This window comes from Hippopotamus amphibius, chromosome 3 (assembly GCF_030028045.1).
Source record: "Hippopotamus amphibius kiboko isolate mHipAmp2 chromosome 3, mHipAmp2.hap2, whole genome shotgun sequence".
Lineage (NCBI taxonomy): Eukaryota > Metazoa > Chordata > Mammalia > Artiodactyla > Hippopotamidae > Hippopotamus > Hippopotamus amphibius.
Genome location: NC_080188.1, coordinates 118653835 through 118725923, shown reverse-complemented (window position 1 = coordinate 118725923; position 72089 = coordinate 118653835). Strand labels below are relative to the sequence as shown.

At 43.2% G+C, this 72089-nt stretch overlaps 1 protein-coding gene across 1 annotated transcript; it reads right to left on the bottom strand.

Moving 5' to 3' along the window:
* Positions 1-39417: 39417 nt before the first annotated feature.
* Positions 39418-66186, bottom strand: LOC130849148 (pregnancy-associated glycoprotein 2-like). Its single transcript, XM_057727803.1, has 10 exons — positions 66128-66186; positions 64896-65046; positions 63692-63809; positions 63475-63593; positions 62085-62278; positions 61046-61162; positions 59309-59450; positions 59124-59222; positions 42538-42618; positions 39418-41248 (listed from the first exon to the last, which is right to left on the bottom strand). Exons 1-10 carry the CDS (start codon positions 66178-66180, stop codon positions 41102-41104), a joined length of 1221 nt encoding a protein of 406 aa, XP_057583786.1. The 5' UTR covers positions 66181-66186; the 3' UTR covers positions 39418-41101.
* Positions 66187-72089: the final 5903 nt, after the last annotated feature.

Here is a 72089-nt window from a genome sequence, read left to right as displayed (position 1 = left end):
GGGTGAAGGAGGATGAAGCAAAATTCCTAAGCCTCATATTTCCACCCCTCCCCAACCTGTCTCATGTGTGTGCCTGTCATCTGTTAGAATGGGAGGAAATGGGTGGTAAACAGAGTAAGCCTACCCCTTTTGAGTGTATGGTAAAGAATTTCAAGAAGGGATATTCTGATGATTATGGTGTTAAGTTGACCCCTGAAAGGTTCTGTACATTTTCTGAGGTGGATTGGCCTTCGTTTGGGGTGGGATGGCCCCCTGAGGTGTCACTAGACAAAGAGTTAGTCAGTAAGGTGTTCAGGATTGTCACATGGGACCCAGGCCACCCTGACCATTTCCCCTGCATTGACTCATGGCAAGACACAGTCCTTTCTTGGCTACCCTGGCTGAAAGTCTGTCTGGAAGAAAGCCGTAAAATCATGATGGCTCATATCATGGCTTCTTCAAAATGCCGACCAGAACAGAAAAGCCTGTTTTGTCTGGGGAATCAGAAGAGATTCCGCTGCCTCAGGTCCCACTGTATCCCTCATGCCACTGAGGCATTTCACACCTGCAGTAGCCAAAACCCTGCTGGCAGCTCTTTGCACTCCAGAGGTCTCCCCTCCCCACAAGCAACCCTTGACACCTCTGTCTGTGGCTACTCCAGAGCCACCTATCTTAACCCCTTAAAACCCAACCAAAACACTTCAGGGAAATCCTGTTCACAGCCCTTCTCTTTGTAGAAGCTAAGGTGCCTTACAGATGCCACTGTTGGAGACCCGGGGACCCCTCTATTATGATAAAGATGGACAAATACAACGGGGGCAACATACTTTCATAGATCAGCCTTTCACCACTATTGATCTGCTAAACTGGAAAAATCATACCCGCTTATTCACAAAGAAGCCTCAGGCTATGATTGATTTGATGCAGTCCATCATCCAGACCCATAAGCCCACTTGGGTGAATGGCCACCAGCTTCTCCTGACACTGTTTAATATGGAAGATCACTGTCGAGTTATTCAGGCCACTTTAAAATGTTTGAAAGAGCATGACCCAGAAGGGACACTGAATACACAGGCCCATGCCTAACATCAGTTCCCTGAGGAAGACCCCCAATGGGACCCTAATGAGGCCTGGGAACATCAAATGCTTGAATGCTATCAAGAGGCTCTTTTACATGGCATGAAAGAGGGAGGGAATGCTATGAACATGAGAAAAACCACAGAGGTACTCCAAGAACCTGGAGAGAGCCCAAGCCAATTCTATGAGAGATTATGTGAAGCATTCCGCCTCTACACCCCCTTTGACCCAAAAGCAGCTGAGAATCAGCAGATGATCAACGCAGCCTTTGTCAGCCAGGCTCAGGGAGGCATTCAGTGCAAATGACAAAAGCTAGAGGGCTTTGTTGGAATGAATACTAGCCAGTTTCTGGAGGTCCCCACCAAGGTATTCATCGACCAGGACCAGGAAGCTAAATGAGAGGCAGATCAAAAATTGAAGAAAAAAGTGGATCTGCTCTCAGCTGTCCTGACAGAGCAGTCAGGACTCTCCCAGGAAGGTGGCACATCATCAGGTGGGGGACAAAGCTGAGGTCAGGGAAATTGGCAGGGAGGATGGCCTTGTCCAGAGGGATGATTAGGATGCAACCAGTGTGCCCATTGCCTCCAAGAAGGTCACCGAAACAATTTGTGTCCCTACCGATTGGAGAACACTTTTTCCAGCCCTGAAATGAGACAAAAAGGCCGAGTGGTTCAAGGAAGGTACCAACCCATGTGGCAGATGAATGAGACCCTTACAAATGATTTTGTGTGTCTAGCTGCCATGGAAAGCTATGAAGAAGATTAGGACATACTGGGCTCCATTCTGCTAGGCCCTTTAGGAGCCCATGGTCCGGATGACTGTAGAGGAAAACCCACTGACTTCATAGTAGATACCAGGGGAGAACATTCTGTAGTGACTCAACCCATGGGCCCCCTCTCACTGAGACAGGCCACCATTCTGGGAACCACAGGTAGCCAAGCACGTCATCCCATTTTGCTGCCTCCATGATGTAACCTAGGCGGCCATGAGGTCGTTCATGAATTCCTCTACATTCCTGACTGTCCTGTAGCTTTGATGGGACAAGACTTATTGGGAAAGCTACAAACCCAGAAAACTTTCAACTCCCCTGACCAAGCAACTCTGACCCTGGGGAAAATAGAATCAAAAGTAATGGCCCTTACGGTTCCCCAAGAAGAAGAGCGGCACAACTACAGTTTCCTAGAAAAGCCACAACAAGGTCCTGAGCCCCCTTTTAAGGTGCCTGGAATATGGGCTGAGGACAACCCCCCAGGCTGGCCAGGAATGCACCCCCAATAATAGTGGAACTGAAACCTGGGGCAGAGCCTTCTTGGCAGAAGCAGTATTTCATCCCTTGCAAGGCACTGATTGGAATCCAGAAGCATCTAGAGAGACTTCTAAAGTACAGGATCCTCCAATCCTGCCAGTTGGCTTGGAACACACCTCTCCTGCCAGTCGAGAAACCAGGAACAGACAATTACTGGCCAGTTCAGGACCTGTGAACAGTAACCAAGCCACTGTCACCCTTCACCCAGTTGTCCCCAATTGCTGTACACTCTTGGGCCTTATCCCCACTGAAGCTGCCTTCTTCACATGTCTGGACCTCAAAGATGCCTTCTTCTTTAATTGTCTGGCCCCTATGAGTCAACCAATCTTCGCCTTCCAGTGGGAAAATTTTGAAAATGGTAACAAAGTCCAGCTGACTGGACTAGACTGCCTCAAGGTTTCAAAAATTATCCAACCATTTTTGGCATGACATTAGCCTCTGATTTAAAAAGTCTTTCCAGCCATCCAGCTGGGCTGCATGCTACTCCTGTATATAGATGCCTTATTGCTAGCCAGACAAACTCGGGAGGACAGAACAGAAGGGAAGAGACAGCTCCTCACCCACTTATGTGAGGCTGGCTACAAAGTTTCAAGGAAAAAGGCCCAGATCTGTGAGAAAAAGTCAAATACCTTGGCTTTGACCTCTCCCAAGGGCAACGGCAACTTGGCCCAGAAAGGAAGCCGACTGTCTTCTCAATCCAGGTCCCATCGACTTGGCGCCAAGTTCCTGAGTTCCTTGGAGCCACCAGCCTCTGTAGAATCTGGGTATCCAACTTCTCTTTTCTAGCAAAACAACTATATAAAGCTCCAATTGGGCAGAACAGGAACCACTGCTGTGGGGATGAGCACAACGAAAGGCATTTGATGAGATCAAGAGGGCCCTCAGCATTGTGCCTGGCTTAGGACTCCCGCACACTTCTAAACCCTTCTTGTACATGCATGAGTGTACTGGCATTGAGGTAGGGGTCCTGACACAAATGTTGGGGTCATGGCACTGCCCAGTGGCATACCTCTCCAAACAGCTGTATTCTGTTGTCCAAGGGTGGCCACCTTGTCTGCAGGCACTCATGGCCACAGCTCTCCCAGTGTCTGAGGCTGACAAACTTACAATGGGACAAAACCTAACTGTCTGAGTGCCCCACTCAGTGTTAACCTTGATAGAGTATAAGGAACAATATTGGCTGACTAATGCCTGAATGGTTATATACCAAGGAATGCTATGTGAAAACCCACACATTCACCTGGAAGTAGTAAGGACTCTAAACCCGGCAACCTTAATACAGGTCGGGCCAGGTCAGCTGGACCATGACTGCATCAAGGTCATGGAGGAGGTGTTCTCCAACTGACCAGACTTCACAGAACAGCCTCTCAAGGACCCTGATGTTGAATATGTCACTGATGACAGTCGTTTCGTGAGAGAGGGAGAACACCTTGCTGGATACTCAGTAGTGACACTAAATTCCACCATTGAGGCAACACCTCTGCCAAAAGGAACTTCTGCACAAAAGGCAGAGCTCATTGTGTTAATTCAGGCCCTCCAGTTGGCAGCGGGAGTACAGGTCATATTATACACAGATTCTAAACATGACTTCACCACGCTCCATGTGTACAGGGCTCTATATAAAGAAAAGGGGCTAATTACCTCAGGGGGAAAGGACGTAAAGTATGGCAAAGAAATCCTTGAGCTCTTAAATGCTGTATGGGCCCCTAAAAGGGTGGCAGTTACACATTGTCAGGGACATCAAAAGGGCGATCCTATGGTCTCCCAGGGAAACTGTAAAGCAGATGGAGGGGCAAAGCTTGTGCCTTCCAAGGGAACATTGGAAACAGCAGCTCTGACTTCTGCACTGTTTCCTGATCTCCTGGAAGAATAGGACCCCAATAACTCACAGCATGAAAATACTTGGTTTAAGACTGAAAAGGGGAGCTATCTCCCAGGCGGACGGTGGAAATTTGAAGACAACCGAATTGTAATTCCTGAGGCCCTAGCCCCAACTTTTGTTAAACAGCTCCACCAGGGAACCCACAGTGGCTGAACAGCCTTGGAAGCCACCTTGAGCCAGCACTTCTATGTTCCCCGATTTTCTAGCATAGCCAGAGTGGTATGCAGTGTGAGACATGTGCTTGAAATAATCCACACCACGGGCCCAAGACTAGCCCTGGGGTACAGAGCATTGAGGGTGCCCCTTTTGAAAATATTGTGGTGGATTTCACTGAATTTCCCTGACTCCAGGGCTATAAGTATCTATTAGTTTCTTTGTGCATATTCTCAGGTTGGGTAGAAGCTTTCCCCACACACTCAGAGAAGGCACATGGAGTGGACCAATTTCTTTTGAAAGAAATTACTCTCCAATTTGGAATTCCAATAATCATAGGATCAGATAATGGGCCAGCATTTACAGCTAATGTGGTGCAATTGGTGGCAAACGGGTTATGGGTTTCCTGGAAGTTACACAGAGCATATCGTCCCTAGAGCTCTGGGAAGGTCAAGTGAATGAATCAAACTCTAAGGTTAAAACTGAGTAAACTGTGCCATTCACCTACAGTGGGACCAGCTGCTGCCAATTGCTTTGTTGAGGATTAGATCTAACCCCACTAGACAGACGGGAGATTCCCCTTATGAAATTCTTTATGGGTGTCCACCTTCCAATATTAAGGGTATATGGGGAGACTTAAAATAATTGGGCAGTATAACCCTAAGGCAGCAAATGCAGGCTCTTGGCTCGACCCTAGATATATACGTCATTGGGTTAGGGAACGACTACCCGTAAGCCTAACCACTGACATCCATTCCTTTAAACCTGGTGGTGCTGTGTGGGTAAAGGAATGGAATGTCCAGCCCCTAAAGCCCCTCTGGAGGGGACCATTCACTGTCATTTTGTCTACTCTCATTGCGGTAAAAGTGGCTGATCTGAAACCTTGGATTCACCACAGCAGAGTGAAGCAGGCCTCTCAAGACTGGGAGTGTAACCTTGATCCATCAACAGAGTGTAAACTGATCATCCAGAAGATGCAAGTCATGGCACCTGGGGGTCCGGAGGACAACAGCCCTGCTTCAGTCACTCTGGAAGCTGACTGATCTATGCAAGGCAGAAGCTTGAGGAATCAACTCTCAGACAAAACAAACAAACTGTTCTTGTTTCCTATGAAATAGTCACTCTTTATCCCTAGCTCTTGCTATAATTCTTACCATGGTTTTTGCTTTAGGCCTGACAGTGACAACTCCAGCCAACTAGAAATGGAGCCAAAAGATTTTACTAGCACTTCTCTTTTCCTATGGGCAGTGTGCTTTATTACTGTTAGATGTTTCTAATCTAGACCCCTCTAGTAGATTTAGACTGCTTATCTTATGACCCACGCATCCGCATAGTCCAGTTGAGTCAGGAAGTTACTTGCACATTGCTTTACTGCACCCACTTCTCATGCCAGGGATGAATACATGGGACTTGCCCCCACAACATGACCACTTACTCCATCTTCCAGATGGAGACCAATATACATGTTTCAACCCACAGTCTTTCCCTTTATGAGAAATGGCCTGAAGTTTGGCACTGTCAGGAAAGGGGGTGTTTAGTTAATTGGACCAGATTACTAATCCCCACCTGCCAGTGTCGGTAATTTTGATGTATGTGAGGCCATCGGTGGTACCTGGTTGACCTGTAGTGAACCAAGTGCAGATTTTACATTGGGAAACAAAGCATGGACCTGCTGATAAATATATGTGTAAAGGGTCCACAGGCTTTTTGTCATGTGCTGCCAAGGACTATTACTTGTGTCCTTATTAGAGCTGTGTTTTATGGGCCACTTGGAAAGGAAAGGGTGGGGCCCAGGATATTTATTTGGAGGATGGTTTTCAACCCTCAGGGGCTTCAAGACCCTCATAATTAGTGTGCTTTTAATACTGGGAACTTGCCTAATCTTTCCCTGCCTGGCTCCCCTGGATATAAGACTTGTCTCAACTTTCATCAAGGCCATGGTTGAAAGAAAAACAACCACACATGCAATGATGTTTTAGCAATATAAACACCTGAGCCAAAATGATGCTCTTGGACCCTAGAAAAGAGGGTGTGAGCATCAAAGGGGGGAATATGGGGGGAGCTCCCCCAGAACAAAGTAACACTAGGGCCCAGAGGCCATAACTCAATTAGAAAGGAAGGCAGTTAGATCCTGACATTTTCTTTATGTGCCCATTAACTCTGAAGCCCCTCTAGCATGGTTCCTAGATAAATCTGTTGCTATGTAACTCCTGCTTAACTCTGCAACTTAGCAAAAGCCCAGAGGCCATAGAAGGGGAAGTACCCAATCAGGTTATACACTCCTTTGCTTGTCACCTTTCTAGGGAGACCAAAATCTCAAACGTATAGGAGTTTAACAAAAGTATATAGGGCAGTGCACTGCTGTGTTTGGGGCTCAGCCTTCGGATATGAATCTACTGAGCCTGTGCCGGTACAGTAAATATTGCTTCCTGCTTATAGCCTCAGTGTCCTTTCTGCTGTGACCAATTCCTGCTACAGTATTCCTTGCATCAACACCTCGTCTCCAGTTGATTGGCCTGTTGTGTGGTTAGCAGAAAAAAGCTGGGACACAATAAGATGATGGGTGGAAGAATAAGCACGTGTGCACACACACACACACACGACCTAGATAGGGAGATGATGCCCCTTACAATCCCTTTACTTATAAGTATAAGATGTATAAGCACTCTGAGAGGGCCACGAGCCTAAGGATCCCAAGCCATTTAATCTTTCCTGAGTCGAAGTACTCAGGAACATGGGAGTTCTGAGCATGCCATGGTGGACAAGACCTCCTAGTTACATATACTTTGACTTGCAGTAATTGTCCCCTTTAGGCCACTAGTGAATCCTATAAGATATACAAGCCTTTTGATGAAATCTTTACCTCCATCCATGTCAGTGCGTGTGGACTTAGAAATTTCTCAGAATACAGAGATTTCTAGTGTAATCACTTCCTTTGTGCTCTGTTGCAAAACCAAATTGAGGTGCATGGACTAAGAGTGGGGAAACCCTTGCCAACTTGGAGATAAAACACTGCTACTGATGTAATAAAAGTAAATGCAAGGGGCCATGCTTGAAATTCATGATCTCATCTGGTGTTCTTAGCAACTTCATGAGGTGTGCATTGCTGTCCTCAGTTGGACAGCAGAATGCTAGGAGGAATAGAGTTCAAATGGCAAAGTGAAGACTTGAGGGCCAGTCCAGTGTCTTACCAGTGACTGACTTCAAGTAGTGGGACAGATGGCACAGAGCAAGGGAACTTATTATGATGCCAATCTGCATTAAAAATCTAGGCTAGAGTAGTATTACAATTGCAAAGTTCTACTCTTGTAAGAAATGCGATGCATGCATCCACAAAATACCACAAGATACTTTGTACCATCCAACAAATGTATATGGTGCACTCTGTGTGCTGGAGTCTGGATTAGATGCTGGAAAGTCAAAGTCCAGTAAAAGACAGGTGGTCCTTGTCTTCAGGGAGCTAGCAGTCTAGGGCAGTTCTCACAAACCCATGGCCTGGGCAGCAAGATAAATAAATGGATGGGATGGGCAGGCATCATGGACATGAGCAGGCTACAATTAGGGACAGCCTCTCCTTAGCTCTAACCAGCAGCTGCCATGCTGGAAAGCAGCCTGGGCACCTGGTTTTCAAGAGAAGTCAGAAGTCTAGATATCTGTGTGAAATCCCCTGATTTTAAATGTTAGCAAATATTTTTCTTTTCTTCTTCACAAAACATTGTGTGAATCAAACCTGAAACAACTGTGTGTTAGATTCAGCTTGCAGGCTGTGCAGGCTTTTATTTCTTGCCTAGAGATGGCAGTAGAGTGGGGACAGCAAGGGCATTCCATTCATGTTGCTTGAATGAAGAGAGATTGAATGCATTTTAATCATGATAATTTCCCTTCCATTTGTAATGAAAGAGCACCAGGGTCCTATCAAGCAATGAATTGAATAATGTCAAATTGCTAAGCATGTAATGTAATTCCCCAATAGGATCCATGTCTTGAAATATTTTGTTTACCAAACCAAATGTAGAAAGGAACTATTTTTAAGTTTATCAAAGATGACAGAAAAGACCACTCAGAGCTCCTGCTCAGACTGAGGTGAAAAGGCTACCTGTTAAACTGTTATTCCAGCCAAAGAAAATGGAGTTTTATGCATCCTCACAGGATTCCCTGGGCCTGGGTTTCCTGTGTGAGATCTATCTAGGCTTGTCCCTTGGGTTGAACAATGGGAGGCTGGCCTGCTCATCAGGTGGGTGATAAATGGGGTGATGAATTTTCCTACTCATATAGGATATTGTTAAGATTTGGTTTTGGTGATTTGATCCCTCCAGAGGGGATTTGACAACACCTAGCAAATGACACACACAAATACCCTTTAGCTCAGCAATTCTACTTCTAGGGTTTTATCCAAAAGATGCACTGGCAGAAATACCAAAAAAGAAAAAAGAGAGAAAGAAAACAAATAAATGCACAAGCTATTCACTGCAAGAGTGTTTGTAAAAGAAAAGATTAGAAACATACATGAAGTGACCATCCACGTGGGAGTGTTGAATAAGGCATAGGACATCTGAACAATTGCGATTAATGGGGATGGAGGGAGGTGTGCAATGGGTGAGATCTTCTGGGTATAGTGTTTAATTTTTTAAAGAGAGGGACCTGAAAATTGCTTATAGTTTGCTGCTTTTCTATACACATATATATCTATTATCATTAAGAAAGACTGGAAGAATTAACCAAAAACTAATAACAATTAAAATTTATGGGGGAGGGGCAGGAACAGAAGTGAGATTTTTCTTGCTTTATACTTTGACTTTACAACCATGTAAATGTGCTATGGAAGCAAAATATAGGCAAATAAACACATCAGTCAAAATTGACTACTAAGACAAATGAGCCCAATTCTATCAAATTGGTGACTTTCCCACACAGAAAAACACATTACTTAAATGCAGAATTTTGGCTCTACGTTCACAGTGGTTTATCCTATAAGGACAAACAAAGAAAAAGCCCCTCCCTCCAAAACAAAACCAAAAACAAAAAACCAAAGAAATGTGAAACTTTATGCAACACCTTATTCTTGGTGTAATTGCTGCTGTTATTTTGAAAGTATTGTAATTATGTTACAACTTAAATCAAGTAAGTAATCAATGCTAATGTTGTTATGAAGCAAGACTTTCCCTGGAAGGTAGAAAGGAGGTTTCAATGCACAACCAAAAAGCTTAAATAAAATCACGTGGTCTTAAAATTTGAATTGGAAGTGAAAGTGAGTAGCAATTAAGTATCTTTATTTTTTAAAATAATATCTGTACTTCCTGGTTCTGACCACTGAAAAGCCTAGAAGCAATGGCTTCTTGATAACAGTGACTATCCTGAGGACTAGCTTGTGGCCTCTAAATACCATTTCCCACCAGAGGATCCAGAGATTCTTGAAGAGATGACTGATTTTTAGGGGTGGGCCAAGAAATTCACAAGATAAGCCTGGGAATCTTGCAGGACCAGAAATTTGAGAGTTTTCAAAGACCACTGCAAACCTGACAAAAGTTTAGGAATCCTTTGTAGAGGCCAAAAGTGGGACAATTTTAGAGTCACATCAAATTGATTAAAACAAACTATGTATATAAAAAGCCATGCCTGAGAATTCCCTGGTGGCTCAGAGGACAAGACTCCAGGCTCCCAGTGCAGGGTCTTGGGTCTGATCCTTGGTCAGGGAGCTAGATCCCACATGCCATAACTAACAGTTCACATGCTGTAACCAAAATTCTGGAATGCCACCACAGAAAATCCCCCATACCACAAATAAGTTTGTCCCCCGAGGAGTCTTCCTATGCAAGGACAAGCAGGGAATTTTCCTTGACCTCAGGAGTGAGCACCTTATCTCTTTACTTCAGCAGAGCTGAGCCTCTGCCACTAGCATTGTCCTTGGAGTGTCTGGGTGAGAACAAAGCCTCAATTTGACTCCACAAACACCAGCTGTCCAGCCCAGAGGCCCATCTATTTCCTCCCTCAGCAGGGCAAATATCCCTTTGAGATCATGATTTTAATTTTCTGGGATAAATACCCAGAAGTGGGATTGCTGGATCCCTTTTTGATTTTTTTGAGTAATCTCCAATATATTCTCCAACAGCTACAACATTTTACATCCCCACCAACAGTGTACAGGATTCCACATCCTTGTCAATATGTGTTACCCTTTGATTTTTGTATGTTTTTTCTTATGTGCTTTACTGGAGTATAATTGCTTTCCACTGTTGTGCCTGTTTCTACTGTAAAACAGAGTGAATCAGCTCTATTTATACATATATCCCCATATGCCCTCTCTCCCACAACTCCTTCCTACCTTCCCTATCTCACCCCTCTAAGTCAGCACCATTCATCCAGTTGATCTTCCTGTGTTATGCAGCAGCTTCCCACTAGCTATTTTACATTTGGTGGTGTATATACATCAATGGTACTCTCTCACTTTGGCCCAGCTTCCCCTTACCCCAACCCTCCACTGTGTCCTCAAGTCCATTCTCTGTATCTGCATCTTGATTCTTGCCCTGTCACTGGGTTCATCAGAAACTTTTTTTGTTTTGATTCCACATATATATGTTAGCATACGGTGTTTGTTTTTCTCTTTCTGGCTTACTTCACTCTGTATGACAGATGCTGGGTCCATCCACCTCACTACAAATAACTCAGTTCCATTCCTTCTTATAGCTGAGTAATATTCCATTTATGCATGAGCCACATCTCCTTTATCCATTCATCTATTGATGGGCATTTAGGTTGCTTCCTTGTCTTGGCTATTGTAAATAGTGCTACAATGTACATTGTGGTACATGTATCTTTTTGGATTATGGTTTTCACAGGGTATATGCCCAGTAGTGGGATTGCTGGGGCCTATGGTAGTTCTATTTTTAGCTTTTTAAAGAACCTCCATACTGTTTTCTACAGTGGTTGTACCAGTTTTCATTCTCACAAACAGTGCTGGAGGGTTCCCTTTTCTCCACACCCTCTCCAGCATTTATCATTTCTAGATTTTTTGGTGATGGCTATTCTGACCAGTGTGAGACAATACTTAATTGTGGCTTTGGCTTTCATTTTTCTAATGATTAGTGATGTTGAGCATTTTTTCGTGTGTTTTTTAGCCATCTGTGTGTCTTCTTTGGAGTAATGTTTATTTATGTCTTCCACCCATTTTTGGATTGGGTTGTTTGCTTTTTTCATATTGAGCTGAGTGAGCTGCTTGTATATTTTGTGGAGATTAATCCTTTATCATTTGCTTCATTGGCAAATTTTTATTTTTTCCATTCTGAGGGTTGTCTGCTTATCTTGTTCATGGTTTCTTTTGCTGTGCAAAAGGTTAATTTTCACTAGATCCCTTTTGTTTCTTTCAGTTTTTATTTCTAGTATTCTAGGAGGTGGGTCAAAAAGGATCTTAATTTGACTTATGTTTTAGAGTTTTCTGCATATGTGTTCCTCTAAGACCTTTTGTTTTTTGATAATGACCATCCTACCAGATGTGAGATGGTGTCTTACTGTCATTTGATTTGTGTTTTCCTGTTGATTAGTGAGGGAGGAACTGTCCTTATCCCAACTTTACAGAAAAGGAAACCAATGTCCACAAGTGAGCTTATCAAGGTCACATGATTGGTAGGGGTCAGAGGTGGGATTTGAATCCAGGCAGAAAATCTCCAGGATGTACATGCCTGATGAGTTCACTGCACTGTCTGCCATGTGCGTCACAAATGTGGGATCATGTTGTTTTGTATTCTGTTCTTTTCTCTCAATGTCATATTGGAACGATTTCTCATAATGCTACATATTCTCCTAAAACACAATTTTAAAGCAGTTTATTGCATGATGGCCTATCTATCCTGTGGACACTTTATGTTTAATGGCCCTTGGGATGTCCCAGATTTTCCCTTTTTTTAAGAGACTCTGAAGACTACATCCTTGCTTATGAAAGTTGGAAGGTGCTTCTGATCATCACTTCAACATAAATCTTAGAAGCAAAATTGCTGAGGCAAAGACCATGCATATTTTAAGAACAAGTCATCTCCAAATAGATTGTACCAATTTACACACTTTCAAAAAAGGTTCAATATCTATCTTTTTTCTGATTTATTTTTCTCATTATTTCTTTTTCTCTCACTGTTGGCTATAAATCTCTCTCATCTGCCACGCCTGAGGATAAAAGTAGGGGGGGAAGCAAACTGTTATTTTGAAGATCAGACTTTTGGCCTTTACTGGAAGTCTGGTGGTTAAGACTCTGTGCTTCCAGTCCAGGAGATGGAATGTAATCCCTGGTCAGGTAATTAAGATCCCAATTGCCTTGTGGTGGGGCAAAAAACAAATTAAAAAGTTGATGAAAATCAGATTTATCATCATGTTGGTAGCACAGGCCACAAATATAGAGTCTCAGGGACAGTGGGCTCATTAACAGACACAACCCCAGCCTCAAACTTAGGCTCAGCCAGGGAAGCAATGCCTGACATTTTCTGGTTGATATTATGTCAGTAACAATTGTGACAACATAAGTCTCTGGACATCAATACAGCAGTGTGTTCTAGTGGAAGCATCTATGATTGAATAACCCATTGATTATTCAACATATGTTTATTGAGGCCTACAATGTGGCTGCTACTAGTACTGGGGCCAGAGGATTGGACGCTTTCTTTGTCTGTACAATGGGGGTCATTGAGAGACAGATGACTGTCAAGGGCTCACGGGGAGACAGAGAAATGGCATATGTAATTAACCAGAGCTATTATTCTTACTCTTATTGGTGGTTTCTCACCAACAGAGAGACATTGCTTATGGTTCCATGAAGAGCACCTGACAATGAGTTTGACACACTGTTCACGTGAGTCTCCATTAAGCCCAAAACATGATATTTACTGTTAAAAAAATACAAGTCCTGCTGTCACCTTTCCCCCCATATCAGCTCTGCAATTGGTCCTCTTTCACTCACATTGAGCTGATCATAGTCCAGTGCCATCCCAAACGGACCAGGCACATGTAACCATGGACTTATGGCAGATCTGCACACACATGGTAATTGCAAGGCGTTAGGAGTGTGTTTCAGGGTGAGGCCGAAGGCTGAAGGAAATGTCCTCCCTCACACTACCACAGCCTTCTCTGGGTCCCTAAAGAGGAATCCCCTCACTCTTCTGGCCACTTACCCACACTTCTGTATTTTCTCCATCTGACCCTCCACATTGGGGGTTGTCTCTTTATCTCTATCCATGAACCAGTGGTGGGTGCGGAACTCAACCTTCTATCCCTGGGGACCACCACAGCACATGGCACACAGTAGGTCCTCAGTTTATATGTACTGGATGAAAAGATGAGGAAGGAAGTTAGAATGTCCCTTTTGCTGATGCTTGTCTTGCCTGAGTAAAAGTCCATACTATGCACTGCATTGGGATGTGTTTTCCACCTTATTTATTCTTTCCTGCTCCTTCTCTCATCTGGGTCTCCCTCTATCTCTGACCCTTGCTCTCCCCAGCCTGGGCCTCTAGCTAGGGTCTCCAGGTGGGAGGAAGTGATGCTTCCACTCCAAATGTTCCAAGCCATGGCAGCTCTAACCAAATGGTTTATAGCTCTGCCCCTCTAGGAAGCTCAGAAAGGCTGAAAGCTTTGTGCACCCTGGGTCCCACTTTACAGGACTGACAACTTCCCCACAGCTTTGGAGGCAAAAAGAGGGGCATGATTAGCCCTTGAAGGTTGGGGCTGGCTCAGGGATTCACACAGCCTGTCACTTAGGAGGTGGGACTGGAAAGGACTCCGCAGCTGTGGGTTCCTGAGAGCTGGTGACTGGGGTGGCAGGACAAAGGGGAACCATCTCAGCTTGAAGGGCCTCATCTAGAAACACCCTGGAGCAGAAGGCCACTGTGCAAGTTCCTCTGAGATGGGAATTATAGAATATATTTTTTTTAACCCTTGCCATCACTCTGAATGAGGAGGTGTTGGCATTGATGGTGCCATCACCAACTCTTCCATGGTCAAGAACACCCCCTCTGCCACTTCCTTTGGGGCTGTCTCTCCCAAGCTCCAGTCCCATGGTGCTGGAGGAAACTTTGAATAATGTTGGGCAAGGCCTCATGACCAAATAAAGCAAATCATTGTACCCCAAACCCTGGCAGGATGGTTGGTCCAGATCTGGACACATGATCTGAGATGGACAATCAGAGTCCTCTCTGGTAACCGGATGTTTCCTGACCTTGTATTCTTGGGAGTGAGATGCCTTGGGGATATACATGTAGAAGCCTGAGGGAAGAATGCTGTCAGGCTAAGAGAATCAAAGATGAGAGAAAGGAAACAGCAAGGGAGAGAAAGAGTGAGCTGATGGCTTCTGATTTCTTGGGTCTAGTCACTGAGATGTTAGGATCTTCTCTGGTTCCTGTGTCCTGGATCCACAATATTCTTCCAGTAATTCTTCCATTTCCTTGATGTCAGTTGGAGTTGGGATTATCTCACATGTGGTTCAGATGAGGGTCTGTAACCTGCTCCATTTTGATGCACCTCCCAACACAAACAGAGTCACGGGTTTTTTAGCACCATTGGGAATGGAATCATTTATTTTACTGAGAACCAAAATCCACCACTGTCTCTAGTCAGGAGTGATCAACATGTGCACAAATGTGCGTTTGGACATGGGCCTGATTGATTCCTGAAGCAGCCCCAGCATGTACACTGCGGGAGCCAGGCCAATCTTCATGTGTCCCTAGTTGTAAACTGAAAATACAGCCTCAGGAAGACATCACCAAAGATCCATGTTTCCGACTCCTTCAAGTTCTCTGTGCCCCCTCAAAACATGCAGAAACAGGTGCCATCAGGACCCTGGGCAAGATGGAAATACACCTCAGTCAGCCTGAGCTCTTACCTGCCAGCCCCCTCTGTATGCAGAGATGGCGGCTTCTTGGTTGTATTTTGCTCCTTTAGTAAGAAACAAGTGGCTCTCTCAGCAGCTCTGGACGTGGGGTGACCTTTCAAGAACAAGAACGGCCAAGACATATGGTTGTCCTGAGTGAGGGGAGTAGGGAAGGGAAGGACTGGAATTTGGGATTAGCAGAAACAATCTATTATAAATAGTATGGATAAACAACAAGGTCCTCCTGTATAGCACAGAGAAATATTTTCAATATCCCCTGACAAAACATAATGGAAAAGATTAGAAAAAAGTATATATATAAGTGTATATATATATATATATATATATTTAACTGGGTCAATTTGCAGTACAGCAGAAATTAACACATATTGCAAATCAGGTATGCTTCAATACAAATAAAAGAAAAAGAAAAAGAGGACAAGAATGGCCCATAGATCCCCTGTTCTTTTTTTCTGACTCACGCTCCCTGTTTTCTCTGCTAGAGAATGCCTTTTCTTCTCCCTTTTCCCCACAACCTGTTCTTTAAGACTGTGCTCAGCCCCTCTAGGAAGACTTCCTGAACCCAAACTCACACTCCCTGGCCACTCCAGGCTTTGTTGGGAGACTTACCCTGGTGATCCCCTTGTCTGTAAACCTAATCACCCCTAAACTGGCCCCAGCACTCCTTGGCAAAGACTGAGGGTGTTCCCTTTGCTTGGAGTCCAGTGTAGATTTTCTTAAACCCAAACAGGTCTCCTCATGCCTACATGAGGTGGGGGTTTCATATTACTGAAATTCCCTGGCTTCCTCAAAGCCTTCTTTGAGTCCATCAGCCACAACTGAACTCCCATAGGGAGCTGACACTAAGCCTAAACCCTGTGCAGGGGCTGTGCAGTCACTGTGCACCGTTTCCTCATGTGAGCATCCAACCTCCCCACAGAGGAGTCTGGTAGCCCAACTCACAGAGGGGAGCTGGAGACTAGCAAGGGGAAGTTGCAGCTGAACACTAGGGGAACCATGCAATGGTTCCTGGTCTACCAACCAGGACACTATTGAGATGTGAAGGGAGACCATTCATAATTATGGTAGGAAAACACACTAAGACTGTCCCCAGCTAACCCCACTTTTCACTGGGCCTACTTCAGGGTTTGTTGAGCTGACTTTCTCTGTTCATCCATCTGAGGGCTCTGGAGGAACTGAAGCTCTTGGAGGGCAGTGCCCCTTAGTGTTCCCCTCCCCTTGTGCCTCACATTATGCCAGCATGAGGTTGTGTCTCCATCTATTCCAGGATGATGGATGTGAAGACTGCCCTTACTCTCATGTGCTTGGTTTTGTGGGAGGCACTGGCCCAGGCTTCTTGGCTTAGCAGCATCTGCGGTGGTGTGGCTTGGCCTGCAGAGGGCCCCCTTCCCCCAGCAGCAGCCCAAGAGTTCCTGAAAGGGCCAGATTTGAGGACAAGACACCAGGTTTGGCCCCTCACCTTCCAGATGTAGGCTCCAGTGGGCATTGGGTTTTCATTGCCATTCATGGTGAAGATGATACTTGGCAGGTTATTGATGTTGCTACATGAAACCAAGCAGAGAAAGAGAAAGAGGTGGGAGTTTCACCCAGCAGATCCCTGATGTAAGGAGAGCTCCAGAATGACCCTGTGGTATGACCCTTCACCTGTTGACCAAATGGCCTGGTGGCAATGAGCTTCTGAATGGTGGTGAGCAGTCTAGTTGGGCCAAGCAGCAACATGGTCCGAATACCCATAATGGCCTAGCAGTCACAGTAACAACCAAGAAGTACCCCCAGTGTGGTGACGCTGAGAGACAGTGGGATGAAGTGGGCACCAGGATTACTCCAAAGTCTCTCCCTATGATGGCATCCCTCCCCGACTATCTCCACAACAGCCCTTTGCTAATGCTCTGACTCTGCTTTCCTTTGATCTGGTCATGTAACTTTCTTTGACTTCCTTTGAGTTCTTGAATGCACTAGGCTCTTTTGTGCCTCTGGATTTTGGTATGTGCTGGTCGCCCTTCCTAGAAGACCCTCACCCACTTTGTCTAGCGAATTTCTCTTCATCTTCCAGGTTCCTGCTTGTATGTCTCTTATTGAAGGAAGTCCTCCCTGCAGACTAGAATAGGCTCCTATCTTGGTCACGCTCTGTAGACTTCCTCATTTGTAGCAAGTACTGAAGTGGTAATTCATTATGTGTGTGACTCATTTCATGTACATCTGCCTTAGTAACTGTAAAGGTAAATTGTATCCTCAGTGCCTCCATCAAGTGCCCAGCACACATTGAATGCACAATGTATTTTTGTTGAGTGAATGAATGAGTGAGTGAGTGAGTGAAAAAATGCATCAGGAATACCTAGAGACCTGTGTCTGCTGTCAAGACACACAATGAAGATGCACGTTCTCTGGGGAAGCAGGTGCTCAGAGTGTTGAAGGGGGAAAACAGGCTGCCCTGGTACAGACTGTTTCCCAGCACTGACCCCTCACCCAGCTCACACACTGAGATCAAGGCCACAAGATGCCCGAGCTAGCTCAGGGGGCCTGCAAAGGACAAGTAAGCTTCTGTCTGTGGGTATCACACAGAACCCTATCCAGCTATTGCCCCTTGTTCTCAGCCCGATCTTGAATCCCAGCTTCCTGATTGGCTCTGTCACAGCCCCTGCACCACTGTGTGCCCGCGATGGGGGGTTGCTTAGAAATGGGTAGGGTGAGTGTCTCTTTGTATGCCTTGCTTTCAGGTCTCAAGAATGTAGCCCACCCCCTCCTCTGCTTTAAAGCTTCTCTCTGAGGAGATCAGCTTTCCCAGTTTGACTAGGACATTCCCTGTTGTTAAACTAGCAGTTTTGTGAACTAAGAATTCCCTCAATCCCAGGTAGCCCTTGGGCATTTGTTGATCTTATCACAACCCTGTTCAGGCTGGTGAAATTCTCCCTGATCCTCTTTTCACCACACTTTAGGGTCCACAAACCATGCCACCTGCCTCACAGCTCAGAGGGTGCAGCCCTCTCCATGCTGCACACACATCTCAGGACCCTGGTCAGGACCCTGGTCAGGAGGACTGGGGTGAATATTAGCCCATGGGTAGTGTGTGAATCTATGTGTTTGTGTGTCTTTGTGTGTGAGTGTATCTGTGTATGTGTCTGTATGTGTGTTTGAGTGTGTATCTATGTTCTTGTGCATGTTTACATATGTTCCAATGTGTGTTTATATGTCTCTGTATGTGTTTATGTGTGTCTTTGTGGGTGGAGCGTATGTGTCTGCGTATGACTGTGTGTGTCTGTGTGTGTTCATGTGAACCACTGGGAGTGTCACTTGGGGAGGCCCTCAGAGGGAGAGGCTTACCAGCTCATGTTCACCTGCCAGTACTTGTTTTGCACACTCGTATCCAATTGAGCTGTCCCTTGTGGTAGCTGTGGTCCACCCCACCAAACATCATCACGTGGCCATTCTCCTTCTGGCTGAGGAGAGAAGGAAGAGGGAGGGCTGCTTATGGGAGGATAACACCACTCACTGTCTGAGAGCTGTGCTTATCCACCCATCAGAGGTACTAGTATGATATACATTTTACAGATGTGGAAATTGAGGCATGGAGGGATTGATTACCTGACCAAGGTCAGTCACCAACTAATGAGTGGCAAAGATGAAGTTCAAAGCTGGGCAGCCTGGCCGGGCTCCAACCTCCCACCCTGATGAAGAGGACTTGGTCCCCTCCAGGAACCAGAGTGCTTAGAGATACCCTCAGAAGACATTGTGCTGGAGGGGTCTAGCTTTTCCCTTGTGTAGCCTGTCATTTCTCAGAAAAGCTGAGATCCGAGGCCACTAAGGGTGTGGGTTCAGGCTCACCCAGGGTTGCCTTCAGCAGCCTGTGAGCTGTGTCATGAACGGGGAGCCATGATCAGTAGGGCCCTGCACTTCTGCTCTCCCTGTCTTGAAATTCCTCATACTTTTTGAACAGGAGGTCCCAAAATTTCAGGTTGCATTGGGTCCTCCCAATTGTGTAGCTGGTCCTGGGCTCCCAGTAAAATGTTAGTGAGGAGGTAAACATTCCTGCTGTCCCTCTCCTTCCTTTCATATCAAATCCATTGGCAAATACTGTTGCTTTCTCCTCCAACCTGTATCCTGACACCTTCCAAGCTTTCCCTCTTCCCTCCACCTCCCTGGACAAGGTCGCTGCCCTTGAGCCCATGAACATGGTTGTGTTCCAATAAAACTTTATTTAGAGTAACCAGTGGGGGGCCAGTTGTAGCCCTGGGGCCATAGTTATTCTGGGCTAGACTGTGTTTCAGGAAACTTATGGATCAGGTGCTGTATAATTTTTTTATGCAACTGAAAGTAACTTACAGCTGATTTAGAGAGAGGGCCCGTCCACCTCAGACTTATGTGCTCAAATAGAAGGCAAAGACAGGCGGAGGAATGATGCCTCATGTCTTCAGGTTGTCAAAGACAGGGTGGTCCCTTCGCGGTCAAGGCTGGGATAGCCTAGGCCCAGGACAACAACAAGGTTTGTTTGATCCAACTCAATCTGATTCTCACTCAGGACAAATGCCTGGTCCAGGTTGACAAGGTTCCCAATCTGTGGGAGAGAAGAGTGTTCTCCCTTAAAAGTTTGGGAGGTTGGGCTGAGACTAGGCTGGGATTGAGATGCCATTAACACCTCAGATAAGACATGAGGCCTGGCTATGCCCTGGGTGGACCTCAGATGATTCTACCAAGCTAGGACAGGAATTCTGCTTCTGTTTGTGCAGAGCTGTGTATTTTAGCCAACACCTGCTCCTCTTGCAAACACTGTCTGAAGGGAGTCAAATTGGCCTCATGCCTTCTGCACAGATGGGAAAATTGAGACTCAGGACAGGACCAAATGGTTCCCACTTGAGGACAAAATGAGTAGATAGCAGGGTAGTCTTGTCTTTGGCATCAGTATGACCATTTGCCAGAAATAAACTGAATTCAGTACAATGCATTGTGGATTCTGCATCTGCCCAGGAAGCCAGAAGCTCATTATACAATGTTGCTTCCAGAGTTCTAATGAAAATTATGGCTGGGAAACATGCTTTTGGGGATGTACTTGTGTCAGGGAAAGAGAGAGAGAGTACTCAGGCCCTTTGTGGAGGCAGGCCATAGATTTTATTGGACTTTCCAAGGCCCCCTAGAGTGGGAACACATTTATCATTGCCTCCCCACATCTGCGGGCCCCTGATTGCCAAGCCCACATGCCTGAGGCTCATGACTTCCACCAGAGGCCCGACATGCATTTTACCCTCTCCCCAAATACTCTGCAGCTGCCTGAATTCTGACTGGCCAGCCGAACTCAACTGCTTACCAGATGCCTCGCCTTGGCAAAGACCCTGGCTCTCTGCATCTCAGTTCCTTCCTCTGCATAATGGAGCTAATCACAGTGCTTGCTGTGTGGGGTTGTTGCAGGATTAAACAAGTCAGTACCATGAAAAATCCCCAGCACAGTCTGAGAATAGCAAAGTGGGTGCTTTATCCCCCTCTCTCCCTGCTCCCAGCAAAATGAACCTTCGAGCTGCTCTCAAAGGAGCTGAAAATATACACCCCAAGCCAATCTCTGGGTTAGAAATGCTGGGAATTTGTGTCAGCAGGGGCTCTGCCACCCAAAGTATGTGCATTGAGGGGCAGGGACCAACCACTAGGGGAGGTTTGGAAACCAGGGCCCTCCCAGTTTCTCCTGCATCTGTTTTATAAGAAGTGGTCACTGCCAGGGCTGTTGCTGACTCAGCTTCTGGTTTCCACTAACCCAAACAATGTCATAGCCAAGAAATCCAATCATCCTCCCTGAGCCGTATTTGATGTCCACGGGCCGGCCTTAGAGCTGGAAGTTGGTGAATGAGTGAGGCTCGAAGATCTTGCATGTACTTGCAGACACATGTGTTGTGTGTGCCTCAGGTGCCACGGATAGAGAAGTGGGTGGGAGGGGAAGTATGATTGGCGAGGGGTGTGTGGGTACTCCTGGCAGGAGGGAGTAGAGAAGGGCACCCACAAGTCAGATGAGGTGGTGTCAAAGACAAACCTGAACTCCTGAGCAGCATTCCAGTTGTGATGTTGCCAACATAGTACAGCTGTCGTGGCGGGGGGGGGGGGGGGGGGAGGGGTTGCGGGCAGTGGGGAAGGCAGTTAGGGCAGGCCTGTTTGCTCTGACCACCCTTGATTCCTGGAGTGCTGCACCCCTCCAGGTGTCTCATGTCGCTATTGTGTGTGTGCGTGTGTGTGTGTTTCTCTCTCTTTTTATAGAGCTCTTATAGAGATACAAGTCACAAATAATGCACTATATTTAAAGTGTACAATTTGATATTTTTTTCTTATTAGTAATGTATATATGGGAATCCCAATCTCCCAAATCCTTCCCCCTTAACCCACCCCCTGCTTTCGCCACTTGGTGTCCATATGTTTATTCGCTACATTTGTGTCTCTATTTCCGCCTTGCAAACAGGTTGATTTGTACCATTTTTCTATATTCCACATAGGTGTGTTAATATGTTATATTTGTTTTGCTCTTTATGACTCACTTAACTCTGTATGACAATCTCTAAGTCCATCCATGTCTCTGTAAATGTCCCAATTTCATTCCTTTTTACAGCTGAGTAATATTCCATTGTATATATGCACCACATACTTTTTATCCATACATCTGTTGATGGACCTTTAGCCTGCTTCCATATCATGGCTATTGTAAATAGTGCTGCAATGAACATTGCAGTGCATGTGTCTTTTTGAATTATGGTGTTCTCTGGGAAAATGCCCAGTAGTGGTATTGCTGGGTCATATGGTAACTCTATTTTTAGTTTTGCAAGGAACCTGCATGCTGCTCTCCATAGTGGCTGTATCAATTTACATTCCCATCAACAATGCAAGAGACTGCCCTTTTCTCCACATCCTCCTCAGCATTTATTGTTTGCAGATTTTCTCATAATGCCCTTTCTAACCAGTGTGAGGTGATTCCTCAGTGTAGTTTTCATTTGCATTTCTCTAATAATTAGTGATGCTGAGCAGATTTTCACGTGCCTCTTGGCCATCCATATGTCTTCTTTGGAGAAATTTATGTCTTCTGCCCATTTTTTGATTGGGTTGTTTGGTTTTTTTGATATTGCTCTGGATGAACAGTTTACATATTTTGGAGATTAATCCTTTGTCTGTTGATTCATTTGCAAATAGTTTCTCTCATTCTGAGGGTTGTCTTTTCGTCTTTCTTATAGTTTCCTTTGCTGTGCAAAAGATTTTAAGTTTCATTAGCTCCCACTTATTTATTTTTGTTTTTATTTCCATTACTGTAGGAGGTGGGTCAAAAAATATCTTGCTGTGATTTATGTCAAAGAGTGTTCTTCCTATGTTTTCCTCTAGGAGTTTTATAGTGTCTGGCCTTACATTTAGGTCTTTAATCCATTTTGAGTTTATTTTTGTGTATGGTGTTAGGAAATGTTCTAATTTCATTCTTTTACATGTAGCTGTCCAGTTTTCCTGACACTACTTATTGAAGATGCTGTCTTTTCTCCATTGTATATCCTTACCTCCTTTGTCATAGATTAGTTGACCATAGTTCATCTCTGGGCTTTCTATCCTGTTCCATTGATCTATGTTTCTCTTTTTGTGCCAGTACCATATTGTCTTGATTACAGTGGCTTTGTAGTATGGTCTGATGTCAGGGAGTCTGATTCCTCCAGCTCCATTTGTTTTTCCTTCAAGATCGCTTAGGGTATTCGGGGTCCTTTGTGTCTCCATACAAATTTCAGGATTTTTTATTCTAGTTCTGTAAAATTACGACTGGTAATTTCATCTGGATTGCATTAATTATATAGATTGCTTTGAGTAGTACAGTCATTTTCACAACGTGGATTCTTCCAATCCAAGAACATGACATATCTCTCCATCTGTTTGTGTTATCTTTGATTTCTTTCAATAGTGTCTTATAGTTTTCTGAGTACAGATCTTTTACCTCCTTGGTTAGGTTTATCCTTAGGTATTTTATTCTTTTTGTTGCAATGGTGAATGGGATTGTTTCCTTAATTTCTCTTTCTGATCTTTCATTGTTAGTGTATAGAAATGCAAGAGATTTCTGTGTGTTAATTTTGTATCTTCAAATTTACCAAATTCATTAATTAGATCAAGTATTTTTTCTGGTGGCATCTTTTGGATTTTCTGTGTATAGTGTCATTTCATCTGTGAACAATGACAGTCTTACTTCTTCTTTTTGAATTTGGATTCCTTTTATTTCTTTTTCTTCTCCCATTGCTGTGGTAAGGACTTCCAAAACTATGTTGAATCGTAGTGATGAGTGTGAACATCCTTGCCTTGTTCCTGATCTTAGAGGCAATGCTTTCAATTTTTCACCATTGTGAATGATGTTTTCTGTGGGTTTGTCATATATGTCCTTTATTATATTGAGGTTGGTTCCCTGTATGCCCACCTTCTGGAGAGTTTTTTATGATAAATGGGTGTTGAATTTTCTCAAAAGCTTTTTCTGCATCTATTGAGATGATCCTGTGGTTTCTATCCTTCAATTTGTTAATATGCTGTATCACATTGATTCCTTTGTGTATATTGAAGAACCCTTGCATTCCAGGGATAAACCCCACTTGATCATGGTGGATGATCCTTTTAATGTGTTGTTGGATTCTGTTTGCTAGTATTTTGTTGAGGATTTTTGTATCTAAATTCATCACTGATATTGGTGTGCAAATTTAATTGTATATAGTATATTTGTCTGATTTTGGTATCAGGGTGATGATGGCATCATAGAATGGGTTTGGGAGTGTTCCTTCCTCTGAAAAATTTTGGAAGAGATTGAGAAGGATGGGTGTTAGCTCTTCTCTAAACATATGATAAATATTCACCTGTGAAGCCATCTGGTCCTGGACTTTTGTTTGTTGGAAGATGTTTAATCACAGTTTCAATTTCATTACTTGTGATTGGTCTGTTTGTATTTTCTATTTCTTCCTGATACAGTCTTGGAAGGTTATACCTTTCTAAGAATCAGTCCTTTTCATCCAGGTTGTCCATTTTATTGGCTTTTAGTTGCTTGTATTTGTCTCTTATGGTGTTTTTTATTTCTGTGGTGTCCGTTGTAACTTCTCCTGTTTCATTTCTAATTTTAATGAGTCTTCTCCCTCTTTTTCTTGATGTGTCTTACTAGAGGTTTATCATTTTATTTATCTCCTCAAAGAACCAGATTTTACTATTATTGATTTTTGCTATTGTTTTCTTTGTTTCTATTTCATCTTCCTCTGCTCTGATCTTTATGGTTTCTTTCCTTACACTAACTGTGTTTTGTTTGCTCTTCTTTCTGTACTTTTTTGTTTTGTTTTGTTTTTTTAGGTGTAAGGTTAGATTGTTTATTTGGGATTTTTCTTGTTTCTTGAGGTAGGATTATATTGCTATAAACTTCCCTCTAGGAACTGCCTTTGCTGCATCCCATAGGTTTTGGAACATTGTGTTTTCTTTGTCATTTGTCTTTAAGTATACATATATCTATATAGATAGATGATAGATAGATAGGTAGATAGATAGATAGATAGATAGATAGATAGATAGATAGATAGATTTCTTCTTTGATTTCTTCAGTGATCTCTTGGTTATTTAGTACTCCATTGTTTAGCCTTCTTGTGTTTGTGATTTTTACAGTTCTTTTTCCCTGCATTGATTTCTAATCTCATAGTGTTGTGGTCAGAAAAGATGCTTGATATGATTTCAATTTTTTTAAACTTACCAAGGTTTGATTTTTGACCCAAAATGTGAACTATGCTGGAGAATGTTTCATGTGCACTTGAGAAGAACATGTGATCTGCTGTTTTTGGATGTAATTTCCTGCAGATATCTACTAAATTTAGCTGGTTTATTGGGTCATTTAAAGCTTGTGTTTCCTTATTAATTTTCTGTCTGGGTGACCTGTCCATTGGTGGAAGTGGGGTGTTAGAGTCCCCCAGTATGATTGTGTTATTGTCAATTTCCTCTTTTATACTAGTTAGCATTTGCCTTATGTATTAAGGTGCTTCTATATTGGGTGCATATATATTTATAGTTGTTATCTCTTTTTCTTGGATTGATCCTTTGATCATTATCTAGTGTCCTTTTTTTGTCTCATGTAACTTTTTTATTTTAAAGTCTATATTATTTGATATGGGTATCACTATTGCAGCTTTCTCTTGATTTCCGTTTGCATGGAAATGGACTATCTTTTCCCATCCCCTCACTTTCATTCTGTTTGTGTCCCTAGGTCTGAAGTGGGTCTCTTGTAGACAGCACATACATGGGTCTTGTTTTTGTATCCATTCAGCCAGTCTGTTTCTTTTGGTTGGAACATGTAGTCCATTTACATTCAAGGTAATGATCCATATGTATGTTCCTACTCCCACTTTCTTAATTGTTTTCTTTTTGTTTTTGTAGGTCCTTTTCTTCTCTTATGTTTCTTGCTTAGAGAAGTTCCTTTAGCCTTTGTTGTAGGGCTAGTTTGGTGGTGTTGAATTCCCTTAGCTGTTACTTGCCTGTAGAGCTTTTGATTTCTGCATTGAATCTGAATGAGATCCTTGCTGTGTAGAGTATTCTTGGTTGTAGGTTCTTCCCTTTCATCACTTGAACTATATCATGCTACTCCCTTCTGGCTTGCAGAGTTTCTGCCGTGAAATCAGCTGTTAACCTTCTGGGAGTTCTCTTGTGTGTTATTTGTCATTTTTCCCTTGTTGCATTAATAACTTTTCTCTGTCTTTAATTTTTGCCAGTTTGATTACTATGTGTCTTGGCATGTTTTTCCTTGGGTTTATCCTGCCTGGGACTCTCTGTGCTTCCTGGACTTGAGTGGCTATTTCCTTTCCTATGTTAGGGAAGTTTTCAACTCTAATCTATTCCAATATTTTCTCGAGTCCTTTCTCTCTCTCTTCACCTTCTGGGACTCCTATAATGAGAATGTTGGTGTGTTTAATATTGTCTCAGAGGTCTCTTAGTCTGTCTTCATTTCTTTTCATTCTTTTTTCTTTCTTCTTTTCTGCATCAGTGATTTTCACCATTCTGTCTTCCAGATCACTTATTCACCCTTCTGCCTCTGTTAATCTGCTATTGGCTCCTTCCAGTGTATTTTTCATTTCAGATATTGTGTTGCTTATCTCTGTTTTTTTGTTCTTTAATTCTTCTAAGTCTTTGTTAAACTTTTTGACCTTTGAATCCAGTGTTTTTTTTCCAACTGCTGGATCATCTTCATGATCATAATTCTGAATTCTTTTTCTGTAAGGATGCCCATTCCCACTCCATTTCATTGTTTCTGTGGGGTTTTATCTTATCCATTCATCTGGTACAAAATTCTCTGCTTTTTCATTTTCTCTCTCTTTTTGTGACTCTGGTTTTCAGTTCCAAAGAATAAAATACTGCAGATACTGGTTGATACTACAGTCTTCCCTCTTGTGGAGGAAGCTCTCTAAGAGGCTTGTGCCTGCTTCCTGATGGGAAGGACAGATGGTAGGTTAGAGTGGGTGGGTGGAACTCAGTATAACTTTAATCTGCTTTGGTGCATGGTGTTCAGTAAGGCTTTAATCCACTTGTCTGCCTGTGGTGGGGTTGTATTCCAACTCTGTCATTTGTTTGGCCTGAGGTTACACAGCATTGGAGCTTATAGGGTCTTTGGTAGAGTTAATGGCAGACTCCTGACTCCAGGAGGGCTCATGCCAATGAGCACTTACCAGAACCCCTGCCACCAGTGTCCCTGTCCCTGTGGTGAGCCACAGTTGCCCCTCAACTCTGCAGGCAACCCACCAATACCAGCAGGTTGGCCTGGTTCTGTCTCCTATGGGGTCACTGCTCCTTTCCCCTGGGTCCTGGTGCACACAGTATTCTAGTGTGCCCACCAACAGTGGAATCTCTGTTTTCCACAGACCTGTGCAAGCCCTGTAATCAAATCCCATTGGCTTTCAAAGTCTGATACTCTGGGGATTTCTCCTCCCATTGCCAGACCCCCAGGGTGGGAAGGCTGATGTGGGGCTCAGAACCCTCTCTTTAGTGGGTGCACATCTGTTGTATAACTGTTCTGCAGTTTGTGAGTCTCCAACCCACTGGTTATGGGATTTGATTTTATCATCATTGCTGCCCTCCTACCACCTCACTGTAGCTTATCCTTTGTCTCTGGAGGTGGGGAATCTTTTCTTTGGTGAGATCCAGTGTCTTTCTGTCAGTGATTGTTCAGCACTTAGATGTAATTCTGGTTCTGTTGCAAGAGGGAGTAAGTGCACCTTCTTCTACTCCACCATCTTGAAATTTATCTCCCTCATGTCTCTTGAAATCACTTTCCAGCCACTTACCAATCACAGCCCATGCTCAGAACTATGCCTTCGTTTAATATTCTATGTTTTTTTGTCCATGTGCAGTCTAAGGTCCCTGACCAGGGATCATACCCAAGACAGTGCAGTATTAGTGCAGATTCTTAACCACTGGACATCCATGGAAGTCCTTGTACCTTCATTTGAGAAGCTTTCCAGTCTGCCTTTCAAGCATCAGCCTGAATGTTTCTTTCTGTAGGCAGCTCTCCTCAGTCACCCCAGGCCACTTCCTCTTAACTCGGATCATTTCCTAACAACACCACACATTTGGTCCTTTTTTTGGACACATATTTACTGTTTGCGTATAACTCAGGCTGGCCTGTGCATTCTTGAAGGACACACAAGCCCGTCTTTAAAATCAGTAACATAATTTTAGGGATAGATTTCTTGGTGTCATAGGCCATAGGTCTCAGTAGTTTCTACTGGTTTCCTTCTTGGATCTGTGGAGGTTGAACTTCCTCTGCCTGGGATTTCAAACTTGATGTGCAGTTGGCTTTACCTTTTGATCAGACATGGCTCACCTTTCACCTGTAACTCCGTGGCTCACTTAGTTCAGAAAGATCAATCTCCCTCAAGCTAATGGCATCTCATTGGCAAAGAAATGGAGGTTTATGTGCAACCTGGTCATTGCTGGGCCAAGCCACCATAGACCAAGACCTGCGGATGAGAGTGTCTTCTCCTCTGGGAATGGGATCTTTGTTCCCCAAAGTTTCTGCTTCCTGCAGGATCCCCAGCCTCAACATCAATGCTGGCACCTCCAGATGAACCCCAGTGTTAGGCCAGAGCACCAGGGGGTGCTGGGGAGTGCTTTCCTCCCAACATATGCCCATTCAGGTGGGTCCTCAGGGGTTGAAGAGAACATTTTGGGTCATGAGCTTTATTTTGGGATGTGTCATCAGTGTTCTCCCCCAGGAAATTTGTCAGCAGATTTTTCTCCCTGAGGGTTCCTCGCATGCTCTTGATCTTTGTTAGAGGGATTCTTTCCAAGAATATTGGGAAAAGGAAACAAAGAAGGGGCAGAAATCAGCTGGTGTTTTTATTGTACGACTGCTATAGCTTGCATTGTAATGGTGTTGTGTATATTCTCAGCATTTTTTTAATTGTCAATTATTATCAGAACACCATGCAAAGATCAGGACAGAGACCTTGGTTTAAATACAGGTTTTATTGTGTAGTCTTGGGTAAGTCGTATGACCATTTGGAGTCTCAGTTTCCCCATTTGTAAAAAGGTGGAATATAGTAACTCCCATCCCCCATATAGCTTGTTGTGGTATTAGGTGAGATGACGGAGATAATGTACCTGATATGTACCAAGTCTCAACAATGACAGCCATTACCATTGCTATGACTATCCCACTGTATTTTAGTCAAAGATGCTCTGGGAAGCAGGTAGAAGGGGGGTCATTATCTTCTTTTTACAGGGGAGAGTAGAAATGCAGGGAGTTTGTGACTTTCTCTGGTCACACTGCTTGTTAGAGGTAAAACAGCCTAGAAGTAGGCTTTCTAATCTGCATGCATGGAGACATCCAAAGTGATCCAGAGGTAAAAGAGAGAGATACAGAGATGGAAACACAGACATATTCATACTGAAAAGGAAAGACAGCAGAGAGAAGACCTGGAAGCTAATACAGGAGAAATGCTCTCCCAGAGAACCACATGCAAAGTTGCAGAGGTTGTGCCCTGAACAATTCCAAAAAGCGCCATTTTCACATAAGTCATAATGTGACTGGCACCCCAAGTTGTGCAACTTTGCAAGCTCACCCCAAGACTCTTTGTTTCCATGGCAAGGAACTCATCAATAAGTGGGAGATGAAGCTTAAGACTGTAACAGAATGATTACATTTCCTTCTAACCCTAATGGGTGGAAGAATAAGAGGACAAGAAAAAACCCAGAAATGGAGATGCCACTTACAGCCCCCATTCTTACATGACTAGGCACTCGGGGAGGGCCAACAACTCGAGGATTACAAGACACTTCATTCTTCTTTGCTGGGTCTAAGTACTAAGGAAAGACCAGTTCCTAAGCATGTAGTGATGGCTAAGAGCTCCTACTTATATATTCTGTGGCCTGCCCTAATTGTCCCCTTCAAGGCATTAACGGATCTGATATGAAATTTGAACCTCTCCATAAAATATTGACTTCCATTTGTGTCCCTGGGTGGTGGTCTTAGAAAATTCTCAGAATACAGAAATTTCTACTATAATCCAAGGCATGCCTGCAAAACCAAACTGAACTGCATGGACTAATTAGGAACAGGGAGACTCTTGCCATTTTGGATATAAAGTACTGCTACTAATATAATAAAAGTAAATGCTAGGGGCCAAGTTTGACATTCGTGATCTCATGTGGCCTTCCTAGCCACCTCATGAGATGTGCATTTTTCTCTTCAATTGGACAGGAGATTGCTAGGATGAAAAAGGTCAAATAGCAAAGTGAAGACTTGAGGGGAAGCCAAGTGACATACATGTGACTGGCTTTAGGTGGTGAGACAGATGGCACAGATCCACAGCACTTATGATGCCAATCTGCATCAAAAATCTAGGCTAAAGTGACAATACAATTGAAGAGTTTCACTCTTGGAAGAAATGTGATGCATGCATCTGCAAGATACTTTATATTATCCAACAAACACATATGGAGGACCCTGTGTACTGGAGTCTGGGTTACAGGCTGGAAAGTCAAGGTTGAGTCAAAGACAGGTGGTCCTTATCTTCAGGGAGCTAGCAGTCTAGGGCAATTCTCACAAACTCATGGCCCAGGAGGCAAGATAAATGAAAGGAAGGGCTAGGTGGCATCATGGAAAAGAGCAGGCAGCACATGCCCTACCACTGTGGGCAGCCTCTCCTCACCTCCAACCATCATCTGCAATGATGGAAAAATCCTGGTTGGCCAAGTTATCAAGAGAAGTCAGAAGTCTGTATATAAAACCAGGTAATATGCAGAAAAAGCTTTTGACAAAATTCAACACCCATTTATCATAAAAAACTCTCCAGAAGGTGGGCATAGAGGGAACCAACCTCAACATAATAAAGGACATATATGACAATCCCACAGCAAACATCATTCTGAATGGCCAAAAGCTGAAAGCATTCCCTCTAAGATTAGGAACAAGGCAAGGATGTCCACTCTCACCACTACTATTCAACATAGTTTTGGAAGTCCTTGACACAGCAATCAGAGAAGAAAAGGAATAAAAGGAATCCAAATTGGAAAAGTTGAAGTTAAAATGTCAGTGTTCACACATGACATGATACTATACACAGAAAATCCTAAAGATGTCACCAGAAAACTCCTTGAGCTAATCAGTGAATTTGGTAAAGTTGCAGGATACAAAATTAACACACAGAAATCTCTTGTATTTCTATACACTAACAATGAAAGATCAGAAAGAGAAATAAAGGAATCAATCCCATTGACCATTGCAACAAAAAGAATAAAATACCTAGGAATAAACCTACCTAAAGAGGTAAAAGCCCTGTACTCAGAAAACTATAAGACACTAATGAAAGAAATCAAAGACAATAGCAACAGATGGAGAAATAAACCATGTTCTTGGAATGGAAGAATTCACATTGTGAAAATGACTATATTACCCAAAGCAAATTACAGATTCAATGCAATCCCTATCAAATTACCAGTGGCATTTTTCACAGAACAAAGGCAAGAAATTTTATGATTTGTATGGAAACAAAAACCACTCTGAATAGCCAAAGCAATCCTGAGAAGGAAAGATGGAATCGGTGCAATCAGGCTTCCTTACTTCAAACTATACTGCAAGGCTACAGTGATCATGACAGTATGATGCTGGCACAAAATTAGAAATATAGATCAATGGAACAGGATAGAAAGTCCAGAGATAAATGATGGTCAACTAATATATGAGAAAGGAGGCAAGGATATACAATGGAGAAAAGGCAGCCTCTTCAATAAGTGGTGCTGGGAAAACTGGACAGCAACATATAAAAGAATGAAGTTAGAACACTCCTTAACACCATACACAAAATAAATTCAAAATGGATTAAGACCTAAATGTAAGGCCAGACACCATAAAATTCCTAGAGGAAAACTTAGGAAGAACACTCTTCGACATAAACGACAGCAAGATCTTTTTTGACCCACCGCTTAGAGTGATGGAAATAAAAACAAAAATAAATATGTTGAGACCTGATGAAGCTTAAAAGCTTCTGCACAACAAAGGAAACTATAAGCAAGATGAACAGGCAACCCTGAGATTGGCAGAGAATATTTGCAAGTAATCAACCAACAAAGGATTGATCTCCAAAATATATAAACAGTTCATCCAGCTCAATATCAAAAAAAAAAAAACAAACAAACAACCCAAACAATAAATGGGCAGAAGACCTAACTAGGTATTTCTCCAAAGAAGACATACGAATGGCCAAGAGGCACATGAAAAGCTGCTCAGCATCACTAATTATTAGAGAAATGCAAATCAAAATTACAGTGACGTATTACCTCCTTTCAGTTAGAATGGACATCATCAAAAAATCTACAACAGTAAATGCTGGAGAGGGTGTCGAGAAAAGGGGATGCTCTGGCAGTGTTGGTGGGAATGTAAATTGATACAGCCACTTTGGAGAACAGTATGGAGGTTCCTTGCAAAACTGAAAATAGAGTTACCATATGACCCAGCAATCCCACTGCTGGACATATACCCAGAGAATACCATAATTCAAAAAGACACATGCACCCCAATGTTCATTGCAGCACTATTTACAATAGCCAGGACATGGAAGCAACCTAAAGGTCCATGAAAAGATGCATGGATAAAAAGAATGTGGTACATATATATAATGGAATATTACTCAGCTCTAAAAAACAAAGAAACTGGGACATTTGTAGAGACATGGATGGGCATAGAGACTGTCATACAGAATGAAGAGTCAGAAAGAGAAAAACAAATACCTTATATTAACACATATATGCAGAATATAGAAAAATGGTACAAATCAACTGGTTTTCAAGGCAGGAATAGAGACTCAGATGTAGAGAACAAGCATACGGACACATAGTGGGGAAAGCACAGAGGGTTGGGGGCAATGAATTTGGAGATTTGGATAACAAATTGTACACTCTAAGTATATGCAGTTTATTGTATGTTAACTGTATCTCAAAAAAAGTTCTTAAAAAAGAACAAGTAAAATTACCTGATTTTAAATGTTGGAACTAATTTTCTTTTTCTTCTACAAAAAACATCATGTGTGCCAATCCTCAAACAACGATGTGGTGGATTCCGCCGGCAGGCTCTGCACTTTTCTATTTTTGGCTTATAGTTGGGAGTAGAGAGGAAGAAGAGAGGATGTTCAATTCATGTTGGTCGAATGAATAAGAGACTGAATGCATCTTAACCATGTTAAGTTTCCTTCCATTTCTGAAGAAAGATCACCAGGGTCATGTAAACCAATGAATTTAATTATGTCCATTTGCTGAGCATCTGATATAATCCCTAATGGGATTCATGCCTTGAAATATTTTATCTACCAAACTGAACAGAAAAAGAATTATTTTAAGGTCTTATCTCTTGAAGAAGATATAAAAGACCACACAGAGCTCCTGCTTAGCCTGAGATGAACAGGCTACCTGTTAAACAATTATTCCAGCCAAAGCAAAGACAATGGAGTTTTATGGCTCCTTCCAGGTTTCCCAGGGCCTGGATGTTCCTGCATGAGAGCTATCCAAGTCTGTCTCTTGGGTAGAACAATGGGAGACTTGCCTGGTCACCAGGTGGGTGATAGATGGGATGCTGAGCCTTCCTACTCATTTTTGCACATTGTTGAATTTCAGTTTTGGTGGGTCAATCCCTACAGAGGGGATTTGAGAGCATCCAGCAAATGACAAATAGAAATACCATTTGGCTCAGCAATTCTACTTCCAGTAATCTGTCCCAAAGTTATACTAGCAAAAATAAAAAAGACATAGGCACAAGGTGTTCACTGCACCATTGTTTGTAAAAACAAAAGATTAGAAACATAGCTGTAGTGACTATCCACAGGGGAATGTTAAATAAGGCTAAGGGCATCCAAACAATTGGTTATTATGGGGATGGAGGGAGCAGTGACATTGGTGAGATCTTCAGATTATACTGTTTAGTTTTTAAAAAAGAGGAACTGGAAAATTTCTTATAGTTTGTTGGTTTTCCATACACATGTATATCTATTTTCATTAAGAAAAAGTGGAAGAAAAAAACAAATAAAAAAAAATTGATGGGGAATGGGCAGGGATGGAAATAAGATTTTTCTTCTTTTATATTTTACTTTTCCAACCATGTAAATGTATTACAGAATCAAAAGATAAACACATCTATCGAAATTGAGAACTAAGGTAAATGAGCCTCATTCTATCAAGCTGGTGACTTAGCCTCACAGAACAAACCATTGCTTATGGGGCTTAAAATGCAGAATTTTAACTCTACATTCAGAGTGGGATATATTCTAAAGACAAATACAAAGAAACAAACAAAAACACCCTCCCTCCATAACAAAACAAAAAACAACGCCACCACCAACGACAAAAGAACAGAAACCTGAAACTATATCCAACACCTTATTGTTGGTGATATTGCTATTATTATTTTGAAAGTATCCCATGTATGTTACAGGTAAAATGAAGTAAGTAACGCTAATCTTGTTAGGAAACAAGACTTTCTGTGCAAGGGAGAAAGGAGGTTTAAATACACAACCAAAAAGCTTAAGTGAAACCCTATTGATTTAAAATTTGAATTGGAAGTATAAGTTTGTACCATTTAATTATTTTTTCCATTTTTTTAAAGAAATTCTCTACTTCTTGGCTCTGAACACTGAAAAGCCCAGAAGCAATGGCAAGTTAGCAGCAGTGACTATCCTGAGGCCTAGCCTCTGGCCTCTAAATACCATTTCCCACCAAAGGATATAGAGATTCTTGTAGAGATGGTTGACTGCAGGGCTGGGGTATGAAATGCAGAAGATAAGCCTGGGAATGTTGAAGGACAAGGAAGTTGAGGGCTTTGAAAGACTGTCAGGGGCCAGACAAAATTTTAGCAATCCATATGAAGAGGCCAAATGTGGGATAATTTTAGCACCACATCAAATTGATTGAAAGAATTTAAATATATAAAAAGCCATGACTGAGACTTCCCTGGTGGCACACTGGACAAGACTCCACGTTCTCAATACAGAGTCTTGGGTTCAATCCTTGGTCAAGAACTGGATCCCACACTCCAAAACTAAGAGTTTGCCTGCTGCAACTAAAATTCCTGCGTGCTGCAAGGGAAGATCCCACCTCCCACAGCTAACAGGCAGTGCCGCCAAGTAAATGAATATTTTTTTAATGTTGAATATTCCCTTGTATGACTCTATCACATTTTCTTTATCCCTTCAACTGTTGATGGCTCTAAGTTGTTTCTACATCTTGCCTATTGTGAATGATGCTGCAATGTACGTGACAGTGAATTGGAGAGACAGCAGAGAACAGCCCTGAAGATAGATCTTAATTCCCTTCCCAACAATTGAGCCTGGGTAGGCTTGATGAAAACCATGATTTCTAACTGCCAGACAACTAGGGGTTACAGGTGAGAAGCAGAGTGATCCTAGCTTTTCCCCAGATTGGAAATCAATAATGTTTCAGGGATGCAAAAATACGGACAAGTTTTATTTTAGAGACCAAAACAATGTATGGGAGAACACAAAGAGTAGCAATATATTCATTTAAGACAGAAGCAAGAAAGGAATACACACCTAGAGAAAAAGTTTTAGGATTCCTCCCTAATAAGGAGGAGAGCTGTAAGTCAGAAACTAGGCATAGATACACACCTGGAGGAGTGCAGGCATTCTGAACAAGTGTGCACATCCTGAACAAGGAGTACAGAAAGGAGATCATTTAAATTAATTATATGAGACAGACCTTTTGGGTCTTTGTTAATCTTTGGCCGACTATCTTGTTTCTTTTTTCACACCTGACAGGTCCTGGGACCCTCCCCAAGATGTGTGTGCAAAGTTTTGCTAAGATGGCTCCCCCTGCAGAGGCCTACGGGTGCATGTCCACACTTATGGTGTGGGGCCCTCTCCCTTATTGACCCCAAGGAGCCTTCCTAAGCATGTGCAAATAGCACAATTTTCCTTGCCCTCTGGTGTGGGCACCTTATCTCTTTACTTCAGCAGAGCTCAGCTTCTGCCCCTAGCTTTGTCCTTGGAGCATCTGGGTGAGAACGAAGCTTCAGTTTGGTGCATTTGACAACAACCAGCTGTCCAGCTCAGGGGCCCATCTATCTCCTACCTCAACAGGACAAATATCTTTTCAGATCATTATCTTAATTTTGAGGGATAAATACCCAGAAATGGGATTTCTGAATCAAATAGGTATTCTCTTTTTAATTTTTTGAGGAATCTCCATTATGTTCTCCAATGGCAAAACCAGTTTACATCCCCACCAACACTGTACAGGGTTCCACATCCTCATCAACACTGGTTATCTTTTGTTTTTTGATGACAACCAACCTGATGGAAGTGAGATGTTGTCTTATTGTCATTTGATTTGCATTTCCCTAATGATTAATAAAGAAGGAACTATCCTTATCTCAAATTACAGAACAGGAAACAGATGTCCAAAAATGAACCTATCAAGGTCACATGACTGGTAGGTGTCAGTGGTGGGATATTAATCCAGGCAGAAAAACTCCAGGATGTACATGCCTGGTGAGTACCCTGCACTGTCCTCCACATGCTTAGGAAACCTGAGTCATGTTATTTTGTATTCTGTTCTTTTCTTTCAATGACACATTGGAATGACTTCTAATAATAGTAAATATTCTCCTAAAACACAATTTTAGGGTGGTTGGTTGCATGATGGCCTGTCTATGCTGTGGACACTTTATGTTTAATGGGTCTTGGGATGCCCCAGATTTTCCCTTTTGTAAGAAACTCTGAGGACTACATCCTTGCTTGTTGAAGTTTCCGGGTGCTTCTGATCATGCCCTTAGCATAAACATTAGAACAAAGTTGCTGGGACAAAGATCATACATACTGTAAGAACAAGTCATGTCTGAATTTCCCAGATGGTGCAGTGATCAAGAATCTGACTGCCAATGCCGGGGATTTGAACTGGTTTTGCCTTTGGATGCCAGGGGATATGGGTTCCTTCTCTGCTGCATGAAGATCATAATTGCAGTGGAGCAATTAAGCCCATATGCACAACTATCGAGACTATGTGAAACAACTACTGAATCCCATACACCTAGAGCCCAGCTCCAAAACAAGAAAATCCACCCCAGTGAGGAGGCCATACAGCACAATGAAGAGCAGCCCCTGCTCGTCACAGACAAAGGTCGTAAGCAGCAACAGACACCCAATGCAGCCAATAAATAAATAAATAAGATACATTAAAATATTTTTTTTTAAAGAGCAATTCATGTCCAAAAAGATTGTACCAATTTAGAAGTTTTCAACATTTATCTATCCCTGTTTTTTCCTATGATTTCTCTCACCGGTGGCTATAAACCTCTCTGGTGTGCAATGGTTAAAAGATAAAGGTGGAAAGCGGGGGAAGATTGTTGCTTGGAAAATCAGACTAAGGGACTGCTGGGGCAGTCCATTGGTTAAATCTCTGTGCTTCCAGTGAAGACGACATGGGTTTGATCCCTGGTGGGGGAACTAAGATTGCACATACTGTGTGGTGTGGCAATAAAGGGAAAAAAAATAAGTTGATGAAGATCAGACTTTATCCTTATGTCGGTAGCACAGGCTACAAATATAAAGCCTCAGTAACAGTGGACTCATTAATAGACACAGCACCAGCCCAGGCTTAGGCTCATCTAGGGAAGCAAGCCTGACTTTTTCTGGTTGATATTATGGTAGTAAGCCCTGCTAACACCATATGTCCCCCAACATGGATGCAGCAGTGTGTACTAGTGGAAGCCTCTGCAAATTCATCCATTCATTTATTTAACACATATTTTTTGAGGGTCTACTATGTGCCTGTCACTAGTCCTGGGGCCAGAAGATTGGAAGAGACTTCTCTCATCTGTACAATGTGGGTCGTGCCCTGCAAGGGCTAATGGGGAGACAGTGAAATAGCATATGTAATTAACCAGAGCTATTACTCTTACTCTTATTGGTGGTTTCTCAGCAACAGAGAGACATTGCTTATGATTCCATGAAAAGCACTTGGAAAAAGAGTCTGAGAAACTGTTCACTTGAGTATCCATTAAGCCCAAACCATGATATTTACTGTTAAAAAGCAAAATAGTGGTTCTACTCTCGTCTATCCTCCCTTCATCAGCTCTGCAACTGGTCCTCTTTCACCCACCTCAGGCCAATCATAATCCAGTACCATCCCAAAGGGACGAGGCACACCTAACCGTGAAATGCGACAGATCTGCACACATATGATGACTGCAGGGCTTAGGGGTGTGTTTCAGGGTGGGGTGACAAGTCTGAAGTCAGTGCCCCCCTCACTCTACCCCAGGCTTTCCCTGGCTCCCTGAAGAGGAAGGTCCTCACTCCTCTGGCCTCCTACCCACACCACTCTTGTTTTCTCCATCTGGCCCTCCCTCTTGGGGGTTGTCTCTTTATCTGTCTCCATGAACCGGTGGTGGGGAGCTAACTCAGCCCTCTATCCCTGGGAACCACCACAGCACCTGGCACACAGTAGTGCTCAGTAAATTTGTTCTGAAAAAAAAAAAGACGAGGAAGGAAGGGAGATGTCCCTTTCACTGATGTTGGTCTTGCCTGAGTAAAGGTCCATCCTATGCATTGCATTGGGGTGTGTTTCCACCTTACTTATTCTTTCCTGCTCCTTCTCTCATGTGGGTCTCCCTCCACCTCTGAGCCTTGATGTTCCCATCCTGGGCCTCTGTTTAGGGTCTCCAGGTGCAAAGAAGTGATGCTTCCACTCCAGTTGTGACAAACCATGGCAGGTCGAACCAAATGGTTTGTAGCTCTGCTCTTGGAGGAAGCTCAGAATAGCTGAAGGCTTTGTGCACCCTGGCACTCTTTTACATGAGTGACACCCTCCCCTACAGCCTTGGAGCCAAAGGGAAGGAACAGGTTGGGCCCTGAACATGTGGGGCTGCCTCAGGGATTATCATGGCCTGTCACTTGGGAAGTGGGACTGGAAAGGACACTGCAGTTGTGTATGGAAGAGAGTCCTGATACCTAGTGACTGGGGTGTGGGGACAAAGTGGAAATATCTCAGGTTGAAAGGCCTCACCCAGAAACCCGGCTTAGAGTAGAAGCTTACTGCCAAAGTTCCTCTGAGATGGGTCTAGAACCTCTCCTGCCACTTCCTTGGGGCTACCTCTCCCCAGCTCCAGTCACATGGTGCTGGAGGAAATTGTTAATCAGTTTGCTCAGGGCCATGAGACGAGGTAAAGCCAAACATAGCACCCTGTACCCCCCAGGATGCTTGATTCAGGGCTGGACTCATGATCTAAGGTGGTAAAATCAGAGCCCTCCCTGGTACCCCAATATTTCCTGAGCCTGTTCCCTTATGGTCTAGACACCTTGGGTATATATGTATAGAATTCTGAGGGAAGAAAGCTGTCAGGTTAAGAGAATCAAAGATGAGAGAAAGGAAATAGCAAGGGAAAGAAAGAGTGAGCTGATGGCAATTGATTCATTGGGTCCATTCACTGAGATGTTTGGATCTGCTCTAGCTCCCTTGTCCCAGTACCCCGTATCTTTTCAGTAAGTCTCTCCTTTCCTTGCGTCCAGGTGGGTTTGGGGGGCCTCTCAATTGTGGTTCAGACAAGGTTCTAGATCCTGCCTGATTGTGAAGCACCTCCATCACCCAAAGAGAAGCACCTATTTGTATTAGCACCATTTCATTGGGAATGAAATCCTTTATTCTTTCCTGAGAATAGGGCTTTGAAGAGCACCTAACACAGTCCACCATCATCCCTGGGCAGGACTGATCTATGTGTGAGAGAGTGGGTGTTTGGATTGGTCTGATTGATTTCTGAAGCAGCCCCAGCATTTACACAGTGGGAGCCAGACCAATCCTGTTGTTTCCCCAAACATAAACTGAGCTATACAGCCTAAAGAAAACATCACCCAGGATCCTAATCTCTGACCTTCTCCAGTTCTGTCTCCCCCCTCAAAAGTTGCTGAGGCAGTGGTCCTGAAGATTCTGGAGGAGGTGGATATATACCCCAGTCAGCCTGAGACTTTACCTGCCACTCCCACCAGTATGCTAAACCAGTGGCTTCTTGGCCTTATTTCTTCATTTAGTAAGAATCAAGTGACTCTTTCAGCATTGGTAGAATTGAGGTTTCCATCCAAGAACAAGACATGTGGTTGCCCTGATGGAGGGGGTCAGGGAGGGAAAGATTGGAGCATGGGATTAGCAGATGCAAACTACTATATGCAGAGTGGATAAATAAGGTGTACTGTATAGCAAAGGGAACTATATTCAATAACCCGTGACAAAATTTGATGGAAAAGAATAGGAAAGAGAATGTGTGTCTATATATATATATGCATAATTGAGTCACTTTGCTGTACAGCAGAAATTAACACAAGATTGTAAAACAACTATACCTCAAAGCAATCTAAAAAAGAAAAATGAACAAGAATGGCTCGAAGTTCCCCTGTTTCTCTCCTTTTGATCTATGGTCGCTGTTTTCTCTGCAGAGAATGCCCTTTCTTCTCCCTTTCCCCACATCCTGTTCTTTAAGACAGTGTTCAGGCCCTCTCAGAAGACTTACTGGACCTGTGCACAGCCTCCCTGGCCACTCCAGGCTGGATCGGGTCATTTACCAAGGTGGTCCCCCTATCTGTGATGCTCATCACCCCTAATCTGAACATGGCACTCCTTGGCACAGCCCCCCAGGGTGCCATTTGCATGGAGTTCAGTGTAGATTTGCCTCAACCCAAGGAGGCCTCCTCATGGCTCTATGAAGCTGGAGGTTTCAAATTACTGGAATTCCCTGTCTTCCTCAAAGCCCTCTTTGAGCCCAACAGTCTCCTCTGAACTCCCACAGGGAGCTGATCTTAAGCCTCAATGCTACACCAGGTTTGTGCAGTCACTGTGTCCCCTTAAACATGTGAGCACCAACCTCCCCACACAGGAGTCTTGTAGACCAACTTACAGATTGGGAACTGGAGCTCAGCAAGGGGAAGTTGCAGGTAAGGACTATGGGAACCATGTAATTGATCATCCAACCAGGACACTCCCAAGATAGGAAGGGAGACTGCTAATCATTATGGTGGGACAACACGCTGAGAGTGACCCCAGCCAACCCCAATTGTCACATTCCCTATGTCAGGGATTGCTAGGGCTGACTTTCCATATTCATCCATCTGAGGGCTCTGGTGGAACTAAAGCTCTTTGAGGGCAGAGGTCCTTTGTGTTCCCTTCTCCTTGTGCCTCGCACCATGTCAGCACAGGGTGGTGTCTCCATTTATTCCAGGATGATGGATGTCACACACTGCCCTTTACTCTCATGTGCTTGGTTTTGTGGGAGGCACTGGCTGAGGCCCATGGGCTCAGCAGCATCTGCAGTGGTGTAGCTTGGCCTGCAGAAGACCCCCTCATCCATCAGCAGCTCAAGGATTTAGGCAATATCCAGATTTGAGAACCAGTCACCAGGCTTGGTTCTTCCCCTTCCAGATGTAAGCTCAAGTGGGCACTTGGCAGTGGTTGCCTTCATGGTGGAGATGATACTAGGCAGAGACCTAATATTGGTGCGTGGATTCATTTCCTGTAAGAGACAGAGGAGAGAGGTTGGCCCAGGTGATCCCTCGTGTGTGGGGAGCCCTGAAGTGGCCCTGTGGCATGTCCCTTCACCTCCTGACCAACAGATCTGGTATTGATGAGCTTCTGGATGGTGGTGCTGACCAGGCTCTTTGGGTTAAGCAGCAATGTGTTTCCAGGATCCACCATGGCCTCCAGCCATGGAAACAAACAACAACCACCCTATTCATGGTGATGCTGAGAGACAGTGAGAGAAAGTGGGCACCAGGATCACACTGATATCTCCCTCCATTACGGCCCCCCTCCATGCCTGTCTCTAGAACAGCCCTTCCGCTCATGCCCTGACTCTGTTTCCCTTTGCTCTGGTCATGTAAACTTCTATGACTTCCTTTGAGTTCTTGAATGCACCAGGCTCTTTTCTGCCTCTGGGCCTTAATGTGTGTTGCTTGCCCTTCCTAAAAGACTCTATCCCCTTTGCCTAGTTAACTTCTCCTCATTTTCCAGGTTCCATCTTAAATGTCACTTTTTCAGGGAAGTCTTTCTCCCAGCCTAGATCAGGCTCCTGTCTTTGTTACTCCATCTAGGCTTCCTCATTGTAGCAAGAACTGAAGTAGTAGTTCATTACACATGTGATGTTTCAAGTACGTCTGCCTCACTAGATATGAGAGCAAGTCGTATCCTCAGTGCCTCCCTCAAGTGCCCAGCACACACTGGATGCACAGTGTATGCTTGTTAAGTGAATGAATGAGTGAATAAATATGTGAGAAATAACCAGAGACCACTGTATGGTATCTGACTAATAATGGGTCAACTCACACAGTGAAGATCAAGGTTCTCCAGGGCAGAAAATGCTCAGAGAGGCTGGGAGAGACACACAGGCTGAACTGGGAGAGATTGTTTCCCAGTACAAACCCTCACCTGGCTCTGACACTGACAGCCCAGGTAGACCATGCCCATGCGGGCCCGGGGGCTCCAAAGGACATATAACTTTTGTCTGAGGGTATCACCCAGAATCCCTGTTTGTGATATCAGACAGAATGCTCATGCCTGTTAGTCTCTGTCTATGTCTAGTGTGTCTGTGTGCATGTGTAATTGTATTCCTGGGCCCAGTCACCAGAGACCGTTAGATGAGGATGAGAGTGCCTTCTCCTCTGGGGATGGAGTCCCTGTTCCCCAGTGTTTGTGCTTCCTTCAGGACCCCCACCGCAACATCCAGACAGGCACCTCCAGTGAACCCCAGTGCCAGACCAGAGCACCAGGGGGCACTGCGGAGCACCATCCTCCCATCACACTCACATCCAGCTGGTTCCTCAAAGTTTGAAGATACATTTTCAGATCATCAGCGGCATTCTGGGATGTGTCATCAGTGTTCTCCTCCTGGAAATTTGTCAGCAGGTTTTATTTTTCCCTGAGAGTTTCTCTCATGGTCTTGATCTTCATTAGAGGGATTGATTCAAAGAACATTAAGAAAAGAAAACAAAGAAGGGGCAGCATTCAGCTGTCCACATTCTTTTATGACTGGCATACCTTTGCATTGTAATGGGGCTGCATATTTTCCCAGCATTTTTATGAGCCTCATGTCATTATCAGGACCCCATGCAAAGACCAGGGCAAAGACCTCAGTTTGAATACAGGTTTGTTGTATAATTGTAGAGAAGTCATATGACCCTTTGTAATCTTAGTTTCCCATCGCTTTAAAGGTGGAATAAAATAACCCAATCCCCCATAGAGAAGGTTGTGTTTATTGAGAGTTCCAGGGACTGAGTTGGCTAGGGGAGGGGTGGAAGAACTGCAAAAACATGACTTAACCTCACTCATTCAAGACTGATTCTTATGACTCTATGGTGGGGATTACCTGGGACTTCACAAGATCACTGAGTAATGAAATTCTTTGAATATCCCAGATGTTTCTAAAGAAACAATCAATCCTAACAATCAACCCTCGTAATCAATCCTAAGGTGGGGACTGTAATTAAGTCTGCTCTAGAGGTATAAAACCCACTCATGTAAGACCCCTTCTTGGGTCTCTCCACCCCATTCTGGTGTCTGTGCCAGAAGCTGTTGTACTTTCTTCTTAACAAACTGTTATTTTATAACTTAAACCTGAGTGGTGGCTTGTTATTGATCCTGAGAAGCAATTATTTTCCTTCGAAGTTCATGAATCCACTCCCTAGACAAATTCCATGGCATCAATGTTAAGTGAGATGATGGATATAATGTACCTGATATTTAGGAAATCTCAGTAATGACAGTCAGTACTATTGCTATTGCCATCCCACTGTATCTTTTTCACGGTCGCTCTGGGAAGCATGTAGGAGGAGGAGGATTAAATGATTTTACAGGAGAGGAATTTGAAATGCAGGGTGTTTGTGACTTTACTGTGGTCACACTGCTTGTTAGAGGTAAAACAGCCTAGAAGTAGCCTTCCTGACCTTCCTCCAGGGCTCAAGCAGAAGAGAGGGGTGAGAGCGAAAACCAGGAGATGGGGTATAAATCCGGAAATTCAGAAGCTATACAAGCAAGAAGCACGCAAAATAGGAAGAAAAAAACACAGAGCATTCTGCATGCACAGAGACAGCCAAAGCGATGGAGAGATAAAAGAGAGAGATTCAGAGATGAAGACACAGAACCACCCAAACTAAGTAAGAGTGAGGGGATTTTCCAACTCTGAGACAAAATATAGCTACTAACATCATGACAGTAAATGCTAGGGGCCATGCTTGACATTTGTGATCTCATGTGGTCTTCCTAGCAGTGTCATGAGATGCGCATTGCTGTGCTCAACGGAGGGTAAATTGCTAGGCCGAAAAGAGGTCAAATGGCAAAGTGAAGGCATGAGGGGCAGCTCACTGACATAGGAGTGAGTGGCTTTAGGTAATGGGACAGATGGAACAGATCTGGGGCAATTATGATGCCAATCTGCATCAAAATCTATGCTAGAGTGAGTGGTATTACAATTACAGAGGTTCACTGTTGCAGAAATATGATGCACGCATCCACAAGATACTCTATATCATCCACCAAACATATACAGAGCACCCTGTGTGCTGGGGTCTGGGTTAGATGATGAAAAGTCAAAGTCCAGTAAGTCACAGGTGGCCCTTATCTGCAGGGAGCTAGCAGTGTAGGGCAGTCCTCACAAACTCATAGCCCAGGCAGCAAGAGAAATGAATGGAATGGATTTGTGGGCATTATGGACCCAGGAGAGGCAGCAGATACTCTACCAGTGGAGGCAGCCTCTCCTCAGCACCAACGAGCATCTGCCATGCTGGAAAGCAGCCTGGTTGGCAAACTTTTCAAGAGAAGTCAGACGTCTGGATATTGATGTAAAATCCCCTGATTTTAAATGTCAGCAAATATTTTTTTTTTTCTTCTTCACAAAACATCATGTGAGCCAAAGTTGAAACAGCTTTGTGCTGGACTCAGCCTGTAGGCTGTGCGGGTTTCTATTTCTTACCTACAGTTTGGAGTAGGGAGGGGACAGAGAGGGAGTTGTACTCATGTTGGTCAAATGAGTAAGAGACTGAATGCGCCTAAACCATGTAAATTTTACTTCCATTTGTAAAGAGAGATCACTAAGGTCATGTAAAAAAAAGCTTTAATGATGCTCACTTGGTGAGCATCTGGTATGAATGCCTTGAAAATTTTTGTCTACCAAAGCATACATAGAAAGAAATAATTTTAAAGGTCTTCTCTCTCAAAGAAGGCAAAAAAGACCACTCTCATCTCCTGCTCAGCCTGAGATGAATAGGCTAGCTTTTAATCTGTTATTCCAGCCAAAGTAAAGACAATGGAGTTGTATGGCTCCTTCCAGGATTCCAGGGCCTGGGTGGTCCTCTGTGAGATCTATTCAGTCCTATCCTATGCTAGAACAATGGGAGCCTGGCCAGGTCACCAGATGTGTGATAGATGAGGTGATCATCTTCCTACTCATTTTTGCACCTTGTTAAAATTTAGTTTTTCTTGTTCAATCATCAAAAAAAAAAATTTCAGTATCTAGCAAATGACACACACTACTACAGTGTACCTCTACAATTCTACATATAGGAATAGATTCGAAAAATACAGTGTCAAGAATACAAAGACATACACACAAAGTATTCACTGCAACATTGTTTGACAAAGGCCAAGATTAGAAACAGTGATCATCCATTGGGGAGTTTTGAATAAGGCATCGGGCATCTGAATAACTGGGTATAATGGGGATACAGGGAGGCATGGAATGGGTGAGATCTTTAGGGTATAGAGTTTAGTTTTTAAGAAAGAGGGACCAGAAGAGTGCTTAGAGTTTGTTGGTTTTCCATGCACGTATATGTCTATTTTCAATATGAAAGAGTGGAAGAATAAAACAAAAGCTAATAAAAAATGTAATTTATAGGGGAGGAGCAGGGATAGAGGTGAGATTTTTCTTGTTTTATACTTTGACTTTGCAACCATATACATGTTTTTCAGAATCAAAAGATAGGTAAATAAACACATCTGTCTAAATTCACATCTAAGTGCAATGAATCTAATTCTATCAGGTTGGTGACACAGCACCAAGAGCGAACCATAACTTAAGTGGCTTTAAAATGAAGAATTTTGACACTACATTCCGAGTGGGATATCTCCTAAGGACAAAGACTGGCAAACAAACAAAAACACCCTGCCTCCAAAATAAAATCAAAACCAAAAAGCCAAAGGAATCTAAAACCATTTCTAAAACAATCTACCCTTATTGTTAGTGATATTGCTACTGTTATGTGGAAAGTATTATATGTATGTGCTTGCAAGTTAAAGCAAGTAAGTTATTTACACTCTTGTTGATATGAAGCAAGATTTCCAGGAGATGTGTGGAAAGAGATTTAAGAACACAAGGAAGAAGCTTAAGTAAAACCCTGTGTTCTTAAATCTTGAATTGGAAGTATGTTTGTACCAATAAATTATTTTCCTTTTTTTCTCTAGAAAATCTGTACTTCTTGGCTCTGACCTCTGGAAAGCCTAGAAACAATGGCAACTTGATAACAGTGATTATCCTGAGGTCTACCTTGTGGCCTTTAAATACCATTTCCCACCAGAGGATCCAGAGATTCTTGAAGAGATGGCTGATTTCAGGGCTGGGCCAGGAAATGCCCAAGATAAGCCAGGGAATCTTGAAGGACCAGAAAGTTGAGGGACTTCAAAGATCGCCAGGGAACAGACAAAAGTTTAGCAATACATATAAAGAGGCCAAAAGTGGGACAATATTGAAACAGGAGGGTAGGGGAGAGGGCACATGCTTTGAAAGGGTGACATAACCCGAGGACATGACATAAACTGGGTAGAGCCAAATGTGCCCAAGATGGCAGGCAAGTTGACTTCCACTAGACCTTGAGCCTCAGTAATACAAACATAAGGATCAAAACATGGGTGGTGGCCCAATTCTTGAAAATTCCCACCACTATCTTTTGTAGCTGGAGTACTCTTCCCACTCTAGCCTATGGAAGTACCCACCCTCTTAAGACTGAAAACCCCATACCCTGGTGCCTTTCAACTTTCTGAGATGGCCCACAGTCTGTCTGTGGACTGTGTTTCTCTCTAAATAAATCCACCTTTTACCTATCAGTTTGTCTCTCAGTGAATTTTTTCTAGGATGAGCCATCAAGAATCTGAGCTTCCTTATGTTCTGAAACCAGGTGTGTGATCTCAGGTGGAAAACTTTGGGTTTTGGTCAGGTTTGAATCCCGGCTGCATGGGTTCAAGTTCCGATCACGGTTTTGCCAGGTTTGTGTTCTGTCATGTCAGTTCAAGTTCCAATCTGAGGTGCTCAGTTTCAACTGGTGACCATGAAGGGACAGTGATAAGGTAAGAAAATGTGGAGAGTTAGGTCTTGGTCCTAAAGAGGCCCATACAGCAACATGATCCAGGTTTACTGGGGAGGACACTCTGCTGATGTCTGCTCATTTTGACTGGTGGCTCAGTGATCCATGCTTATACACATTCAACAGTAAGTCCAGGACAAAATTGTTAATTTGTATACTCTTATCCTTGACTATGCATTTTTTCTCTTACATTCTTACATTCTTATTCATTCCTGCTCTATTCCTTCCTCCCTTCCTCCCTTCCTCCCTTCCTCCCTTCCTCCCTTCCTCTCTTCCTCTCTTTCTTTCTTTCTTTCTTTCTTTCTTTCTTTCTTTCTTTCTTTCTTTCTTTCTTTCTTTCTTTCTTTCTTTCTTTCTTTCTTTTTCTTCTTCTTTTCTTCTGTTAACCCTGGAAGAGCTGTGTGACTACCAAGGTGTACTTTTATTTCTTTGACTCCCCTCACTCTGTCACTTACAAATGCTAACCCTTTATTCCCAAATTATAGCTACCTACTCCTGCTCACTGTCAACACCTTTGAGCCCCTCTTTCCTATGAAATTCCTAGCCCAGTCTGCCCTAGACATCAGGCACAAAAGGCAGAAAACAGTGACTGGTTCTCAAACTCTGATGAATAATTTGTTATAACTGGCTTACTTGTAATTGGCTTACTGTTTTCTGTAACAGGGATATGGTGGAAAAGGCTGAACACGCCTAGAGAAATATGCAAAAGACCCTTTTGATGGCAGTGGCTTTGTCTGCTCAGAGACTACCAAATGGGAATCTTGCTTTTCCTAGACAATCTGTCCCTGGAAGACCACAAGGCTCATGGGTAACCTGTGTGGACAAAAGTGGGAATGAGGGAGGATTGTGGCTGATGTGCCCTTTGCAAACAGTGAGGGTACAGGAAGAGGGAATGCCCCAGAAGCCAGAGGGTAATGGGTGCCCCTCAGCCATTGATGGTTTTATAATCAGAAGATTGTTGGGGCCCAAGGCCAATAGTGGCTCTGCCTAGAGATACCATCTTGATAAGTAATGTGGAGCCTCATGTAGTCAGTGATGTGGTGGGCCATTTGATGGAATTCCTCCTGGAAAATGATGCAAAGTTTTCAGTCTTAACCCAAAGGATTTAAAGCTTAGCACACACAAGAAAGACATAATGGGGTTGTCAGGGAAGAGACAGGGAACCCCTTTCACGGAAACCCTGTTGCACAGGATCAGTGACGAGTTGTTTTTACATTATTTTCTGTGTGTCTGACTGTGTTTTCTCTTTAATGGGAAGAGATTTATTAACTAAGGTAGGGACCATTCTGTTTTTTGAGGGGCAAGGGAACCACCCTCATCAGCAAATGGTCCTAACAAAAAGCAAAAATGAACAGATATAATCTGAAGCTAAAATAGAAGAATTAATGAAGACTCTGAAATGTGGAATATCAAGGTTCTGGGCTTGGCCAAAGATATCCAACCAGTCACTTTTAAGTAAAAAGGGTTGTATAGTGTCTAAATATAAGGTACAGATTTCTTAAACCTAGCAAAACTCCTTAAAAATGTTTGTAAATAGATTCCCAAAATAGGAGGCCACTGGTCTGACTAAACTGACCATAGCTGATACTCAGGGCATAATGAGAATTTTGGATGAGGTGTTCATCCCCAGGTTACATGAGGAAAAGTAAAGCTTGCCAACATACATGAATTGCTAAGTCAGGCCTTTATTATCATTGAGGTAACCATACAATACTTTGAAAAAGAACACAAAACTGTCTTCGTTTTCCAAATGTAGTCTTCATAGCACCTGAGGTGTGGCTTCAAAAGTAATCAAAGCCTACCAATCCTTTTACCACCCCCAAAACCTTCCCTAACTCTCTTAAGAGCCTTGCATGTATTCCAGAGAGGAGAAACAAACTAGGAGGACCTTGCCTGTAGTTTTGAGATGCAAATGCCCTATTTGGTCTTCTCAGGAAGGCTTCTGTCTGCCATGTTTTAAAATGCAAATTTTAACAAAGAAGGTAAAGTAATTTAGAACTTGACTTGCAAAGGATAAATAGAAATTCTGTCTTTTTCTGAAAACACTAGTAAAAAGGGTTTAGCTATCTAGATAGCTGACCTTGATTTGTTCCATCTGCAGGAAACCCAATTTGAATCCAAGCTCTTTTAAATGAGGGGTTTGATGTTGAACCTACTGACAAAAAAATGCACAACTTGAGAGTTGCAATTTTAGTTTTATCTGGGGCAAAATGAGGACTGCAGCCCAGGAGACAGCATCCCAGATAGCTCTGAGAAACTGTTCCAAAGAGGCAAGAGGGAAGCCCAGTATCTTTGTGGTTTTGGTGAAAAGGAAAAACATGCAATCAAGCACATATTATTTACAGAAGATTACTGCTAGTCACAAGGAGCAGTCATCACCATGAAGGATTTTACTATTTTTATACATATGAGGAGACACAAGAACTGGGCCCATCAAGTTGGCTCCTCAAAATATCTATTTATCTAAAGACTTGTTCTGGCAGTTTTTCACAGAACACAGAGTGCCTCATTTCTGCTCTCCACCCTGAACCCCTTCAGGGGGGCATTGACAGTCAGCAGCTGCAGCACCACAGGATATAATTTTCTAAGAGGTAGATGGAAAGTGCCTATTGTAGTTGCAAGGGCCCCCTCATGGTCATAAATTCGACCATGCTTTAGGAGACATTTCATGACCATTTTGCCCGTCAGTGCTAGCAAGGCTCATTCCGAGGTCTGGTGAAGAATTCACTGATAGGCCACTCAATGTGCTATTACTGGCTAGATCTTCCTAACAAAAGTCAAAGGTCTCTGGGCCACCTGTATTTCTAGTCTGTTATGGTACAGGAAAAAGTCCCTCTTGTTTTGTCTTCCCATATCTAGAGTTACACTATTACAATCATTGATCACATACAGAACTATATATTTGATCAACTGTTTCCAGTTGCCTAGTCATCATTCTTCTTGTTGGTGGCTCAGTCACAAATATGGTAATACAAGAAACAATAATCTTGGAAAACAGGCAAAGTACAAATAATATAGCTAATAACATTAATAGAGTTGTAAGGAAATATTTAAGTAAAGAACTTCCATTAGGTATAGCCCAGTATACCCTCAGCTCGCCTGACTGAGTCTATTTTGTACCAATCTTTATCTTTCAGAGAAATTATATTTTGACATTGTCCATAAGGCCCCCAGCCCAGTTTTCTAGGGTTAGGGGACTGGTTATCGTCACTATAATTTAATTGTTCCCAAGATACATTGGAGTGTTAAACCTTAGAATACCACAGCTTGTTATTAACCACCTAAAACCATCCCATAATTGTGGGACATTTTATTCCTTGGCTGAAATATTGCTTGCTGCTCTATTGAGCTTGAGTAACTTTTGAGGAAAATCCATTTTTTATGGCATGGGTTTTATTGATGTTTGTTATTGTTTCCTTCAATTCTTTCTTTCTTCCTTTCTTCCTTTCTTTTTTTTTTCTGATCTGAACTTTAAGATTTCTCTCCTTCTGCTCACTTTTGGGTTTTTTTCATTCTTTCTCTAATTGTTTTAGGTGTAATGTTAGGTTTTTTATTCAATATTTTTCTTGTTTCTTGATGTAGGATTGTATTGCTATAAACTTCCCTCTTAGAACTTTTTGGCTGTGCCCCATAGGTTTTGGGTCATCATGTTTTCATTGTCATTTGCTTCTAGTTATATTTTTGATTTCCTCTTTGATTTCCTCAGTGATTTCCTTGTTGCTTAATAATATATACATTAGCCTCCGCATGTTTGTATGTTTACCTTTTTTTTTTTTTCCTGTAATTGATATCTAGTCTCATGGTGTTGTGGTCAGAGAAGATGCTTGATATGATTTCAATTTTGTTGAATTTACCGAGGCTTGATTTTTGACCAAAGATATGATGTATCCTGGATACCGTTGCTTGAGAAGAAAAAGTATTCTGTAGTTTTAAGATGGAATGTCCTAAAAATATCAATTAAATAAAAAGGGTCATTTAAAGTTTATATTTCCTTATTTATTTCTGTTTGGATGATCTGTCCACTAGTGTAAGTGAGGTGTTAAAATCTCCTACTATTATTGTGTTACTGCCGATGTTCCCTTTTATGGCTGTTAGCATTACCCTTATGTATTGAGGTGCTCCTATGTTAGGTGCATAGAGATTTACAATTGTTATATCATCTTCTTGGATTCATCCCTTGATACTTATGGAATGTCCTTCCTTGCCTCTTGTAACAGACTTTACTTTAAAGTCTAACTTTTCCAATATGTGTATTGCTACTCTGGCTTTCTTTTCACTTCCATTTGAATGGAATATCTTTTTCTATCCCCTTACTTTCAGTCTGTATGTGTCTCTAGGTCTGATGTTGGTTTCTTGTAGACAGCATATATAAGTGGTTGTTTTTGTATCCATTCAGGCAGTCTGTGTCTTTTGGTTGGAACACTGAATCCTTTTACATTTAAGGTAATTATTGACATGTACATTCCTATTATGATTTTGCTATTTGTTTTGGGTTTCTTTTTGTAGGTCTTTTCCTTCCCTTGTGTTTCCTGCCTACACACTTTCCTTTAGCAATTGTTGTAAGGCTGGTTTTGATGGTGGTGAATTCTCTTAAATCTTGCTTATCTGTAAAACTTTTGACTTCTCCATTGAATCTGAATGAGATTTTTGCTATGTAGGGTATTCTTAGCTGTAAGGTTTTCTCTTTGAAGACTTTAAATATACCCTGCCACTCCCTTCTGGCCTGCATAGTTTCTGCAGAAAAATCAGCTGCTATCCTTATGGGTTTTCCCTTATATGCTATTTTCTCCTCTTCTCTTGCTGCTTTTAATATTTCTTCTTTGTATTTAATTTGCATTAATTTAATATGTGCCTCCCTGTGTTTCTCCTTGGGTTTATTCTTTATGGGACTGTCTGTGCTTCTTTCACTTGATTAAGTATTCGCCTTCCCATGTTGGGGAAGTTTTCCACTATAACCTCCACAAATATTTTATCAGATGCTTTCCTTTCCATTCTTCTGAGATGCCTATGATTTGAATGTGGGTGTGCTTAATGTTGTCACCGAGGTCTCTGAGACTGTCTTCCAACCTTTTGATTCTTTGTCTTTTATCCTGCTTGCTGACAGTTATTTCCACCATTCTCTCTTCCAACTAACTTTCTCATTCTTCTACCTCAGTTATTCTGCTCTTGATGCCATCTAGAGTATTTTTACTTTTCGTTATTGTGCTGTCCACTACTGCTTGCTCTTTAGTTCTTCTAGGTCCTTATTAAATGCTTCTTGTATTTTCTCTATTTTGTTTTCTAGATTTTGGATCATCTTTACTATCATTGCTCTAAATTCTGTTTCAGGCAATGTGCCCATTCCATCTTCATTTATTTGGCCTTGTGGATTTTTATCTTGCTTCTTTCACAAACCTTCTTATCACTTACCATATCTATTCTTTATTTTCCCATTCAAAAACAGCCTCCTGTAAATCAGACCTACTTTTTTTTCCCTAAAATGTAATTCCATTCCTCATCCCTTCTTGAAGAAGCACATCCTATTTTCCTTAAGCAATGATGAACTGTCCTTTATGATATCATTCTGTAGATTGGTGAACATAAATACCAGTGATAATTTCTAAGACAGTGGCTTACATTAGAGCACATGACATCAAACATATTTATTAATAGTCCAAATCATCTTCTCTTTCTTGGAAAGAGGAAGCAAGTGTATGAATTTATTTGCCATTAAGTGATCTGTATTTGTTTTTCAGACCTTCTGTTACATTGGTAAATATATATGTAGTGTCTCACAGTGACCTATGATCTCATTTGACGAAGTGTTTTAAAACTTTATGACCGTCTTATCAAATATGAAATTTTAATTGTTTCTTCTGATTTCCAGGTAATTCTGGGGTACTTTAGAGGGCCCCTGAGATATCTTAAAGAGAAATATTTAACTAGAATTATTTTGTGTATTTAGTTTAATGTAATCAAACATAATTCTGTTTATTGTAACCAAGTATATTGACTATACTGTAATGAAATGTTTAACAATGCCTTCTAAGTCTTCTGTCATATATATATATATATATATATATATATACATATATGTGTGTGTGTGTTTGTGTGTGTATATATATATATATATTACTCTGATGCTATTGTGAAAAGTGTTTCCTCATCAGTGAAAGTCATAGAAAAATGATGGAAGCAATTTAAACAATTCCACACCAAGATGATGGCTATATAAGTTTTCTAGCCCATGCTGACTTAAAACAAGGAGGTTTCCTACCCAGGGAGCCCTAGATCATGCATCCAAAAGATTATTAATCCCTGAGAGGCAGAGAGGACATCCCTACTCAGCCTTAAAGTGGTTACAGAGGATGGATCATTGTCCTTCTTCATCCCCTAAGAAAATGGGATTAAAATCTCTGAGGAGGGGAATGAAAGAGAAGGGAAGATGGCAGGGCACAACCTTTGAAAGAAAGAAATAGGCTGAGGACATGACATAAACTGAGTAGAGCTGAAAGTGTTATAGATGGCAGACAACTCAATTTCAACTGGTCCTTGGGCCCCAGCATTAAAACCATAAGGGTCAAAAAGTGGGTGGTGGTCCAATTCCTGGAATCCTCACCCCTTGCTGAAATAGCTGGAATTCTCCTTCCACTCATTAGCTTAAGAAATATCCCACCCCAGTAAAAATCGATAACCCCATACCTGGCTACTTCTTACCTTTTGAGATGGCAAACAGTTTGTCTTTGGAGTGTGTTTCTCTCTAAATAAATCATTTTTTACCTATCAGCTGATCTCTCACAGAATTCCTTTGTGATTAGACATCAAGAACCCGAGCTGCTTTAAGTCCTGAAATCAGGAATGTGATCTCAATTGGAAGACTTTGGGTTTTAGCCTGGTTCAAGTCTCAGCAGCATGGCTTCAAGTCCTAATCAGTGTTTTGGCTGGGTTAGCAACCCGACCACGTGAGTCAAGCTCCAGTCCAAGATTTTGCGGGTTTTGAGTCCTGGCCACCAGGGTTCAGATCTCAATCTGAGGTGCAAAGTTTCAAGGTTAGCATCACAGGATATCCACTGAAACAAATTAAATATATAAACAGCCATGACTGGGACTTCCCTGGTGGCACAGTGAAGAACGTTCCATGCTTCCAATGCAGGAGTCTGGGTTCGATGCCTGGTTCAAGAACTAGATCCCACATGCCACAACTAATAGTACACATGCCTGAACAAAAGGCCTTGCATGCCCCAACTGAAGATTCCACATGCTGCAACTTAGAGATAGCACAGCCAAATAATGGAATATTAAAAAAAAAAATAGCCCAGATGGTATTCCACTGTATGTCTCTACCATATTTTCTTTATCCATTCAAGTATTGATGGATATATGTTGTTTCTACATCGTGTCTATTGTGATGATACTACAATGTACATGACAGCACCAATATCCCTTTGACATCATGATTTTCATTTTTTGGGATAAATACCCAGATTTGAGATTGCTGGATCAAAGAGGAATTCTCTTTTTAGTTTTTTGAGGAATCTCCATTATGTTTGCCAGTGGCAACACCAGTTTACACCCACACCAACAGTGTACAGGGTTCCACATCCTCATTAACACTTGTTATAATTTGTTTTTGATAATGACCATCTAACGGATGTGAGATGGTGTCTTATTGTCATTTGATTTGCATTTTCCTGTAAATTAGTGAGGGAGGAACTATTCTTATCCCAAATTCATACAATAGGAAATCAGTGTCCAGAAATGAGCTTATATAGGTCCCATAATTGGTAGGACACAGACGTGGAATTTGAACCCAGGCAGATAAGCTCCAGGATGTACATGCCAGCAAATATGCTGCACTGTCTTCCATGTGCTTAGCAAATGTGGGATCATGTTGTTTTGTATTCTGTTCTTTTCTCTCAATGTCATATTGGAATGATTTCTCATAACACTGAATATTCTCCTAAAACACAATTTTAAAGTGAATGATTGTATGATGGCCTATCTATGCTGTGGACTATCTATGTTTAATGAGTTTTGGAATGTCCCAGACTTTCCATTTTGTAAGCGGCTCTGAGGACTATATCCTTGCTATTTAAGTTTCTGGGTGCTTCTGCTCATTGCTTTTGCATAAACCTTAGAAGCAAAATTTCTGGAAGAAAGGCCATACACATTTTAAGAACAAGTCATCTCCAGAAAGATTGTACCAACTTACACTCTTTTAAGAAGGGTTCAATATATATCATTTTCCTTTTTTTTTTCTATATTTATTCTCACCAATGGCTAAAAATATTTTTGGTCCACGGTGGGTAAATCATAAAGTGGAAGGTGGGGGAAGATTGTTACCTTGAAGATCAGACTTTGGGACTTCGTGGTAATCCTGTGCTAATATTCCAGTATTTCAGTGTAGGGGATGTGGGTTTGATCCCTGGATGGGGAAATAATAAACAACATGCCATACAGTGCAGCCAAAAAAACAAACAGACAAACAAACAAAGAAACAAATGTTGATGAAGAACAGAATTTATCCTCATGTTGGTAGCACAGGCTACAAATACAGAGCCTGAAGAACCCTGAGCTGATTAACAGACACAGCTCCAGCCCCAGCCTTAGGCTCATCTAGGGAAACAAAGCCAGAATTTTCCTGGTTCATATTATGGCAGTAAGCCCTGATGACAGTATATGTTTCCTAATATGGACACAGCAGTGTGTTCTAGTGGAAGCACCTACAAATTCATCTATTCATTTATTCAACATGTATTTATTGAGGGCCTACTATGTTCCTGTCACCAGTACTAGGGCCAGAAGATGTCAGGAGACTTCCTACATCTGTACTGCGGTGGTAATGCACTGCAGGGGCTCATGGAGAGACAGGGAAATGGCATATGCAATTAACCAGAGCCACTATTATTATTCTTATTGGTGGCTTCTCAAAACATTGAGACTTTGCTTATGGTTTCTTGGAGAACACTTGGAAAATGAGTTAGACAAACTGTTGACTTAAATCTCCATTAAGCCCAGATCATATTTGCTGTTTAAAAAAAAAAAAAGCAAAACAAACAACAAAACAAACAAACGAAAAAACAGTTCAGCTCTCACCCTCCCCCCCCATTTATCAGCTCTGCAATCAACCCTCTTACACTCCCCTCAAGCTGATCATAATCCAGTGTCATCCCCAATTGATCAGGCACACATAACACTGGACATTTGGCAGATCTATTCACACGTGATAACCGCAGGGCTTAGGGGTGTGTTTCAAAGTGGGGTGGCAAGTCTCATCTCAGTGACCCAATTCTTACCCTACATCAGCCATTCCCTGCAACTCTGAAGAAGAAGCCCCTCACTCCTCTGACCTCCTACCCACGCCTCTGCTGTTTTCTGCTTCTGGCCCTCCCTATTGGGGGTTGTCTCCTTATCTGTCTCCCTGAATGGGTGGTGGGTTCCTAATACAGCCCTCTGTCTCTGGGGTCCACCACAGCACATGGCACACAGTAGGTGCTCAGGAAATTTGTACTGAATGAAAAGATGAGGAAGGAAGCAAGACATCCCTTTCACTAACATTTGTCTTGCCATAGTAAAGGCACATACAATGCATTCCACTGTGGTGTGTTTTTCACCTTATTTATTCTTTTTTGCTTCTTTTCTCCTCTCAGTCTCCCTCCACTTCTTGCCCTTGCTGTCCCCAGGCTAGGCCTCTGCAAAGGAACTCCAGCTGGGAAGAATACATGCTTCCACTCTAATTGTGCCAAACCATGGCAACATGAACTAAGTGTGTTGTCGATCTGCCCTGGAGGAAGCTCAGAAAGGCTGAAGGATTTGTGCACCCTGGGTACCCCTTTACATGAGTGACAACTTCCTCAACAACCTTAGAGGCCAAGGGAAGGAACACGCTGGGCCCAGGAGGGGTGGGTCAGGCTAAGGATCCACAGGGGCCAACATTTGGCAAGTGGGGCTAGAAAGGACATCCACTGTGTGGGTAGAAGAGAGCTTGTGACTGGGGTGAAGGGACAAAGGGGGACCATCTCAGCTTCAAGGCCTCACCCAGAACCCCCGTGGAGGAGAAGACCAGTGCCACAGTTCCACTGAGATTGGGAGAAGAGACTCTATTTTATTACCCTTTACTATCCTTCTGAATGAGGACGTGGTAGAGTTTTTGGAGCTGTTGCCAATTTGTTATGGTCTAGACCAACCCACCGCCACTTCCTTTGGGGCTGCCTCTCCCCAGCTGCAGTCACAGGTTGTTGAAGAAACTGTCAATCATGTGGAGCAGGGCAACCTGACCAAGTAAAGCCAATCATAGCACCCCATGTGCCTGTGAGGAGGGATGGTCGAGGGCTGGACACATGATCTGAGCTGGACCAATCAGAGCCCTCCCTGGCACCACACTGTTTCCTGAGGTTGTTTCCTTATGGATTAGACACCTAGGAGACAAACATGTAGAAGCCTGAGGGAAGAAAGCTGGCAGGCTAAGAGAATGCAAGTTGAGAGAATGGAAATAGCTAGGGAGAAGAAAGAGTCAGCTGATGGCTTCTGATTTCTTGGGTCCAGTCACTGAGATGTTTGAATCTGCTCTGATTCCTGTGTTCCATATCCCCAGTATCCTTCCAGTAAGTCTCCTGTTTCCTTGGAGCTAATTGGAGTTGGGCTTCTCTCACATTGGTTCAGGAAAGGTTCTAGATCCTGCCCAATTATGATGCAACTCCCCAACCCAAAGAGGGACACCCATTCATATTAGCACCATTGGGTTGGAATCTTTTATTCTTTCCTGAGCATAGGGCTTTGCAGACCAGCAAACACAGTCCACCACCATCCCTGGGCAGGACTGACCTATGTGTGAGTGAGTGTGTGTTTGAAGTGGGCCTGACTGTTTCCTGAAGCAGCCCCAGGATTTACACGGCTGGAGCCAGGCCAACCCTGTTGTTTCCTCGATCATAAACAGAGAAATACAGCCTGAGGAAAGCTTGACCCAGGATCCAGGTCTCAGACTGGTTCCAGGTCTCAGTGCCCCCGTAAAACAAGCTGATACAAGTGCCATGAGGACCCTGGGGAAGACAGAAATACACTGCAGTCAGCCAGATCCCTTACCTGCCACCCCCCTCACTATCCAGCACTGATGGCTTCTCAGTTTTATTTCCCTCTTTTTGTAAGAACCAAATTACTGTCTCAGCAGCTGGGGAAGTGAGGAGCCCATCCAAAAGTAAGAACAGCCAAGACATGTGGTTGCCCTGAGGAACGGGGGTGGGAGAATGAAGGTTTGGAGTTTGAGATTAGCAGATGCATACTACTATATAGAGAATGGATAAATAACAAGTCCTACTGTATAGCACAGAGTTCAGTATCCTGTGACAAATGGTAATGCAGAGACTAGAAGAAATTATGTATATATATGTATATACATAACTGAGTCAGTTAACTGTACAGCAGATAGTAACACTACATTGTAAATCAAATGTACTTAAATACAACCAAAAAAACAAAAAACAAAAAACAAAAAAACAAAAGGGACAAGAATGGCCCATATATTTCCTGTTCTTTTCTTCTGACTCAGACTCACACTTTTCTCCACAGAGAATGCCTTTTCTTCTCCCTCTTCCCCACATCCTGTTCTTTAAGACTGTGCTCAGCTCCTCTAGGAAGGCTTCCTGGACCCAGCTTCACCCTCCCTGGTCACTCCAGCTCTCCAGGCTGGGTTCGGTGACTTACCTATATGCTCCTCTTGTCCTTAGACCTCATCACTCCTAATGCAGACCTGGCACCACTTGGCACAGCCCCTGGGGGTGCCATTTGCATGGAGTCCAGTATAGATTTGCCTCACCCCAAGCAGGCCTCCTCATGCCTCCATGAGGTTGGGGGTTTCATATTATTGAAGTTCCCTCTCTTCCTCAAAGCCTTCTTTGAGCCCATCAAGTGGTTAGTTTTGTGGGAGGCACTGGCCTAGCCTCTGGGGCTCAGCAGCATCTGCAGTGGTGTGGCTTGGCCTCTGCAGGGCACTTTCCTCCCAGCAGCAGCCCAAGGGTTCCTGCAAGACCCAGAGCTGAGAACCAGCCCCCAGGGTTAGCCCCTTACCTTATAGATGTAGGCTTCAGCGGGCACTGGATAGCCATTGCCATTGATGGTGAAGATGATTGTAGGCAGTTGTCTAATGCTGTCACATTTAACCACATGCTGTTAGATAAAGAGGAGAGAGGTTGGCCCAGCCGATGCCTGTTGTATGTAGAGCCCCAGAGTGACCCTGTGGCATGTCCCTTCACCTGTTCAAAAAAACGCCTGGCGTTGATGAGGTTATGGATGCCAATTAATGGTGTAGTTGGGCCATGCAGCAACACGGTCCCGGTATCCAGAATTGCCTGGCATCCATGGTAACAACCAACAGCCATCCTGTTCATGGTGATGCTGAGGGACAGTGAGACAAAGTGGGCACCAGGATCACTCTGAAGTCTCCACGATTAACTACCCCCCTCCCTGACTGTCTCCAGAAGAGCCCTTCAGCTCATGCTCTGACTCTGTTTGCCTTTGCTCTGGTCACCTAACCTTCTTTGACTTCCGTTCAGTTCTTGAATGCACCAGGCTCTTGTGTGCCTCAGGGCATTGGCATGTGCTGGCTGCCCTTCCTAGAAGACTCCCATCCCCTTTGTAGCTAATTTCTCCTCATCTTCCAGTTTCTAGCTTAAATGTCCCTTTTTCAGGTAAGACTTACCCCCAGACTAGATCAGTCTCCTCTCTTGGTCACGATCTATGAAGACTCTTCCTCATTTATAGCAAATACAGAAGTGTTAATTCATTATGGGTGTGACTCATTTCATGTATGTCTACCTCACTAGATGTAAGCAAGTTGTATCATCAGTGCCTCATTCAAGTGCCCAGCACAGAGTGGATGCACAATGTATCTCTTCTGAGAGAATTAATGAATGAATAAGTGAGTGAGGGAAAAAATGCCTGAGGAATAACCAGAGACCTGTGGTTGGTGTCTGACTGATAATGAGTCAACCCACACAGTGAAGATGCATGTTCCTTTGGGCATTAGATGCTCAGAGTGTTGAGGAGGGACAAACAGGCTGCACTGGGAAAGGCTGTTTCCCTGCCTGGCCCCCTCACCTGGAGCAGACACTGAGGCCCCTGGCCAGGTGATGCCTGACCTAGCCCATGGGAGCCTCCAAAGGATCCATAAGCTTCCATCTAGGGGTATCACACAGATTCCCATGAGTTATTGCCCCTTGTTCTCAGGCCACTCCAGGATCCCAGCTTCCTTATTCTCTCTGTCACAGCCCCTGTCCCACTGTGTTCCCCACATGCGGGGTGGGCGACAACGGGTAGGGGTTATGTCTCTTTGTATGAGTACTCTCAATTGTCAAGAATGCAGCCAACCTCTCTCCACTGCTGTTAATCTTTTCCCTAAGGAAACCAGTTTTCCTAGTTTGTCAAGGACTTTCTCTGTTTGTAAACTAGCATTATTGAGTACTAAGAATTCCATTGGTCCTGGGTAGCCCTGGAGAGCTGGTCACCTTATCTCAACCCTGTTCAGGCTGGTGGAATTCTCCCTGATCCTCTTTTCACTTCTCTTTATGTTCCTAAAAGCCTGCCATCTGCCTCACAGTCCAGAAGGTGCAGCCCTCTCTGGGCTGCACACACCTCTCAGAATCCTGTCCAAGTTCCTGGTCAGGGCAATCGTCAGGAGGCCTGGTGTGATTTTGAGCCAGTGGGTGGTGTGTGTATATGTGTGTTTATGGGTTTGGTGGATGTGTGTCTGTATGTATATCTGTGAGTGTGCGTGTGTGTGTGTGTGTGTGTGTGTGTGTGTGTATCTGTGTTCCTGTGCATGTTTATATGTGTGCCAATGTGTGTGTTTACATGTGTCTCTGTGTGTGTTTATATGTGTATCTTTCTGGTTTGATCATATGTGTCTCTGTGAGCATTTGTGTGTGTTTACATGTATCCATGTGTACCTGTGGGAGCATCACAGGGGGTAACCCTCAGAGGGAGAGGCTTACCTGGTCATGGTTATCTGCCAGAAGTGGGTTCGGGACACTGGTATCCACTTGAGCTCTCCTTTGTGGTAGCTGTGGTCCACCCCGCCAAACATCACCACACTGCCATTCTCCTTCTGGCTGAGAAGAGAAGGAAGAGATTGGCCTCCTGGTTGGAGAATAGAGCCACTCACTGTCTGAGGCCTCTGCTTATCCAACCCATCAGAGATATTAACAGGGTCTTCATTATAAAGATGCGGAAATTGAGGCGTGGAGGGATAGATTACATGACCAGGGTGAGTCACCAAGTAATGAGTGGCACAGAAGAGGTTCAAAGCTGGGCAGCCTGCTGGGCTCTGACCACTACCCGTCTGAAGAGGGCATATTGCCTTCCAGCAAACAGAGTGTTCAGAGATACCTTCAGAGGACACCGAACTTGAGGGGTCTGTCTTCTTCTTTGTGTAGCCTGTGATTTTTCAGAAAAGATGAGGCCCTAGTGCACTAAGTGCATGAGTTCAGGCTCACCCATGGTTGGCTTCACCAGCCTATGACCTGTGCCATCCATGGGGTCCCACCCCCAGCAGGGCACCACACCTCTGCAATCCCTGTCTTGAAATTCCTAATACCTTTCTCGCAGGAGATCATGCATTTTCATTTTGCAGTGACTCCTGCCAATTGTGTAGCTGGTCCTGGGCTCCCAGTAAAATGTTCATCAGGAAGAAAACATTCCTGTCATGCCTCTCCTTCCTTTCATAGCAAATCCTTCAGCAAATCCTGCTGCCTTTTCCTCCAGCCTGTACTCTGACACCTTCCATTGCTCTCCCTCTTCCCTCAGCCTCCCTGGACTAAGCAGCCATCCTTAAGCCCATGAGCATGGTTGTGTTCCAGTAAAACTTAACTTAGAGGAACCAGTGGTAGGGCCAGTGGTGGCTCTGGTACCATAGTTACACTGGGCTAAAGAGTCTCTCAGGAAACTTCTGGATTAAGTGGTCTATAATTTCTCATGCCTCTGAAAGCATCTTACATTTGATTTAGAGAGAGGTCTTGCCAGGCTCAGACTTACGTGCTCAAGTAGAAGGCAAAGACCGGCTGAGAAATGAGGCCTCGTGTCTTCAGCTTGTCAAAGACAGGGGTGATCCCTTTGGGGGCGAGGCTGGGGTAGCCCAGGCCCAGGACACCATCAGAGATTGAATTACTGAACCCAATCTCTTTTACGAACAGCCCAAATTCTTGGTGCGTGTTGACAAGGTTCATGATCTGTGGGAGAGAAGAGTGTTTCCACAGAAAGGTTTGCGATGTGGATCTGGGACTGGACTGTGATAAAGAAGCTATTAACACCTCAGAGGAGACCTGAGACCTGGCTGTGCCCTGGTTGACCTCAGATGGATAGACCAAGCAGGGACAGGAAACCTGGTTCCATTTGTGCAGTGCTATGGACTTTAAACAACACCTTCTCCTCCTGTACACACCATCTGAAGTGGGTCACATTGACCTCATGCCTTCTGTGCAGGTGGGGAAACATAGACTCAGGGCAGGACCAAATGGTTCCCACTTGAGGAGAAAATAAGTAGAGAGCAGGGTAGTCTTCTCTTTGGCATCACCATGACCCGATGACAAAAATGGACTGAATTCATTGCAAGGTACTGTGGATCCTGTATCTGCCCAGGAAGATATAAGCCTTTGTGCAGTGTCGGTGCCAAGGTTCTCATGACAATTCTGCCTGGGCAAATGTTTTTGTGGTTGTGTGTGTGTTAGAGATATATATATATAGAGAGAGAGAGAGTACTCAGGCCCTTTGCGGGAGGAAGGTCATAGATTTTATTGATCTCTCCAAGGCCCCCTACAGTTAAAACCCATTCATCAGGCCCTTCCCACATTTGTGGTCCCCTGCTTTCCATGCCCAGATGCCTGAAGCCTTTGGCTGACCCCAGGGGCCCAACATCAGTTTTATCCTCTCCCCAAATATCTCATACCTGCATGAATCCTGACTTCAGGCCAGCTCCACCACTTACTAAATGTCTGGCCTTTACAAGGCCCTGGCTCTCTGCACCTTAGTTCCCTCTTCTGTATAATGGAGCTAATCATAGTACTTGTTGTGTGTGGTTGTTGCAGGATTAAACATGTTTTTACCATGAAAGTGCCTAGTACCCTCTGTGAATAGAAAAGTGGGCGCTTTGTTCTGCTCTCTCCCTGCTCCCAGAAAATGAACCTTGAGCTGCTCATGGGCAAAGAAACTGCAAACCCACAGCCCAGGCCACTCTCTGGGTCAGCTGTTCAGGGAGTCTGTGTGTCAGCAGGGGAGCTGTATCCCCAGAGACATTCCCTGTGGGGACAGTGGACAGCCACTAGGGGATGTTGGGAAAGACAGGCCCTCCCAGTTGGTCCTGCTTCTCTTTCGGAAGCAGCAGTTGCTCCCAGGGCCAGCCCTGACTCACCTTCTGCTTTCCACTTACCCGAACAGTGTCAAAGCCAAAAAATCCAACAATCCTCCCAACGCCATAGTTGATGTTGAAGGTCTGGCCTATGAGCTGGAAGGTGGTGGACAAATGAGGGTTGAAGTGATTGTGTGTACCTGCAGACACAAGTGATGAGTTTCCCTCAGGTGCCAAGGAAGAAGTAATTGGGGAGAAAAGAGTATAAGATGCAGTGTGAATTGGGGCAGGAACTCACGGCAGGAGGGACTTGAGCACTGGATGGAGGGCACCCAAGTGTAAGCTGTGCTGGTGTCAAATACGACCCTGAACTCCTGAGGGGGTGTTCCAATGGTGATGTTGCCAGCATAGACCACCTACGGGTGTTGGGGATGGATGGTTAGGGCAGGACTGGCTGTGCTGGCCACCCTTGATTCCTGGAATGCTGCTTTCCTCGAGATGTCTCATGTGTCCTGAATTCATTTCCCAACCACTGCACCTCACATGCTTTGCTCAGAATGGAACCTTCCTTTGATTTTTTTTTATCTGTTTGTGATCACTTTTAACCGACCAGTGATGGAAGCTGCATCATTGCAGTATTAGCACAGAGTCTTAACCACTATACATTCAGGGAAGTCCTCATGCCTTCAGTTAAGATCATCTCCAGTCTCCCCTGCAAGGCCCAGCTTTAGTGTTTTCTTCTCCAGGTGGCCCTCCTAGGTCACCCCAGACCACGTCCTCTAAACTTGGACCATGTGCTATCAATACTGCACAGTTGGCCCTTTTATTGGACATGTATTTACTCTTTGTCTATCATTCAGGCTGGCCTATGCATTGTGGAAGGAGAGATGAGACCTTTTTAAAATCATTAATAATTTTGAGATTGCTATATATACATCACTAATAAAAAATATCAAATTGTACACTTCATAGACAGTTTGTTGTATGTCAATTGAATGTCAATAAAAATTCTTAAAACAAGAAAAAAATAAATAAAACAAAATCAATAACAATCACCAGAGTGTTAGATCTTTATAGTATTACAGGCCATAGGGCTCAATAATTTTTTCTGGTATCTTCTTGGATATAAAGGTGCTGAACTGCCTGGGGTTTCAAACTAGATGTGAAGTTGGATTATCTTTTGATCAGACAAGGCTCACGTCTCACCTGTCTCTCTGCGGCTCAGTTCTGAAAGAACAATCTCCCTCAAACTAATGATATATCTTTGACACAGAAATGGAGGTTTACCTGCCATCTGGTTATGACTGGGCCCAGTCACCACTGGCCAAGGGCTGAGGATGAGAGTGCCTCCTCCTCTGGAAATGGGGTCCTTTTTCCTCAATATTTCTGCTTTCTGCAGGAGCTCCAGCCCCCAAATCCAGCCTGACCCCTCCAGATGAACCGTAGTGCTAGGCCAGCGCACCAGCGGGCACTGGGGAGCACCATCCTCCCAACACACTCACATCCAGGCAGTTCCTCAGGGGTAGAAGAGTGATATTCGGGTCATCAGTGGCATTCTGGGAGCTGCTGTTCATGTTCTTCTGAAGAAAATTTGTCTGCAGGTTTTTTACTCTGAGGGTTTCACGCATGGTCTTGATCTTCGTTAGAGGGATTCTTAAACCAAACATTGGATAAAGGAAGCAAAGGGGGGACAACAATCAGCTGCCCGTGCTATCATCTGACTGTCATACTTTGCACTGTAATGGCACTGTGTATTTTCCCAGCATTTGTATGAGTGTTTTGTTACTATCAGGACACCATGCAAAGACCAGGACAAAGACCTTGGTTTGAATACAAGTTCTGTCGTGGAGTCTTTGGTGAGTCGTAGGACCATTTGGAGAAATCGTTTCCAGATCGGTAAAAAGAAGGAATATAATAACCCCCACCCCCCATATAGGATGTGGTGAGTATTAAGTGAGATGATGGATATAATGTACCTGATATGTAGGAAGTCTCAACAATGACAGACATTACCATTGCTATTGCCGTCCCATGCTATCTGTTTCAAAGTAGCTCCAGGAAGCAAGTAGAAGGAGAATCATTTTCTTATTTCTACAGGTGAGGAATTTGACATTCAGGGAGTTTGTGACTTAGCTATGGTCACGCTGCTGAGTAGAGGTAAAACAGCCTAGAAGTTGCCATCCTGATCTTTCTCCAGGGCTGAAGAAGAAGAGAGGAATGAGAAAAGAAGCCAGGAGATGCCAGGAAATGAAGATGCTAGAGAAGCAAGAAACAGTCAAAACAGAAAACAATCAAACACACAAAAACTCCGAGTGCTGCATGCACAAAGACATCCAACGTGATGGAAGAGATAAAAGAGAGAGATACAGAGATCAAGACACAGACATATTCACACTGAAATTGAGAGAGAGCAGAGAGAAGACCTAGAAGCAAATACAGGAGAAATACTGTTCCATAGGAGCACATTAAGAGTTGCAGAGGTTGTGCACTGAACAATTCCAAGGAGTGCCATTTTCACATAGATCATGCCGTGACTGGCATCCCGGAGTTGTGCAACCCTTCTCTCCCTCCCCAAGACACTTTGTTTCTATGGGAAGGTACATATGAATTAGTGGGAATTGAACTTTAAGACTGCTGGGGAATAATTATATATCCTAACCCTGATGACAGGAAGAATGAGGAGAAGAAAAAAACCACAAAGGGAGATGATGCCACTTACAGTCCCCATACTTACATGACTAGGCACTCTGAGAGGGCCACCAGCCTGAGGATCCCAAGCCACTTCATGTTTCTTTCCTGGGCCCGAGAACTCAAGAAAGAATGAGTTCTGAGCATGCCATGGTGGCCAAGATACCCTAGTTATATATGCCGTGACCTGCCCTAAATGTTCCCTTTAGGCCACTAATAGATCAGATAAGAAATATGAAACTCTCGATAAAATCTTTACCACCATCATTGTCTCTGAGGAGTGGACTTAGAAACTTCTCAGAATACAGAAATTTCTACTATAATCTCTTCCTTGGAGCTTGGCTGCAAAACCAATACTGAACCTTGTGGACTAAGAGGAGGGAGACTCTTGCCCACTTGGTGACAAATCACTGGTACTAACCTGACAAAAGTAAACACTTGCTGCCATGCTTGCTATGTGTGATCTCATGTGGTCTCCCATACAACTTCATGAGGTGTGCATTGGTGTCCTCAAAAGAGAGGAGATAACTATGAGGGAAAGAGTTCAAATGGCAAAGTGAAGACTTGCACGGCAGCCCAGTGACATACGAGTGAGTTTTGTGAAGAGAAAAAAATTAGTTGCTAACAATTTAGGTAATGAGACAGATGGCACAGATCAGGGCACTTATGATGCCAATCTGCTTCAAAATCTAGGTTAGAGTAATATTGCAATTGCAGAGTTTCACTATTGGGAGAAATGTAATGCATACATCCACAAGATATTATCATCCAACAAATGTATACGGAGCACCCTGCATGCTGGGGTCTAGATTAGATGCCGGAATTTCAAAGTCGAGGAAGAGACAGGTGGTCCTTATCTTTAGGGAGCTGGCAGGCTATTCTCACAAACCCATGGCCTATCGGGCAAGATGAATAATCGGAAGGGCTAGGTGGGCATCATGGTCAAGAGGCAGGCAGCAAATGCCCTACCATTGGGAGCAGCCTCTCCTCAGCTCCAACCAACCATGGTTGAAAACAGCCTGGTTGGACAAGTTTCAAGAGAAGTCAGAAGTCTGGATATTTATGTAAAATCCCCTGGTTATAAATGTTAGCAACTAATTCATTTCTCTTCACAAAACTTTGTGTGAGCTAAACCTGAAACAACTCTGTGCTGAATTCAGCCTGTAGGGTGTGCAGTCTTTCTTTCTGAATTGAGGTGCCAGTAGAGAGACAAAAGAGAGGGGTTCAATTCATGTTGGGTGAATGAGTAAGAGACTGACTGCATCTTAACCATGTTAATTTTCCTTCCATTTGTAAGGAAAGATCACCAGGGTCCTATAAACCAGCAAATTTAATAGTGTCTACTTGCTGGCATCTGATATAATTCCCTAGTAGGATCCATGCCTTGAAACATTATCTCTCCCAACACATAGAAAGACATAATTTTTAAGCCTCTTATCTCTCAGAAAAGACCTCTCAGAGCTCCTGCTCAGCCTGAGATGAATAGGCTATCTGTAAAACTGTTATTCCAGCCAAAGTAAAGACAATGGAGTTTAATGCCTCGTTACAGACATCCCAGTGCTCCATTCTTCCCATTTCAGATCTATGGAGACCTGTCTCTTTGGAAGAACAAAGGGAGTCTGCCCTGTGCATGAGGTGAGAGGTAGATGGAGTGCTGAGTCTTCTTACTCATTTTGGCACATTGCTAAAATTCAGGTCTGCTCGTTCAATCGCACTGGAGGGGATTTGGCCGCATCTAGCAAATGACACACACAAACACCATTTAGCTCAGCAATTCTACTTCCAGGGATCTATCTCAAAGATGCCCTGGGAAAAATACAAAAAGACAGATGCACAACCTATTCATTCCAACATTGTTTGTAAAACAAAAGATTAGAAACATACCTGATATGAACATCCAGGGTGGAGCTTTGAATAAGACATATGGCATATGAACAACTGGGTAAAATGAGGATGCAGGGAGGCATGGAATGGAATTGGTGTGATTTTCAGGCTATACTATTTAGATTTTTCAAAATTGGGGAAAAAATGCTTATAGTTTGTTGATATATATATATACACACACACAGACACACACACATATGCAATAAGCAAAAGTAGAAGAATAAACCAAAAGCTAATAAAAATTATAATTTATGGGGGAAGGACAGGGACAGAAGTGAAATAGTGCCTGTTTTATACTTTGACTTTGCGACCATGCAAATGTGTTACAGAATCAAAAAATAGATAAATAAAAACATCTGTCAAAATTGAGAACTAAGACAAATGAGCCTAATTCTATGCAGTTGGTTACATTGCCCCAGAGAAGAAAACATTACTTAAGTAGCATTAAAATGCAGACTTTTGACTCTACATTCAGAGTGGGATATCTGTGAAGGACAATGACAAACATACATACAAAACCACCTTCCCTCTAAAACAAAACCAAAAACAAAAGCCAAAGAAATCTGAAAGTATATGGAACTGCTTAAGTTGGTGATATTGCTACTGTGATTTTGAAGGTATCATATATATTTTCAGACAAGTTAAAGCAAGTAAGTAATTAATGCTGATGTTGTTATGAAGCAACACTTTCAGTGAAGGAGAAAAAAGAGATTTAAGATTATTACCAAAATCTAAAGTAAAACCCTGCTGTCCTAATCCTTGAATTGAATGTATAAGTTGTACCAATGAATTCTTTTCCTTTTATTTTAAAAGAAAATCTGTACTTTTTGGCTCTGACCACTGAAAACTCTAGAAGCAGTGGAAGCTTGATAACAGTGACTATCCTGAGGCACAGCTTGTGGCTCTAAATACCATTTTCTACCAGAGGATGTTGAGATTCTTGAAGAGATAGCTGATTCCAGGGCTGGACCAGGAAATGCACAAGATAAGCATAGGAATCTTGAAAGACCACATAATTGAACACCTTCAAAGCCCAACAGGGGCAGACAAAAAGTTGAGGAATCCATTTGAAGAGACCAAAAGAGGGACACTTTTGAAACAGGAAGGAAGGAGGCAGGGCACAAATTTGAAAGAATGGCATAGCCTGAGGAAATGACATAAACTGAGTAGAACCGAATGGGTCCAAGAAGGCAGACAAGTTGACTTCCACTAGACCTTGAGCTTCAGTAACATAAGCATAATGATCAAAAAGTGGGTAGTGGCCCATTTCCTATGAATAGTATGCCTTCCTGATATAGCTGGAATACTCTTCCCACTCATTAGCCTATGGAAGTACCCGACCCTATAAAAACTGACAGCCCTATACCCTGGTACCTTTCTCCCTTTCTGTGTTGGCACAGTCTGTCTTTGCAGTGTGTTTCTCTCTAAATAAATCCACTTCTTACCTTTCAGTTTGTCTCTCACTGTATTCTTTCTGGGATGAGACACCAAGCACCTGAGCCTCCTTAAGACCTGAAACCAGATGTGTGATCTCAGTTGGAAGAATTTGGGTTTTGGCTGGGGTGGAGTCTCGGCAATGTGGGTTCAAGTCCTAATCATGCTTTTGGCCGGGTTTGAGTCCCAGTCACATGGGTTCAAGTCTCAGCCTGAGTTTTGCCTGCGTTTGATTTTCAGCCACCTGGGTTTATATCTCAATCAGGATTTGGCAGGGTTTGAGTCCCAGCCAACAGGCTTCAAATCCCAATGTGAGGTGCAAGGTTGCTACTTTAGCATCATATCAAATCAATTGAAACAAATTAAATATATAAACAGCCATGACTGGGACTTCACTGGTCATGTAGTAGAGAAAACTCTGCTCCCAAGGCAGGGAGCCTTGAGTCAATCAATGGTCAGTATACTACATTTCACATTCCACAACTAATAGTTCACATTCTGCAACTAAATCTCCTGCATGTCACAACAGAGGATCCTGCATGGTGCAAATACCACCTGGGACAGCTAAAAAAATATATGTATTTTGTAACTTAAATCTGGAATTACATTCCATTGTATGTCTCCACCACATTTTCTTTTTCCATTCAACTGTTGATGGATCTAAGTTTTTATCTACATTTTGGTTATTGTGAATGATCCAGCAATGTACATGACAGTGATCTTGGAGAGACAGCAGTGAGCAGTCCTGAAGTTAGATCTTCATTTCCTTCCCAGGAATTGTTCCTGGGTAGACTGGATCAAAAACCAGGAATTCTAATCTCTAGATAACTTGAGTTAGAGACTACTAGGAACGTTGCCCTAGCTCTTTCCCCCATTTGAAAGCAAGAATGTTTCAAGGAGGCAAAAACTGTAAAAACAGGTACAAAGTTTATTATTAGAGGCACAGCACAATGTACCAGAGAGCACATAGAGAAGTGGTTTATTTATTTAAGACAGAAGCAGGGCAGAAATACACACCCAGAGACAAAGGGTATGGGATTCCTCTCTAATGAACAGGAGCACATTAAGTCAGAAACTAGTTAGAGAAACACACCAGAGAGGAATGTATGCATTTTGCACAAGGAATGTAAGAAGTCAGAAACTGGGCAGAAATACACACCCAGAGGAGAGTGGGGGCCCCAAACAAGGAGTGCAGAAATGAGGGGATTTAAATTACTTACATAGGATAGTGTTTCCCTCTGTTTACATGTGGCAAAATATCTTGTTTCCTTTTCAATACCTGACCATTCCTAAGACTATCCCCAAGATGCATGTGCAATATCTTGCTAAGATAGATCCCTCTGCAGAGGCCTCTGGGCGCATGTCCACACATTATGGAGTGGACTTCCCTCCTTGTTTGACCACCAAGAAGCCTTTCTAAGTATGTACAGATGGGGAAGTTTTCCTTGATCGAAGGTGTGGGCACCTTACCTCTTTACATAAGCAGAGCTCAGTTTTGCCACTAGCTTTGTCCTTGGAGTGTTTGGGTAAGAACAAAGCTTCAGTTTGACTCCCCTTGACAAACACCAGCTGTCCAGCGCAGGGGCCCATCTACCTCCTATCTCAAATACCCTCCGAGAGACATGAACCCCAACAAATCTTTATTGGGAGTATGAAGGGTGATGATCCACCTTCTGTACTTCCTTCAGGCTGGCAACGGCCTCATAGACCCTACCTTGCTGGGGTCATTGTCTCTCACCCTTTCTTATTAAGGGGCCTCAGGGTGCTTTCTGTTGTTAGTTTGACAGGATCTGTACTGAGCAGTGGCTGGAGTTTCCGTACTAGCATCATATTGATAGGAAACTGTTGCAATTTGACAGAGAAAAGCTTAGGAAGGAATTTTGAAAAGGAAGGGGCCAAAGATCAGTAAAAGAATTATTGAAACCAGGGTCCAAAGCAAGAGTAAGAACCAAGTTACCTTTGGTAACAATTTTTGATCCTGGTCCAGATGGAGTCAGTGCTTCGGTTATCCTGTCCAGAGGAACGGAGCCATTGGGCATGGTCATGTATATATTTGATATCTTTTTTTATTGGCCCATTGGGGTTGATGTAGGTTTAAAAGACTCATTTAGAAATAGTTGGGGGAGGACAACCTGAGGATTAATAGAGAAAGAGATCTCATTTTGTTTTTCAGAAAAATAGGCCTGAATCCCAGTCGACACCTGGCGCTTCGAGGAGACCTGTGGCCAGATAAGTTCTTGTCTAGTTTTATAGAAGTAGGTTTTAACATTTTTAATTTTTATTGAAGTATAATTGCTTTACAATGTTGTGTTAATTTCTTCTGTACAACAAAATGAATCAGCTATATATATATATACATGAATCCCCTCCCTCTCAGACCTCCCTCCCATTCCTTCCCATCCCACCCATCTAGGTCATCACAGAACACCAAGCTGAGCTCCCTATACTATTTAGCAGGTTCCAACTCACTATCTGTTTTACATGTGGTAGTGTATATATGTCAATCCTAATCTCCCAATTCATCTTACCCTCCCTTTCCCCCCATGTGTTCACATGGCTGTTCTTAGATCTGTGTCTCTATTTCTGGAAATAGGTTCATCTGTACCATTTTGCTAGACACCACTTATATGTGTTAATATAGGATATTTGTGTTTCTCTTTCTGACTTACTTCACTTGATATGACAGACGC

Bases quoted from the DNA above. Each gene is read 5' to 3' on its own strand.
- LOC130849148 (XM_057727803.1), bottom strand. From the start codon at position 66,180: ATGAAGTGGCTTGGGATCCTCAGGCTGGTGGCCCTCTCAGAGTGCCTA. The intron at 65,047-66,127 runs GTAAGTATGGGG...GTTTGGTTTAAG, and splicing joins CTCTCAGAGTGCCTAGTCAT to AATCCCTCTAACGAAGATCA. The intron at 62,279-63,474 runs GTAAGTGGAAAG...TCTCTCCCACAG, and splicing joins TTGGCTTTGACACTGTTCGG to ATCATGAACCTTGTCAACAC.